This window comes from Diadema antillarum, unplaced genomic scaffold, assembly GCF_040938485.1.
Source record: "Diadema antillarum isolate AM-2024a unplaced genomic scaffold, OU_Dant_1.0 scf00000033, whole genome shotgun sequence".
In the NCBI taxonomy this organism is placed as follows: Eukaryota; Metazoa; Echinodermata; class Echinoidea; order Diadematoida; family Diadematidae; genus Diadema; species Diadema antillarum.
This window is the reverse complement of record NW_027270922.1, coordinates 2,551,445-2,623,533: the sequence shown is the minus strand read 5'-3', so window position 1 is coordinate 2,623,533 and position 72,089 is coordinate 2,551,445. Positions and strand designations below refer to the sequence as shown.

The following is a 72,089-nucleotide window of genomic DNA, read 5'->3' as shown; positions in this document are numbered from 1 at the left end:
ATCCAACCCCATCCAGGTATAGATTGAAATCACCGCCTATGACACTATGATCGCGATTCAATTTACACAGGGATCGCTGAAGCTCTGCAAGACTCTCTTTACATGTGCCGCGGGGAGAAATGTAACACTGCCCTTTTAAATTTCTCCCAGTGGTAACAGAAACAGTAAAAGATCCCTGCCAATTTTTCATACCTGCATGTCTGTTATCAATCAATTTTATTTTCAGAAGTTTGCACACTTTTTAAAATACTTATTAACCTAGTATAGGACCTACCAGATCTAAAGTAAGTTTGATATTTTACGGACAAGATACCTATAGAGCTGTATAATATTTTAATATGTCCATTTTAGGTGTATACCGAGGCTCATCTTTTACTGATATAATTGGATTGTTGCCTGGCCGAGCATTTTTCAAGTTACATGAGTGTCCCATATTTCTCCCCGTGTCCCATTTCTCCCCGGTCTCCCTGTGCTTTATTTCAGGAGAAGGCACGAAAAGCGCGTATTGCGAGAAAGGTGTCAGAAACATGAAGAAAAAAAAAATTCTCTGTCACTTTTACCTCGTCCTCTTGCATTTCAACGACTAAATTTTTATCAATGGCATCTTTTATCTCTAGCATTTTGACCACTGACATTTCGACCACTGACAACTCTACCTCTGACATTTTTACCACATAATTATTTACCTCTGCCATTTTTACCGCTGCCATTTTTACCTCTGCCATTTTTACCTCTGCCATTTTTACCTCTGCCATTTTTACCCCTGCCATTTTTACCTTTGCCATTTTTACCCCTGCCATTTTTACCTCTGCCATTTTTACCTCTGCCATTTTTACCTCTGCCATTTTTACCCCTGCCATTTTTACCCCTGCCATTTTTACCCCTGCCATTTTTACCTCTGCCATTTTTACCTCTGCCATTTTTACCCCTGCCATTTTTACCCCTGCCATTTTTACCCCTGCCATTTTTACCTCTGCCATTTTTACACCGAACCGGTGAGTAGGTATGGGTTTTTTTGTTTGTTTGTTTTTTACATCTCGTATAAGCGTATATCTCTAGATGTACGTCGAAAAGATATATTCCTGGCAGTTCTGTCATTACCAATGTTTTACTGTGGCTCTGATTCTTTTCAACCATATGCATTTGCCCTGTTCACGCATTGATATAGGCCCATGTTTATCCCCTCACCTTTTTACCCAAATGATACAGTTATAATATCGAAACCACTCCTTCATATTACATCCATTTGCTAACAGAGAAGAGATGCTGTATTACATTCCTTGAAATGATATCTGCAGGAGCCACCACAAACATTTAAGCATTTGAAACCTTTAAGAAATTTATCATCGTTTCTACGAATATGACTCTTTTACTTTCAATATTATACCTGCCTCTATCGGCATAGAACTGAGACCTACTGTTGATATTCCTTATGGATGAAATAATTCTTAATGACCAGAGAGTGATAAACCCTGTTCTTATATCATCCACATTATACCACGGAAGGGCCACAGAAGAAGGGTAAGTACAAATAGTAACAAAAGCAATAATAACTATGATGACACTAATAATGTTAGTAATAATAATGATAATGATAATGATAATGATAATAATGATAGTAATAATAATAATAATAATAATAAGGATAATGATAATAATGATAGTAATAATAATGATATAATAACAATAATAAAAATGACAATAGTAGTTATGATTATATTTATAAAATGATAATGATAATTGTTACATATTTATGTTTATGTAACATGGGAAATCATAATCATTTCAAGAAATTTTTTGTTATTTCCATGCGCAAGTGGAAACTGACATAACTGCTTCTAAACTGCATTTTCTCGCTAACTACCCTGCAAGGTATATTCATGCAGTAATATAGAATTTGAGTATTATAAAATCTAGTATTCTCCTCAATCTGCACAAGGCCGTCTCCATTGTATCAGTATGCAGACTTCTCTTGGAAAACCGACAGAATAAGATACATGTATAAAACATTTCAAAAGAAGGTTGCAAGTTCAACTGCAATGACAGGCTTTCCGGCACTTTTTCTATAATATATTACACAAAATTGAGAAACGCGAGAAATTGGTAATATATATTTTTTTCTGTCTTATGGACATGGTACGGTATGGTATGGTATGGTATGGCATGGTATGGTATGGTATGGTATGGTATAGCATGGTATGGTATGGTACGATATTTCCGTCTATAAACAGATATTTAATTCCTACATATCAGTGATGAAAATATAGGTGGCAAAATAAACGGTATACCGTAGCTCTACTCAGCAAAGCCGGCATGGCACAGGGGCTCAAAGAAGTTATACGACAGGCACGTGCAGGACTTCTCTTTCACATCATAGATTATCACAATGAAATGGAATGTAATTGACACTAATGACTACAAACCATCTCTTGTTTCATTTTCCTCTCATCTTTATGTTCGACAGAAACCACTTATCCCACTTCATAAGAGAATACCAAGCCGCATGAGTAGTCCTTCGGAAAAGCTACTTTTTTTTGTGGCCAAACCATAGTTATAACGCAATCAATGAAATTAGTTGCAATGGGACTTTGAACCTTGGGTTATTGGAGCACATGAAAATCGCTGTTATGACATGAAGACAGCATGCAAAAAGATTAGTACCAAGCACTGACCAATGACCCGCGTGAAACAACGTGATCCAAAGGATACTTTTGGCAGAGCACGTGTTGAGGGCAGTCCAGATCACCTGTCAAATTCACGAAATGAACATTTCGTCAGTTGCAGTCAAAACGGCGAGCCATACGGCTACGGCTATGATATGGCCATTTTGTCTTGGCAAGGCTATCAGTTCTTGAATAGGCCTTGTGATGACGACGACTGTTGTTATGATCAGAGTAAGGTGATAATCACGAAGCCATCAGAACACGAGCCCAAGGCCAATAAGTTGAAAATGTAATCTTACTCCATGCTCAGGTTTCATCTAACAAGATGATGGAAATCAAGGAAGCAAAACAGTAGGCATTTCCCTTCAGACGGACATTTGGACGGAGGTTAGTGTAATAGTGGAGTTCCTCTTGGCTTTCTTTGCAGTCACGTGTGCAAACTTACTTGTGGAGACGATGTACTCACACACACATACGCACACACGCACACACACACACACGCACACACACAAAGAAACAATTTTTTTAATAATCTTTAAATGATTTATATAATATTATACAACAAAACATTCATCTTGAATGTTTATAACAATATGCAATGAACAATGATTAATCGAAAGAAAATATAATCAGTGGCGTGACCCGAAAATCACATCTCAGTTTTACACACAAACTTTTACATACACTCAAAATGCCCTCCTTACCTACATTTGTACATATCATATTGAATAAATTAGTCCCATTATGTATTCATACACACTCACACACACACGCACACACACACACACACACACACACACACACACACACACACACACAGACGACAGGTCCCTGCTTCGAGCCCTAGCTATATATATTGATGATATTCATAAAATGTCGAAATGTTTTTAAACATTGTCTATTGGACACTGGTTGAAAATATCGCGTATCATTACGTGCTTGACACACACAACGGTAATGTTCCTTCTCCCCTGACTTCCTAAAAAATAATACAAAGAAAAACGTTTAAAAAGTACTCTCCGCAATGTTCAAGATTTGGAAAAACATTTCAACGGCAGGAAAAAAAAAGTCAAATAAAAACCCTTGCCCCAAAATAACTATGATGCAGGATATGAAGAGACTCGCTGGCACATCACTTTGAATTTATGCCAAATCTATATATAAAAGCTTGCTATTCAGCAAAATGTTCAACAAAATGTCATTGCGTAAAAAAAAAAAATAGTTCTCCTGGGGGGCGTTTCATCAACGAGTTCGTCGGAGTTTTCACCGACGAATTTGCTATCAGCCAATCAGACCAAGAATTTCATTAGCTTTTAACAGTTGTCAGTGTAAATCCTTGCGTCTGATTGGCTGATAGCAAATTCGTCGGTGAAAACTCCGACGAACTCGTTGATGAAACGCCCCCCCTGGTGTTAAACCAGAATGCATCGAATACAACAAACAAACAATGATAGGCTGCAATTGTAGGATTTTGCGTGCCGACAAAAACGGTTTTGAAACAAGGTTATACAGAGGAGCGTCTCTCCCGAATTCACGAAGGTGGTACAAATGAAACCATGGACAAAAACCATGGAGCGCCAAGTGTGGCACGGAATAATTCGTTACGAAATCGGTCATTTCGTCGACTAAATAACCGTTTCGTTAACGAAATCATCATTTCGTGGACGAAATGTTCATTTAGTTACAAAATGTTGTCATTTCGTTACAAAATAATCATTTCCTCGACGAAATGACTGATTTCGTATCGAAATATTCCATGCTACACTTGGCGCTCCATGGTTTTTGTCCATGGTTTAAACTATGGTTTCATTATTACCACCTTCGTGAATTCGGGCCTAAGAGTTTATCACGAACCTGTTACTGGCTCTCTGAGACCGGGGAGGTGGAAAGAGATCCAACTTCCCTGCTTGGATTGTGCCATCGTACATCTCATTATGCTCAGCTTGTCCCTTATAATACTTGTACCACTTCCACAGAGATTTTCTCTCATCGGTCACCCATCGGAAGCAAAATTTATCGCTTGCGGCCACCCACCGAAATGTAGCGGATCACAGTCCGATGAATCCGACTTGTGTTGGTCGACTATTCAGGTCAGTGTCAGACATGCCGTGCGACATGTTTAACACTCACCTGGAAGTCGACTAACAAAGTCGGATTCATCAGACTGCGATCCGATACACTTCGATGGATGGCCGGAAGCAACAAACTTTGCTTCCGACGAGTGACCGATGAGAAAAAAAATCTCTTTGGAATGGGGTATATGCAACTAGATTGGTCAAACAGGCAGTGACAGTGCACGAGCAAATACACTAGATGTCATATAAACAGTGTTATAAATCACAGTTGTGTATATAAGACTTTCAAAACGTCTAGTTACAGATTGAGTGAAACTAGAGTTTAAATCGCACTTCCACAGTGATTTTCAAAACCACTTTTCAAAACCGCGCTTTGTAATCACGACAGCCATGTATAGCAAAATGTAAACCACAAAGCGCGGTTTCAAAACCATCCATGTTTCTAAAAGTTTGCTATCGGCGCACCCATAAAGTTACAGTTATCAGGCAAAATGTAGACATGATAATTTGTGAAAGTTTTATTTGAAATTGATAAAGTCACAGTCTCACAAAGTTTCCCACTTGTCTGTTTACCAATTCTTATCTATATTAAAGTTGTTAGGAATTATTTACCTCTCAGCAAATCGATTAAGAGTAAACTGTTGTTGCGGTCAATGTAGGGTTCCTATGGTGGGATCATTGGTTTAGATGTCTTTATATTCAATCAATCAAAGTATTTTAGGGGATTGATATGTAATTTGGTGTGCGAGCATGACCAATATGATTTTTGCCCTAAAAAAAGTTAAAATATCCAATTTCCGTAATTTTCGAGATGTCGGTAAAACTTTAACCGCTGTATTTTAGTTTTACCCTAAATCTGTTTGCTTCAGTCAACTTGAAGAAAAAGAGAAATAAAAATTTTCTCAATGTTTGTACTTTTTTTAAGGTCACGCGTATTTATCTTGGCAATTTTATATGAACTACTTATTTTAATTGTTGTGCAATGGCCACAATGCTGAATGCAAGTTTTGAAGAAAATATTTGTGTGTGGTAGAATGTTGAGAGTGTTAATCGCGTGACAGCTTGAGAGACCACTTCATATTTATTAATTCCTCTATAGGGCAGATGTTTTTGTAAACAGTGGGAAGCTTGCCTGGGGATACTGCCTTACAGATTTACGTCCAACACATGCAAACTGGATTCTAGGCCGAGTAAATAGTTCGTTATACTCTCATCCTCAAGGTATTCAATCAATGAAACTGAATGCATTTATATAAAATGTGGATCAATGCATATAACATTGCATTAAATATGCTTCAACCCGTTCTGTGCCAGAGAATTTCGACAGTGTGCACAAGGCTATGAGGTTTTACGTGCCAATTGTCACTCAAAACACACAGAGAGGTAAGCAAATGAAAGGTTTATCCGAAAGATCCAACTAGCCTGCGCGGGACCTGGGCCCCATTAAAAAAAAAAGAAATTTGTTATGATGACAACCCTTGCTGGAATGGCAATTGTGATGGCAACAACAAGAATCCAGCTTCCTGATTGGCTGTTGCTATTGGAAGTTTCCATTCCAGGAAGAGTTGCCGTCCTAACATCTTTTTTATGCCCAGGATGAAATTACCCCCAATATCTTTAGAAATACAGTCATTACGCGAAGCACACGGAGATTGCAGTTCATCTTACAGCAGGACTGTTTAACTGTTTAACTGTTTAACTTTAACTGTTCATATCTCTAAGATTTATAATGTTTTGGTATATGTTAGTGTTGTCTGGGGTAAATTCTTATTTTGTATAGGACCCCAATTTTCTCTATCTCTTCTTTCTTCCTTCAAAATAACAACAACTGTTTAACTACACACATTAAATGTATTTAAAGAAGATGTCAGTTCATCAAGTAGTCATATATTTTTATCCCCTTTCTCTCAGATATCTTCCAAAGATTTAGAATCCAGGTCAGACATTTTAGTGTCATGGACACGCAGACGTGTATTTTTACACAGTATTATGTACTCTAAGAGCAGAATTTCTGGTAGTGGGCCCTCTAGTGTTCAGAGGATTTATACTCTAAGCATTGACACGGTCTGCTGCCCTCTAGAATCCTAATGGCAGATGTATAATTTGCAACAACACACTATCGAATACAATAATATGTGACTGTTTTCCTAGCTAGGAATATTCACATAACTTTTTTAAAGAAAAACTTGGGAAACGTGCGAACAATTTCTAATATACAAAGGAACCTTACTTGCCACATGAATATGTGCATAGGATAAAAAAGATCAACTGTACAAAATATCAAAACACAAACACACACACAAAAAGAGAGTACATTATGTATGAGAACACATGAGTCCAAAATATCAACAGTCAGCTGTCTTAATTGATGGTTTTCTCTGATAAAACAAAGCGAAAATGATAATCATGGTCACATAAATATGCACCCTATCCTTGTTGACGCTATTATGTCAGTGCACAGTACCCTTAGGAGGTCCAGCATATTTTTTTTCGAAAACGTACATGTATTTCGTTACATGTAGAAAAATTAGACTGCATTTTTTCTTTTTAAAGAGCAAATACTATTTCTACTTAATTCTAAGGAAAAACGGGCAGGTTGTCACCTCGTCTCATTTAATCTGTCTCTGTCTCACTTGCATGACTCTTTCTTTCTACTTGTATCTGTTTTGGTCTCGTCCTGTAGTCTTCTGTAAAATAATCGTCCTTGTCACGTTTCATTAGCTACGTTTTTCTCTGTTTGCATGAATCTATTATCAGTATGATTATTTCCACGAGCAATAGAATTCTATCCGTTCGATCTTTGTTAGTTAGTTAGTTTGTTTGTTTGTTTGTTTGTTTGTTTGTTTGTTTTTTCTTGTCTCTCATTGGTCTCACGCCTCTGCTCTTCCTCGATTAGTCTAGCGGGCGATGTATTTTTAGCCTAAAATCAGTCTTTGATTGCCAGTCATTAGAGGGCGCGACAGTGTGGAAGTCAAGTCGACTAAAAATCAACTGTCGCGCTCTCTATTGACTGGCAATCAACGAGTGGTTTAGGCTAAAAATACGCCGCCCGTTAGACTATCTGAGCTTGGGCCTTCTTTTCTGCCTGTTTGCGTTGTGTGGATTAGAATTCGGTCTTTGTGGTTTAGGGAGTTCGTGAGTATTCTTACCTTCATGGAGTTAGCATTATTTCGACGGTAAGATGCGTCATTGTTTTGAAGATTTCCAGAGATACTGATCACACTAGAGCACATCAACAAGTAGACTTTGGTAAATATCCAAGTCTACATAATTCGGACATTTGCCGTGTATGTGCAGCTCTGTCCAACGGGGATTGATATTGTATCTTTGTATAATGTGGCGTTCACAAGCACTCTCGCCTTCAAACAATTTATTCAGCACTGGATGAGAATTTTCGACAGGTTTGAAGTTCGCTCGTTTTCAAATGATTAAGGAATAGGACAGCTTCTGCAGTACACAATGTCTGCTCCAGTTAATACCCCGTTATCAACAACAGAATTGATCATATCCAGTAATAGTACTGGTGACCAGTTTGTTTCGGACGCAGGGGCCATTGTCATGAGCGTTCTTATAAACGTCATTGCCATGCTAGGCATCGTCGGGAATTCAATTGTCATCTTTGCGGTCATTGCCTCACGCAAGCTCCGCACCGTCACGAACGTGTTCGTGATCGCCCTCAGCATCACCGACCTCCTGGTTTGTCTGACGCTGCCATTCCAGACGGTGGCGTTAACATCGACCGACGGCTGGCCCTTAGTAGATTGGCTCTGCGCAGCTATTGGAGGCATCACGAGTATCTGTTTTGGCGCAAGCGTTCTCCTCCTTGTCCTCATCGCCGTCAACCGTTTCTGCGTCATCACACGACCTAGACAAACTTGTCAGCGTTTCTACAAGGTCCGCAATCTCGCGCTCATGGTGTCTTTTGCTTACCTCTATCCCCTCGTCATGTTTGCCATACTCCCCGCCGTTGGAATCGGCCAGCTCGATTACTCAAGACCGTATAGAATCTGCAAGTGGGACGACGACCATCCGAAGAGCGAAGTCAACGACTACATCGTCGCCTGGACTTTTGGGGTGTCTTTCATTGTTATCATGGCGTGCTACGCGCACATTTACGTCTTTGTTCGCAGACATCACTCGAACATGACCTCCTTGGGTGAGGGTGGAAAGAGTCAACAGACTACTGTCAAAGATAATTCGACAAGTACCACAACTGGTGAAGGGGCGTCGATTCATTGTGACGTCAGGGAATCAAGCCTCATGTGTTACAGAATTAGCAAAGGACGAAAAATTTCCGACATGAAAACGGCCGCCACGAATCGCGAGGTGGAAATCACAAGAAATATGTTCATTGTCATCTGCTCCTTCTTCGTTTGTATTGCCCCAAGCTGTATCAGCCTCTTGCTTCCTACAGGACAATCCTTCTCCATTTTCACGAGTATATTCCTAATGTCAAATATATGCATCAATCCTATTATCTATTCCTTTAAGCATCCCTTGTTCAAAGTCGTAATCCGTTGCATGATAAGGTGTCGGTATTCAGACATTCCAAAACCTTCGCCAACCTTAAAGAAATTGCTCGACATGCAACATCAAAGGAAACCTAAGACGACGGTCATTTTGCAGATTTGAGTTAAGTATGAGAAGGTAGTTTTGAGTTAGAAACATCGTCTGAGGATGGACCAACAAAAATCTGCTCGATCGCAACGGTTAGCTGCTACAAAGACAAAAAACTATGGTCCTTCTGCAGAGAAAACCCGCAACCCAGGTACGTACAAATAGCCCGTCAAGTCTAAACCCAAAGGTACCACGTCACCAACCCTGCGCCCATGACTCCGGCCGCTCCCCAGCGAGAGTCGTTGGAAGGCCAAACAGCCAGCGATGCGAAATCTGTAGAACTGATGGCTGATGACGTCACAAATATGGCTGTAGCATCCACGCCGGTAACTAATCCAATGCACCCAGATCGAGGCGCCACTATGCCCGCCGATAAGGAAGCACGTATGGTATCTGCACCTACCAATGTGCAAACCCTTGGAAGCTTGGAGGCATACTTCAAGCAAGCTACCGTCGGATTAAAAAAAAATGATCCAAGACGCTGTCGACAAGTTCTTGGGAAGCTGAGCGTCCTTGAGGCCAACATTGAAGCTTCCATTCAATTTGAGAGCAAGCGCGTTGACGATCTCGAAGTTAAACAAAAGGAAATGGAAAGTAGAATGAAAGCAATGGAAAAAGAAATTGCCGAGCTCCGCTCCGAAGTATTGAAGAAACCAACAAAACCGAAAGAATATCTAGGAGGATTAACATTCGCATCGTGGGAATTCCTGAAACACCACATGATCAGAGGGAAGACTGTGCCCACATCGTCGAAGACATTTTGCGGTCCAAATTCAAGATGGCTACAAAGGAGGAGCGAGCTCATCGTGATGGTCGCATGGTGGAAGGTCGTCCCAGGCACATCTTGATAAAGTTTCTCTCATACAGAGAAAAAGTAGATGTCATTAGAAACGGAAGAAACAAGTCCAAGAAATGTACAGCAAGGGTAATCAGCTGAAATTCTATGCCGGAAAATGGCGCCAAACCGGAGGCGCTCCGTTTAATTTCGAGTGAGTAGTTACTGTATCTCCTGTATACATTTCTTATAATTTCACTCTGAAGCTCTGTGTACTCTACAGAGAGGATCAGTAACATTGATCCAGTTTTATATGATTATAATATGTCGGATACTGTTTGTTGTTCTGTATGGGTTACTCAGTAATCATATTTTATGTATACCATATTGCACTTCAAAATTCAGTGATGTTGGTTTAGCTAAAATGTGCACATTGGTTTCTGCATACTTAAAAAACATACCGGTTCCTGCATGCCTAAAAACATACCGGTTTTCTATTATCTCAAAGTGAAATGATAGAAGAACATGAATTCAAGTTTATTAGAATTGTCGTCAATGCGCAGTGCAAAATGTATATCAAGATACTTTTCATCTTTTTTGTCAGCAAAATACTGATATAAGGCAAGTTGAAATGAATTGTAATGGTTTTTGGATTTTTTTTTCTTGGCCCACGTGTCTAAAATGTAGGTCACTGGGATATCTTAAATCTTTGTGTTTTACTGGAAAGTTCTGGTCTAAATTTCAGTAAACGAGAGGTATATGTATATGTTATCAACGTAATACAGTGTATATATATTCTGTTTATTTTTTGAATATGGTCTATTTATATGAATTATTCTGGACGTATGCCTTATCCTATTTGTTGTTGTTGTTGACATATATATTTTGAAACAATAATAATGAATCTTAAAAACGTTTCCGTTTCCTTACTCTCTCTTAATCGAAATATTTTTCTGGTTAATTGGCATCCCAACTCTGAACACAAACAGTTGATGTTTTGCAGGTTACATTGTCACTCAGGGTGAATTGTACAGTCTGTCCCAGGGCCGGCGCAGTGTTTTCAAAAGTGTGGGGGCCCACTTCCGGGTTTCATGAGCTAACAAGCAAAAAAAAAAAAAAAAAAAAAAAAAAAAGGCCCTCAGCTCATCTCTCCCCGTCCACTTCCGGGTTTCTTCAAAAAAAAAAAGGTCCTCAGCTCCTTCTCTCCCCTCCCATTTTAGTGCCACTTAAGTACTTTCGGGTTGAAAAAGTGTGGGGGCCCAAAGTGATGACACCTTATGTATTCCTTTGTATGGTGCACACAAAAAGTGTGGGGGCCCGAGCCCCCACGGCCCCCACGGCTGCGCCGCCCCTGTGTCCGTTGTTCAGGATGGCATCTGCAAACGGGTGCAATCTGAAATGAACTCAGTATCAGCCGACCACTATATTCATCTCCATTCACCCAGTGGACCGGCTTTGCAGTGTATTACAAGATGTGTAACATGCTCAAATTTGGTGTGTGTCTTGGTCGCTAGTTTTGCCCTTGGCAACCGTGTTCTTACCCCAGATCATGTATAAAGTGGCGGTTGGCGGTCCCTGAGTGTGGGTCTTGTTGGAGAATAGGGGTGGGGTGATCTTTTGCTCTGCAGCTGTGAGAGATGAGACATCCGTATTTATTGTAGTGAATAATGAAAACGGTCTATTCATAGACGTTCCTTGTGAACGAGCCCTTTGCTGTTTTCCTCCAAATGGATTCTTCAGGCAAGGGTTCCCTTAGGCTGTAGCTGTTTGGGATTTGTACCCGGCGGGCATGATGGTTGTCAGTTTACTTTATTGTGATTAGAGCCTGCACGGGGTTACGATCTGCTGCAACCAAATCTACGTTTACACCATAATCCATGTGATAAATACGTTGTTATGACACTCGGTATTTACTAAACCTGTCTGCAATAAATGTTTTTTGTTGTTGTTGTTGTTGTTGTTGTTGTTGTTGGCATATAATTTTTTGATATAATAATGATGTCTTTAAAAAAATGTTTTCGTTTTCTTCCTCTCTCTTGATCGAAATATATATTTCTTTTGATCAATTGACATCCCCATTCAGAACTCCAACAGCTGATGTTTTGAAAATCGAGGTATGCTCCCAAATTACCCAACCTACTAGCAGTCAACGTATGCAAGCCACATTATTTTCATTAACATTAATGCAACACGCTTAAGCATATTATGCAGGTTGCATTGTTACCCAGGGTGAATTGTACATAGTCTGTTTTTGTTTTTTTGTTCAGTATGGCATCTGCAAACGGGTGCCATCTGAACTGAATATAGTATCAGCCGAGCACTATATTCATCTCCACTCACGCAGTGGACCGGCTCTACAGTGTACTACAATATTTGTTAACTTGTATTTTGTTCGAATTTAGCGTGTGTCTTGTTCGCTGGAGTTGCCCTTGGCAACCGTTTACTTGCCTTGTATAGTTGCGGTTGGCGGTCCCTGCGTGTGGGCCTTACTGGGGCATAAGTAATTGATAGGTGGGGTGATCTTTTGCTGTGCCGCTGTGGGAGAGGAGATATATCCGTATTTATTGTAAGGAATGATAAAAACGGTGTATTCATAGATGTTCCTTGTGAACAAGCTTATTGCAGGTTCCCTTAAATGGATTCCTCAGGCAATGGTTCCCTTTGGCTGTAGCTGTTTGGGATTTGTACCCGGCCGGCATGATGGTTGTCAGGTCACTTTATTGTGATTAGAGCCTGCACAGGGTTATGATCCATTGCAACCAAATCTATGTCTTTACCATAATCAATGTGATAAATACGCTGTTATGACTCTCGTTATTTACTGAACATACCTGCAATTAATGTTTTAGTTGTTGTTGTTGTTGTTGTTGTTGACATACCTTTTTTTTAATGTAATAATGATAAGTCTTTTAAAAAAATTTCTCTTTTGATCGAAATATTTTTCTTTACAATTGGCATCCCAAGTCAGAACTCCAACAGCTGATGTTTTGAAAAGCGATGAATGCAACACGCTCAAGCATATTATGCAGGTTGTATTGTTACTAAGGGTGAATTGTATAGTCTGTTCTTTTGTTCAGGATTTCATTTGCAAAAGTGTGCAATCTGAACTTAATACAATATTAGTCGAGCACTATATTCATCTCTTTTTGATATATAATGCACTGATTTTACAATACATCACATACTGCAACAGGGTATGGACAAATTCTAACAAGACAACAATTCAGTCAGTTCACCTTCTCCAAAATAGAGCACTCTACATTTGTACCAAGTCACATTATCTTGCAAATTCTGAACCATCATTTTTTAAATTGAAAACTCTGAAAATCAACGATATTCATATATTACAATGCGCAATATTCATGTACAAAATACAAATCCAACACCCTCCCTTCCTCGTTCCACAACCTATTCACTGTGAACTCCAGCGTCCACGCTTACCCAACTCGACATTCCAAAGATTATCACCTCCACAATCCCAAGTTAATGATAGCTCACAAGTCAATTAGACACCATGGACCTGACGTTTGGAATAATCTCCCTGAGCAAATTAAGACAACCACCAAATTATATTCTTTTAAGGCACTTATGAAAAAATATCTTTTATCGAAATATAATGATGTATGAGTGATAAGAAGTTTTGGGGTTTTTACGTTCACTCACAAACAGTTTATATTTATATAGTATTAGTTTTAGTAATTTGCTGCACATCAAAAATGTTGAAATTGTATACAGAAGTATGTAGAAGACATGCATGTGACACAAAGAATAAACCAGAATCAACTCAGTCAGGTATATATACCCAAACATTAAATTAACAAAATTGTATTTCATCGCATGCACAGCTCAGCACAGCACAGCACAGCACAGCACTCACCTCAGCACAGTTTTATGGTAAAAAATGCCCATTGATAACAAATAAACGAAAACTATTTTGAATTCCCCCTTTATTTTTGATTTCATAAATTATTACGATATTTTGGATTTGACTATTGATTCTATTTTATAGACACGTCCGTCACACAGATATGTAAATCGATTTTAAGTCTTGAATTTTACCCCGAGGCCTCGATCCATGTCAAGCTGCTGCTTATGATCGCGGTTTCCTACTTTTTCTGTTAACATAATAACCAAAAATGTTTAATTTTAAAAATCAATTCATACAAATCCCCCTGTTATATTTTTTCTCTAAAATTCGTTTATTGAAACAACGTGATATACTTTGAATGAATAATCAGTTATTATCTACATAATCTACAACTGTTGCTTTAACGATTCGCCTCTGAACATTTTTTTTTGTGTGAATGATATGCTACACGTCTTATACATTGAATACTGTCATGTTCATAGTGTGTGTGTATACATGTATGTACTTTGAATTAATTTGCAAGACAGTATATGCTTGCTTATATGTCGTGTATGCTAATTTCCAAATATGTGTATTATTTTGTTATGTGTGATTTGGAAAAAGGCAGAAATAAAATAAAATAAAATGAAATAAAACATCTCGACTCACGCAGTGGACCGGCTCTACAGTGTATTGCAACATAATGTTAACTTGTAACTTGTTCGAATTTGGTGTGTCTTGTTCGCAAGAGTTGCCCTTGGCAACCGTGTACTTGCCCTTTATACAGTGGTGGTTGGCGGTCCCTACGTGTGATGTCTCCTCTTCTGTCATTAAATAATACGTATAATCTTATTATACATATTCCTTCTACTGCATGTGTGAAAAAAAATTTCCGCAAAAATTAGATTATGATTTTGACTTAGAGAACCAATTGCAAAGTCCATCTTCTGAATATCTTACTCAAAACCAATTCAATAATGTTGTCAAGGAGTATAATACTACTACTTTTTCTCTTATACATTTTAATATTAGAAGCATTAATAAACATTTTGAAGAATTGAGGTTATTTTTAAAGAATCCCATTATGCAAAATATCTCGGCAGTAGGTCTAACCGAAACCTGGCTTTCTCATGACTCAAGTCTTCCATTCGCTCTTGACAGGTATGATCTTGTGGTTAATAACAGACAAAATAGGGTAGATGGGGGTGTTGCCATATATGTTTCACAAAGTTATGATTATGTGGTTCGTGATGAGTTTAACAGTATGACCGATTTCTTTTAGCCTCTTTTTATTGAAATCACAGTTCACGGCAGTAAACATCTAATCAAAGGTGTAGTACATAGACCAACTGGCGCGAATATTAAATCATTTTTAGAATATCTTTTGGATTTGGTTAAAAACCCACTTTTTCTTAGTAAAAATTGTTTTATCATGGGTGATTTCACTATAGATTTATTAAAACAGAATTATATGTCACAAGATTTTTTTTTTTTTGGGGGGGGGGATATATTTATCTGCTTCTTTCTAACCCTTAATATCTAAACCCACACGTATAGTTAATGAATCTGCTTCTCTTATTGATAATATTTTTTGTAACATTCTTCCTTCTCCCGATTCTTTTGTAGTAATCTCAGATATCACCGATCATTTCCCCATCTCGACTGATTTTTCTTTAAATGAGACAGTTGATAATAAATACAACTGTTTATTCAAACGAAGAATCACATATGAAAATATAGCCAGGCTAGGTGATAGTTTAGACATTGCAGACTGGTCCTGTATTTTTTATACAAATGATGTTAATTTGTCTTTTGAATATTTTATGAAGATTTTATCCAACATTTGGACATTTGTATTCCAAAACATAGAGAAAAATCAGCTAACTACAAAAAGATACCTATGCTCCCATGGATTTCTAAATCGCTTTTGTGTTCAATAAATAGAAAGAAATATGTATATTATAGATTCAAACTGAAACGTATTGAGCAATCAAAATTGAAATATACTTGTTACAAAATACTTTGACGAAAATTATACGAATAGAAAAGAAAAAAAATATCATACTAACCAGTTACGACTTAACAGGCACGACATGCAAAATACATGGAAACTTTTAAAGCAAGCCATGGATATATCAAATGTCAAATCAAATATTACCAAAATTAGATTAGATGGTGAAATTTTTGAAGATCCTCATCAAATTTGTAATATTTTGAAATATCATTTTCTTCAATTGGGGAAAATCTGGCAAGTGATATTCCTCTTTCCACAATTTCTTTTCTCGAATTTTTAGGTTCGCCAAATTCTAGTTCAATTTTTTTTGTCCAACATACCACAATCAGGAGATAATTAATATTGTTTCTGATTTCAGTTCCAAAAGAAAGTGCTGGACACGATGACATCAGCAATTTTCCTTTAAAGGGGATAATATCGTCAATTGCAAATCCTTTAACTCATATACTTAATTTAGCCCTTTTAAACGGCACCGTCCCTGAAAGTATGAAAACAGCAAAAGTCATCCGCTTGTTTAAAAAGGTGACAAATTAGATGTGAATAATTACCCACCAATTTCTTTGTTAAGTAATTGTAAAAAATTCCTGAAAAAATATTTATAAAAGAACTATTAATTTCTTCAAATCCAATAATATATTTTCAAATTCTCAGTTTGGATTTAGGGAAAAAATAGCATTACACATGCATTATCAAGTCTTACAGAAAAAGTGGCATATGGTATCGACAAATCTTGTCATCTGATAGGTTTGTTCCTGGACTTCTCCAAGGCTTGGCGACACCATTAATCATGATATTTTACTTAACAAATTACATCCTCATGGAGTGCGTGGGAAGGCCTTGGAGTGGTTCAGGAGCTACCTCATGAACAGGAAGCAATATGGCTATTTTGATGGTTGTAATTCACAAATGTTAAATATTAAATGTGGGGTTCCGCAGGGAAGTTCATTAGGTCCACTTTTGTTTAGTGTTTACATAAGTGATTTTTGTAGATCATCAGGTGTTCTTTCTTTTATTCTCTTTGCAGATGACTCAAATTTATTTTTTCGCACAGTAATCCTTTACTGTAAATATTGTTATTAGAATTGGAAAATTATGCCCAGTGGATAAAAGCAAATAAGTTATCTCTTGATATTAAAAAAAAAAATGTATATATGCATTCTAGCAATTCTACAGAGGCATTACCTGTTGATATTGTTTTTAATAGTGCTCCACTTGAGAATGTTTCCCATGTAAAATTTCTTGGAATAAAAATCGATAATAAGCTTTCATGGAAATTTCATATTGGCAGTATATGTAAAATTATTTCACGTAATATTGGTATAATTAATAAGCTTAAATTTTGTTTTCCTATATCGTCCCTTCTTGCATTATATTCATCCTTAATATTGCCATATTTAAATTATGGTATTCTCGCGTCGGGAAATACATATAAAACTTACTTAAAAATTACTTTTTATTACAAAAGAAATCACTCCGTATCATAGGTCACACTGCATTTTTGTCCCATACTGACATTTTTTTTAGCATAAAATATTGAAAATTAATGATTTGTATATGTTTAATTTAGGACAATTTATGTATAATTATGATCAAAACAATCTCCCAAATATATTTGAAACAATGTTTTAAAGAAATCAATCCATTCACAATTATCCAACAAGGCGATCGAATGATTTCCAATTGCCATTAACTTTGTTGGCTCAGAACACATTCATCTACCATGGGCCAAAGTATTGGAATTCACTTCATAACAATATTACAACAGCTCAATCTTTGAACTCCTTCAAGAATAAATTGAAATAATTGTTTTTTATTGAAATCTTACAACATCCAAACGAGTTAGATTCGTTTTCCCATCTCAGTCAAGTCATCATTTCTTTGAACATCAAACAATTATGATTTTTTTATCAAACACAAGTCGTCTTTACACGTTCCTGTTATTGTTCCGTATATACCGATGTGTCTATTCTCTTCTTCTCCTGCATTCTTACCGGCATAATTACATTATAAACATTGTTGCATTATATTCAATCCAGGTTGTATTTTATCATTACTTTTACATCATGGAATCCAGCGTCCGCGATTGCACGCGCTTTTTTTCTTTTTTACCTTCCCAATTATTTTGATTTCATGTCAGTTGACATTGGTTCTTTTTATTTTGTTTTATATTGCTGTCCTTTGTATCTTCTGAGGGTCCCAAATCGTACAAGCTTTGCTTCTTTGATAGTGGGACCCGGGTCATTTCCATCCCCATCCTTAGCTAACTTGTATTATATGCTTGATGTATATATCATTTACAAAGATATAATTGTGTTTTTTTTTTCATCTGATGCTCATTTTCATATATGTATTTTGTTAAATCACATTCTGCAATTATTACAAATAATTGCAGATGCGTTGGTTACGTCTATCAATGCGGGAATTACATTTTAAACTGTATAGGAAAGTGTCTTCATAACAGGTTGTTTGAACAGTGTAAAGCGAAAAGAGCATGTGTTGGTGATATGAATTCAAGTCTCCCCCTCCTTTTGTTTCTTCCTTTTTTGATAACTACTCTTCTCTATGCCATGGAGTTGGTCCCTATCATTTTATTCCATTATCATAGAAATAACACATAAAAAAGAATTAGTACAGATAGTTCTTTGAAACTGCTGACGCATCATGCTTTCAATGAATTAAATGCAGGTCTATATAAGTAGATTTCTCAGCACGAAATGCTTGTTTGATGTCCGTAACTAAATCTGACTATGATGTAATTTTGTCTAACATTTCATTGTCGTCACGCGCTGATTCATTAAATGCAGATGGGGAAGAAAACCGATTTGACTTTACAGATACAACCATGATTAAGAAAAAAATAGGAGGAAAAAGAAGCATGAAAATAGTTACTCCATGATCCTTTATTTGAACAGTTTCATCGCAAAATCAGTTAACTCCATTCCAGTTAATTAATTTTGAGATTAAACCTACTAAAAACAAAGACAATAATAAGAAAATATAAGATATTTTCAATCATGACTTCACGAATATTCCTTAATTTTGCAACAAGTGAGGTATCATTGGAAGGTTTTATTTTGCTCCATCTGATGAGGGATTCAAATTTTTAAAGAATGGCTCTTGCCCTGTATTGCGATTAAATTCTTCATTTTATGGATGTACTTTAATTCTTTGTGATTGTCTTTATGTGCGCTCACTGTCAAACGTCCCTGGAACAGAAAAGGTCAAACTCAAAGAACATTCTTTTGGTCACTTTTATAACACAATATTGGTTATGTAGGAAAATATACTGGGAATCTTCTCGTCTCCTTTAACTTTAGGGTTTTGTGTTATCAAACCAAAATTTCTTCTGTCTTTCTTTTTTTTGGTGTCCTTTCCATATTTCTGTTTCTAATTGTTTCAGCCTGTGGTCACTTGCACCAGACGGTTAAGATTTTTATTCCACTATAAAACAAGTGGTGTAATGCATTGTTTGTACAGTTTCGTTTGTTAATTTGATAATTGATTGTGTATTTGTGGTGCTATTGACCAACAAGGGCCGCATAGCCGTTCTTTACTCTGCATCAAAAGAATGGGAATACCTGCTGAATTTTCAAGGTGTAGGCTTATATGATTATACAAAAGACTTTACGATATACTTACTTCACAATGTAGAGATGTTAAATGAAACGGCAATATCGACGTTGGTTTTGTTCTTGTTTTACTTGAAGCATATGAGCATTCATCTGTGTGTGTGTGTATGTGTGTGTGTGTGTGTGTGTGCATGTTGGAGATGGGGATACTTTTTGAATTACCTTTAATCTTTTTTTTTTGTTTTTTGGTGTTGAGTTGATGCTTCCTTGAGTACTTTATGTCGAGGGAACATGCTGAATAAACCTACAACAGTAATAATAGATTTGACTTCAAACATTCGCTTTCAGCTATGTTATGCCCCGTATATATATATATATATATATATATATATATATACATTGTAAATTATATATCATATATCGGTATATGTTTCCAGTATTCACTACGAGAAGCATTTACGTGGGTATTTGTTCCTTGGAACCCTCATTCACAGGCTTCACATACTTTACATCTTATTGAGAAAAGCTTTTTCTGTAGATCGATCTCATGTAATACTATGCTGACACACTTTTCAGAAAAAAACACTATATAGGGTCTTTTGTACTTTTTTTTAGTATTAGTATTCCTTCAAAGTCAAGTGAAATACGAAAATAAATGTGCTGCAAAATTCAATGACGTCGCAGATTACGAACCAGCATTACGGGGGGGGGGGGGGCATGAACAGACTGACGTTAGTATATTTCGATATCATCTCACTGTAGGCTAATAATGTGAAACCGAATCGATTTCTCTCATCAAGGTTGTAAGAGACGGTGAAAACAAAATCGGCGGAGGAATTCAATATTTTCAGGATGGTAAAAATGTTGTCACTGTCCCCTACCCTCCCTACTCTCCCCTTCCAGCCCCCCCCCAAAAAAAAAAAAAAAAAACAAAGACAGAAAACGCAAATTTTCAGAAAGACACTGTGCAATATGATTGAGGAGAAATTAAAAAAAGCAACATGACTGAGCATTTTTTTAAAGCAAAACAGACACAACTCCCCCCCCCCCAAATTGTCAGAAAGACACTGTTCAACATGATTGAGGAGTAATAACAGCTATGTTTATACGACTTATTTCACAAACCTGGTTGCAAAACACAAGCAAACAGCAAAGTGATGCACGACCAAGCACCATTACCATTACTTTTCTCAGAAAAGATTTCCTGGAAACGTTTTGGGTCACGGGCTTTTGATAAATCGGCTCAATATATCCTAGATGAATAATAATTATGATATATGAAAAAATACAAATGATATTAATATACAGGTCGTAAATGTATATATACGTGATAAAAACCTATACTGGCATTCTGCCAGGGAAGCGCATGTTGTAACAGGTTAGTAATCGCATTTTTCATCAGCGACCGGGATTCCCGACAGGATTCCCGCCAGGATGAGATCACACTTTGGCTATTGATGCAACGTAGGAAAGTGATTTCATTATTTTATTTTGATTTTGATCCTTCTGATCGGTGAGGTGTCAACTTGTCAGCTTGTACGATAAAATTCACAATTTTATCAGGAAATGCAAACTTCATTCTTCGTGCTTCCACTTTTCCTTTTATTTTATCTCTGCTTTCTTTCATGATGATTTCCTTATCCCTCATGTGCAAAGTTAGCCATAATTAATGATGAACCAATAGTATGTTTTCAAAAGTTATTTGTAATACAGAAACAGCAATAAATGAAATGAACAGAATTGCTCATAGATAGGACCCTGAAAGCATCTGCAGCTTCGCGTTCGTGTATAGTTATTGAAGTTAATATGTCTGCTCCATGTAATGTGTGGTTTGTTTCGCATGATTGTTCTCGAAAACATGCACCCCATAGAATACCCTGCATACAGAAATGATCATGCCTATATTGTGATTATTAAGTGTAGAAACATTTTACAACTCACTGTGAGAAGGAAAATTTGGTATCTCAAAAACTAGTGTAGAGGTTTGTACATGTATACTAGTAATATATTGCTGCTTAAAGTCATACAAGACACTCGCACACCATGCATCAACAACACGCTAACACCTACATACAGCAAGGTATACATATAGATTAGGTACAAAACCAAATTATGAAAAGTTGGCAATTTTCACTTCTTAAATGAAGTTTCCAGTATGATGGAGTTGTGATGTTTTCACACATATAAAACCTGTCATTCCATCCCCATGTCAGTGCCATTTACTCCCTCATCTCCCATATATCATTCACCTCTTCTTCTATAATGCCTCTTAAAAAAATAAGCACACTTCATACCTAATGACAAGAGTTAAGGGGAAAAAATAACGATATTCATTTATGACAAGTTGAAATATAAGCATGCAGAATTAAACTTCTTCTACTTTAAAACCATGGCAAATATAAAAGTGAGTGGTGAGTGAGCAGACGACAGAAAGAACTGGCCCAACCCACCATACAGGTGAGGTTCTATACGCGAGACACATTTGCAGAAGCCTAGGTATGGAGGTACACTTTAAGACCGAGTTACACTTTAAGACCGTAACATACGTCTTCTCCGGACTGGACGGATTTCGAAACTAACCTGCTTTGTGATGGAAATGCGCCTATAATTGCCATCACTATGCATAGTGCAGTGTAGTGACTGCGCAACCGGGTCATCCATGAGTCATACGACCCACGAGCTATGCAGACAAGTAAAACAGGCCCACTAACAAGACACTATGAGCAAATAAGGCTCATTAGCTCGACACTTATAAACTTACATAAAGCACCTTGACGTAATGATGTTAAAGCGATATAACACGGAATAAAGCGATATTCAAAGAAAACAGTAAATAACAAGATAAACAATGATAATCATGTGAAAATTGGCCGGTAGGATAAAATACTTGAAATGTCACCTACTGTGAGTAAGAAGTTATAATAAAACATTAGAAAATAAATGATTTCATAAATCAAGTGAAAATTCGTCGATGTTACATGATAAGCAAATCCAGATACCACATGCAGTGACAATTTAACTATTATTCAATATTGGATTGAAGCATAAACATGATTTTTATATGGCATCACATATTCATAAAACGATTTTATGTAACACAGGTGCACCTAGCTCTGTTATTGGATGCATAAACTTTGGCCGGGAAATTTGGTGAAAAAAATAGTTAGGCTGACTTTGACAGTGAAGTCTATAGTGACGATCTGACAACCTTGATAGCAGCAGCTGGCTGAAATTCATGCAGTTATCAAGTGTTATTTTCCTCAATTCTGGATGACCAACACACACAGACACACACACACAGACACACACACACGCACACACACATGTACACACCACCCATGGTACACACTCACAAATTTTGATGGTCTGACATCTATACTTCAATTCAATTCAATTTCATTTCCATCAAAGAAGAAAGAGAAAGCATGATTTAAAGCGGCATTATATGCAAATTATCAATTGACTTTCATTCATCTGATAAGGGCAGTTTGTTGAACACAATGTAAAGTATATGCACGAATGATATCATATTAAAAAAAAAAGAAACAATGCACACTTAGTCATAGTAAAAAAAAAAGGAATCATAACGACGGAAAAGAGTGTTCCACTAAAAAGCCAAGCTTGTAGGGCTGACCCAGGACCCGCGTGAAACAACGAGATCCAAAGGATACTTTTGACAGAGCACGTGTTGAGGGCAGTCCACACCACCTATAGCCCCGTTCCACTATCACGATCTGGACCCCGATCTGTCCCGATCTAGCAGATCGGGAGAGAGCGGCAAAAGTGTACGGGGATCGGAAGCATCGTAGCAGCAGCGTGTGGAGGTCGGGGTTGGAGCGGGCATTTTTTCAGATCGGGCAGAAATTTTGAACCTGTTCAAAATTTCTTCCCGATCTCCCCGATCAGAATTGACCTATTTTTGATCGTACGGCAAGCGGGGAGAGCGTAGTGACAGCGTAAACACAGCGGGATGAGCGTAACAAGGTCCTTCTGAGCGTAGTAACATCGGCACAAGAACGGGAAGAAAACTTACACAAAAATGTCTGCCAGAGGAAGATCAAGGAGATCGAGAGGCAGAACTGTTGAGGAGGAGGAGGGCATTGTCGCTACACCTGTCAGGGCAGAACATGAAGAAGAAGGAGCTCAAATTTCCGAAGAAGGAGAAGAGATGAAGAAAAAGAAGAGAAGAAAGCAGCAAAGCAGCTACCCTAAAGGCGAAGAAAGAGAGACTGCACGTAATGCTTAAAGAGGAGGAAGAGGACATAGCAGAATTTTGAAGAATATGAAATCATCTACAACTGGAGGAAGACGGACTATAGGCCTAAAAGCAAGGACATCAAGAAAAAGCCTTGGAAAAATCAGCACGTCTTTGTTTATAACAATGCATTGCTGCAAAAGAACCGTGAGTTGAGGAGCCTCTTCGAGGTCCACAGTATATTTCTTCGGTTCTGCATGCTAATAAGTTCGCTGACTGCAGATCGACAGTCGAATCGGCGTACATCGGGGCACATCGGGCACTTTTCAGCTCTCTGATCGGGGTGACAGCGTGATAAGATCGTATAGATCGTTCAGAGCGTAGATACAGCGTGCATCGATCGGATAACATCGGCAACATCGCACTGACAGCGTAGCTACATCGTTCTAAAGCGTAGCTGCAGCGGCAGAGATCATCATCAGTCACATCTCATCAGTCACACACAAATAATGGGCAGAGAGCACAACCGGAAACAGCTTGGATTTGACCTTGAGATATAAACGCGTTTCAAAACGGCATTGCGTTGATCTACTCACAGAACAGCGATCGTGGTCTCAAACGCGTTTCAAAACGCCCTTTGAGAGGCGTTTCAAAACGGCGTTCCTAAACGCGTTTGAAACCACGGTTGCGTTTATCTAACCCCTGAAAATGCCTCAAACGCGTTTAGGATCGTGATTCTGCCTCAGAAAATTTTTAGATAAACGCAGCCAAAATGACCGTTTCGTTAACGTAATCATCATTTCGTGGACGAAATGTTCATTTAGTTACAAAGTGTTGTCATTTCGCTACAAAATAATCATTTCCTCGACGAAATGACTGATTTCGTATCGAAATATTCCATGCTACACTTGGCGCTCCATGGTTTTTGTCCATGGTTTAAACTATGGTTTCATTATTACCACCTTCGTGAGTTCGGGCCTAAGAGTTTATCACGAACCTGTTACTGGCTCTCTGAGACCGGGGAGGTGGAAAGAGATCCAACTTCCCTGCTTGGATTGTGCCATCGTACATCTCATTATGCTCAGCTTGTCCCTTATAATACTTGTACCACTTCCACAGAGATTTTCTCTCATCGGTCACCCATCGGAAGCAAAATTTATCGCTTGCGGCCACCCACCGAAATGTAGCGGATCACAGTCCGATGAATCCGACTTGTGTTGGTCGACTATTCAGGTCAGTGTCAGACATGCCGTGCGACATGTTTAACACTCACCTGGAAGTCGACTAACAAAGTCGGATTCATCAGACTGCGATCCGATACACTTCGATGGATGGCCGGAAGCAACAAACTTTGCTTCCGACGAGTGACTGATGAGAAAAAAAAAAAATCTTTTTGGAATGGGGTATATACAACTAGATTTGTCAAACAGGCAGTGACAGTGCACGAGCAAATACACTAGATGTCATATAAACAGTGTTATAAATCACGGTTGTGTATATAAGACTTTCAAAACGTATAGTTACAGTACGGGTGAAACTAGATTGAAATCGCACTTCCACAGTGATTTTCAAAACCACTTTTCAAAACCGCGCTTTGTAATCACGACAGCCATGTATAGCAAAATGTAAACCACAAAGCATGGTTTCAAAACCATCCATGTTTCTAAATGTTTGCTATCGGCGCACCCTTAAAGTTGCAGTTATCAGGCAAAATGTAGACATGATAATTTGTGAAAGGTGTATTTTGAAATTGATAAAGTCACAGTCTCACAAAGTTTCCCACTTGTTTGTTTACCAATTCATACATATATATATATATATATATATATATATATATATATATGTATATGACTTGAAAAAACAGAAGAATTATTTGCCTCTCAGCAAATCGATTCAGAGTAAACATTCAATTCAATTCAATTCAATCTTTATTTCAGATTCAATATATAGATATAATAATACAGATGAATATGAGCACATTGTACAAAAGATGAGTTTAAAAACAATGGAAACGTCAACAAAACAAGGCGAGATTATGATAAAGACAAAAGAATAAAAAAAAAACACATGGGGAAAACAGATATCACAGGTACATAAAGAACAGAAACTCATTAACAATAGGTGGATCGGAAAATGGTATGCGCGTAGAAAGCCAGAGTAGGCTTGTTATGTTGCACATACCCCGCGTTGTAAATCATTTTAAAATTTCTTTAAAAAAAAAAATCAAGTTAATCTAACAATCTTAATATAGGGTTCCTATGGTGGGATCATTGGTTTATATAGATGTCTTTATATTCAATCAATCAAAGTATTTTAGGGGATTGCTATGTGATTTGGTGTGCGAGCATGAACAATATAAATTTTGCCCTAAAAAAAGTTAAATCTCCAATTTCCGTAATTTTCAAGATGTCGGTTAAACTATAACCGTTATTTTTGTGTGGCTTTACTCTCACCGTGCCTTATTCACGTGTTATTGCTACAGTCAACTTACAAATAAAATCGAAACTTTCTCACTGTTTGTGCTTTTTTAACGCAATGCATATTTATCTTGGCAGTTCTATATGACTGTATTTCTGTTTCTTTTTTACTTGTTGTGCATGGCTACATTGCCGAATACCAGTTTTAAAGAAAATCTTTGTGTGCGGTGAAATGTTGAGAGTTTTAATCGCGTGACAGCTTGAGAGACCACTTCAAAATAAATTCCTCTAGAGCAGATGATTTTTTGTAAACAGTGGGAAGCTTGCCTGGGGATACTGCCTTACAGATTTACGTCCAACACATACAAACTGGATTCTAGGCCGAGTAAATAGTTCGTTATACACTCATCCTCAAGGTATTCAATCAATGAAACTGAATGCATTCATATAATGTGGACCAATACATATGACATTGCGTTAGATACGCTTTAACCCGTTCTGTGCCAGAGAATTTAGACAGTGTGCATAAGGCTATGAAGTTTTACTTGGCAATCGGCACTCAAAGCACATACTGTACGAGCTGATTTTTTTTTTTCACCGTGGTTTTATTTTCGCGAATTTCGCGAATCGCCTTTGAACCGCGAAAATAACAACACGCGAAAATAACAACGCGCAAATAAGAAAGTTGAGTTAGACACTCACAACTGCAAGATTAACAACACGCGAAATGTCCTCCAGGTAGCAATTTGCGAAAATATATGTACGCCAAAATTTCAGCTCTTAAAGTAACGTTAAAGAGTTAAAGGTTTTGTTAACCTATGGGAACAGTGATTTTAAAACTGTTCAAGATCACTTTTGACGCATATGTGTGGGTCGGTTGTATCACAAAACATCCGACCACATATTTGTTTTTTTTTTTTTTTTTTTTGCAATAAAGCCTTAAGATATAAAGAGATACCACTATTTTTTCTCATTAAACCATAACTGTAGACGGTTTTTAGTCTGGAAACAATAATATTTTATTTTACCTATTGTTCACATTTTGTACATTTAATAATACTGAACATCAATATTGGTTCAATTTTTTACGTTGGTTGTTTCTATCCCTAACTCACATTTCAGAAATATTTTGAAGCACTATATTATGCTGGGTTTTTGTTTCATCTGCATATTGTAAATTATGACTTTAAGCAAATGAAAGGTTTATTCAAAAGATCCCATTAGATTGCTCCAGACCTTGATGAAACTATCCCCTATCAGTATTATCAAATCCAATAATTAACCTTCTCGAGTATCTATAGAAATTCAGTTATTATGCGAAGCACGCGGATGTTGTAGTTCATCCTACAGCATGACGGTTTAACTATACACATTAAACGTATTTTAAAGAAGATGTCAGTACATCATGTACTCATATATTTTTATCCCCTTTCTCTCGGATATCTTCCAAAAGTTCAGAATGCAGGTCAGACATTTTAGTGTCATAGACAAGTAGATGTGTATATTTAATAGTATTATACGCTCAGGTTGAAACGAGAATTTCTGGTAGTCGGCCCTCTAGTGTTCAGAGGATTTATACTCTAAGCATTGACATGGTCTGCTGCCCTCTAGAATCCTATGGGCAGATAAATAATGTACAACAACACACTATCGGATACAATAATGTGACTGTTCTTAGCCCGGAATATTCACATGACATTTTTTAAAAGAAAAATTGGGAAATGTGTTGACTATCTTTAATGTATATCGGAACTTTACTTGCCACATGAATATGTGTTTAGGATATAACTAGATCAACTGTACAAAATACCAAACCACAAACAAAAACAAAAACACAATCTTTCTTTGAGAGAGTACATTAAAACATAGATTCCGCCTGACTCCAAGATATCAACAGTCAGATGTCTAAATTGATGGGTTTTCTCGAATGAAACAAAAAGGAAATGACAATCATGGTCACATTATGTGCCCTGTCTTTATTGACACTATATGCTCTCCTTGGGAGGACTAGCACATAATTTTCTCTCGAAATATTTATTTCTTTGCTCAGTTTTCCACTATGAAACATAATTTCGTTGTATGTAGAAAAATTAGACGCACGGGAAGTTTTGTTTTAGTTTTTTTTTAGAGCAAATACAATTTCTACTAAATTTGAAAAAAAAAATGGGCAAGTTGTCACCTTTTCTCATTTAATCTTTCTCTGTCTCGCTTGTATGACTCTTTCTTTCTATTTGTGTGGCCTATCTGTTTTGGTCTTGTCGTATATAAATTATAGAGTCTTCTGTAAATCGTCCTTTTTGTCACCTGTCATCAGCTATACTTCTTTCCCTGTATGCATGAATCTATTGTCTGCAATTTATTTCAACCAGCAATACAATTATGCCTATTCGATTTTTGTTCATCTTTTTTTTTGTTTCTCACTGTTTCCATAAATGTTGCTATCGCCTCTGCTCTTCCTCAATGTGAACAGCCGGATGATTCTGATAAAGTCATGCCAGGGGCAAAGTGACAGGCATGTTAACAGCGCCATCTATGGTGGCATACAGTTACAATGGGCCCAGAGATTGGCGATCATACTGTAACTCATGGCAAAATGATGGAAATAAATCAATGTAGGAAAAATGAAAAACAAAGACAGCGATATATGTATATATATATATATATATATATATATATATATATATACACTTGTATATATACAATATATATTATGAAAGATGACGAAGTAGGGTAGTAAAGCATTTCAGTCCAACAGTGCTATTTATTCAGACCAAATTTTCGACGAATACATTCGTCTTCCTCAGGGTCGACAATTACAATTACAATGTCCATGATAATTGTCATTGTCGATATATATAAATATATGTCCGATGACGCGATCCAACTTTCAAATGGCGAACGGGAGTCATATGTCATTTTTGTAGTCGAGTGTCGATTACAAAGTAATCGACACTCAATTTATTGCATACTTGTTTTTGTTATTTTCTACCACGAAGTAAGCTCAAATTCAAATTCAAATTCAAACTTTATTTTCACTTTCTTTCTTCAACAGAATGTATAAGAAACAATATCATGAACTTGACATGCGACTCGTTGTAAATATATATAACCAGACAGGATTAACAACATATTCTTGTCTACATGATCAGTAAAATAAAGATACATACACTCTATATATACACACTGAGGAGAAAAAAAGTGGAGGTACCCACTCAAAAGACTAAGCTTGTAACATGTGGATACCTCTGAGGGAAAGGGGGAAAATGGGGTGAAAACTTACAACTACAAAGAGTGCGGGAAACTGGGGAAGCAGGGAATAGAGAAAAAAAGAAAGCAAAAGTGTGAAAAAAAAGAAACAACAAACAGGGAAAAGTGGAAGAGAGAGAGAAGAGAGAGAGAAACCAAAAATTTGTTGATGCATACACCAAGGGCGAAAGCCCACAGAGACAATTAGCCAGGTGTTTTCTAAAGTGACAAATTGTCGAGCAGCTTTCCAGCGGAAGAGATTCAACTGTGAGGACGAATGAACGAGAGCACGTATAGAATACTACCAGGTAGTAAAAATAAGTGATACCTCAAGAGAACGCAGCCTTTCAGTCAAAGAAGAGAAGATGATATCGTGCTCACAAAATATATTACAAAATTAAAAACATTCAGTTACATTATAAGACTTCAAAAGAAGCATTTTCAATCTCGTTTTAAAAGAATTCAATGAAGGGGCACTTTTTATATCCATAGGAAGGGAGTTCCAGAATCTTGGACCTACATAAATAAAAGTCTGTTGAGCTAACAAGGTTCTTAACAGAGGTAAATGAAATTCATTTGATTGTCTAGTTGGGTATCTACGGTATGTCCGGTTGCGCATAAACATGGAGTTAGATACAAACGGGAGGCAATTATTATTATAAGTATACATAAACTGTCCTAATTGTAATAAAAACAAATCCTTAATTTTCAGAATCTTGTTATCAAAAAACAAAGGATCTGTATGAGAATATGGGACAGTATTGCAAATAATGCGAAGAGCCTTCTTTTGTAACAGTAGAATCCTATCCAATGATAATTGATGCGTGTTTCCCCATACCAAAATTCCATAATTTAAATAAGGCAATATCAAAGATGAATACAATGTTAACAGCGAATGCTGAGGAATAGACAGTTTTAATCTATTAATAACACCTATGTTACGTGAAATTTTCTTGCAAACATTATCGATATGAAATTTCCAAGAAAGTTTGTTATCAACTGTAACACCGAGAAACTTTATATGGGGAACACTTTCTAAGACAGCGTCACCAAAACAAATGTCCATATCTAAATTATCTAAAGTGTTACTAAAAAGCATATATTTTGTTTTTTGGATATTCAAAGACAACTTATTTGCTCGTATCCACTCACATAAATGTTGTAGTTCGGAATTAACTGTCTGCACAAGAATATTTGGGTCTTCATGTGAGTAAAAAACATTTGAATCGTCGGCAAAAAGTATGAACGATAACACATCTGACGAAGCACAAAAATCATTAATGTAAACAATAAACAATAGTGGGCCCAATAAACTACCTTGTGGCACGCCACACTTCAGTTCTCTCATATCAGAATTATGATTGTTCAAAAATACATATTGTTTGCGATCAGTTAGATAACTCCTGAACCACTCCAAGGCCTTCCCACGTATACCATAAGCTCTAAGGTTTGATTCTCCAGTTTCAAACAATCTGAACTTTAACATCACTCACATACTAGAGTCCAGCTAGGTTCACAATCTTTTTGCTTTATTACACAATTATGCTGGGGAGGACTCTGGAACTCCGTCGTGTGGTTTGCATGATTAATACGACTAAGAGGTGCAGCGCCATCTATTGTTTATGCTTCGACATCACCGACGCAGGTGACGGGGTTCTCACACAGTCACAAAACGTTGCTGCTCAAAAGGGCAACAACAACAAGCACACAAAAACAGGAAACAGATACAAAGCCCAATAACGACAATACACAAACAAACGGACAAACAAACAACAACGGAACCTAAAAAGACACCAAAACGAAACAAAACAGTGGGAAAAAGCATACACACGCACACTCAGTCACCTTCTCACACAGACACAAACTCAAAATGGATAAGAGAGTTAAGAGTGATATCAACAAACGGCCTCCACGCCCTGAATTTACATCTTTGTACAGTAGAGAGTATTTGTTTGTTTTTGTTAAACCACAAAATGGAGTTCTGTATCACTACATATCAGACAAGTGAAAGGAAAGTTGCAAATCATAATGTTTTATATCTTTGCATGCACGTAAATGTTGTTGCTTTGTGATTTATTCTGTTTAAAAAAGATAAGAGAAGAAAAGACGAAACGTACTTCATTTGACTGAGTATAACTCCATCTGTATCAGAAAATGTAAAACAATAAGAACAATACAATTGTCCCAGTATATTGTCTAAAACAATCTGACACAAACTTTTAGTTTAGAGAATCTACCATCTTACTAAAGTATGTAAGTTAACGCAAATTGATTTAGACATCAAACATATTCTAGGCCGTGTGTGATCCTTACTGGACGTCATGTAAGATGACATTCTGACGACAACTTGACCCGTGAAGTTTTACCCGTTCAATATTTTTCTCACACTGTATCTCATGCATTCTTTCTGTTTCAAGCAGGTATCTTCTTTGTCCAAATTTGTGCCTTTTACAGGAGTCAGGCTAGTCATAGTCTATTCAAGGCAAGATCAATCAGCGAGAATACGGTTTAATGCTGGTTATTTCGTAAAGATTTCCGTCGGTGAATGTCACTTTAGAATACGTAAAATGACTGGCTTTAAGAGTAAATTCCGTCAGGTGTTTTTGTCTTGCTTTTGTTTTGTTCTGCTTTGTTTGCTTGTTTTTGTTTTTGTTAGTATCGATTTTGAAAGGTTTTCGTTACTCCCTCTTCATCAATCTTTGCTCTTGACTATGCAGTTCGCATGCCATGGTAAATCTTACCCAGAAATGCGAACTGCATAGCGCCATCTTTTGTTTTAGAATCGTCGCAAAAGTGACATGGCTCGGGCTGGCCAACTTTACTTATTACACGTGTGAGACCTGTAACGCAGCATGATGTCTATATCTTCTTGTATAATAAATGCATATATACAATGAGGAATACAACAAATTAGTAACAAGTATAGCATTCGTAACGTCTAAGAAGTAGCGTGGTTGTTTCTGTTGGACACTGGAAATCGCCGCCATTCTTTTTGGACATTTTCTACACTGAAACGACTTCCATATAGCATCATATGTAATTGGAGGATGAACAGTACATCATGCATTTTAGAGACATGCTATTTAGGTTGTGAAAGCCATCCCACCAGTAAATAATCTTGATCTCAAATCCCCTCGTAACTTGACTTCTGTCAAAAATCCAGTTGGAAGAAAGTTTTCTCAAGAGTTATTTTCATAGGGGGAAATAGAAATAAGCCAATTCCAAAACATACAAATAATTTACTGAGGATGGTGCTCATTACTAAAACAGGAAAGCATCATGATGGAGAGATATAGATAGAGTATAGATAGATAGATAGGTAAATGAATAAATGAATAAATGAATAGATGAATAGACAGACAGAAAGGTAATATAAGTGAGGTAGTATGTGTGCGTGCTTTTGTGTGTCTTTGGATGTGACAAAATTTACCAAAGGTGGGTTGTCATATTCAGAATTGATATTTGTAAACATATTTTCGAGAATAATGACAATTTGATCGGACGCATTGGATTCCAAAAGTGTGATTTTTATTTCATTTTTCATTTTTGGCTTCTAGCTATAGTGGAACTTTAAGATCATGTTGTGCAAAGCGTTTAAAAGAGATAGCGCGTTTTCGTTGAATACATCATCTCTTTAGATTCCTTGGGAATGGTAAACATAACAAGGAAACCTGGGAGCAGCTTCCTTTCTTCCTTCCTTTAAAAAAAAAAAAAATGATTCAACTTTCCCAATACATATCCGTCTGAGAGATAAAGATAACATTGGGTTTTTTGTATAGGTATCAATGTGTGGGTGTAGTGTGTTCACCTCTCAGCTGATATCCCCGTTTTACTTTTAGCGTTTAGAAGGAAAAGTAGCTTTATTCTATTGTAGCAGTCATGGACAATAATGGAATCTGTTTCAGACCAGGTCAGTCTTCTACTTTTAGTTTCGAAATCATTGTAGTCAAATGAATATCACTTCCTGATCTCTAAACTGGGGTAACTGATGGCAAAAAAAAAAAATGAACCTCGTTGCTTTAGGGATGCATTTAAGGTCGGCGATAGGCTTCAATGGGATACGTTGTTCCCATTTTATTTCTCACAAAAGAGTCTTGCAACTATGTAATATTACCTACCGTTTCGGTCCCAACCAACAAGACGAAAAATGTGATCTTGAGCGACAGTTTCCAAACTTGGGACATGTTCTCATTTAATGTGTCGGCTTGGTTTTCGTATAACTAATGGTCTCTGTACCTAACAATGAAAACGAAGAATTGCAACGAACACACAACTATGCGACTGAACGAACATGTAAGCAGTCTACAGATAATTGCATTGGTTGCCTTTCAAGAAGCAAATTGACTTAAAGATTTCAACACTGGAGTTCATGTGCTCACAAGAACTAGACCCTTTTCTTATCTACAACATCTAATAACAAAATATCATTCGGCAAGAAACCGTCACTTTTAAAAAACTTCGTTTAGTCACCCTCACAATATGACCCCCAACCCCCCCCCCCCCAAAAAAAAAAAAAATGTGGAGCAAGACCTTCCAGCTGGACCAATTACCTAGGCATCTCAAACAGTAGCTGATTTGAAAGGGAATGGCTAGTAACTGATCAATGGGAATCAGTGGGAACGTTGGGGGATGATTGTTCCAATCCTTGTGGGGTTCATTTAAGAGTACATTATATATCTATTGTTGTGTGAAAATTATTTGCTTCAGAATGGTCTCATATTCAACTAGTGTGCAGTTTACCGTTAACGATTGCCCCGTCACTGTACAGGCATGCTAACCTGGAAACATTAAACTGCACAATACTTGAAAATGAGACCATTCTGAAGCAAATAATTTTCACTGAACAATAGATATATAATGTACTCTTATAATCCCACAAGGACTGGAACAATCATTCCCCAGCATTCCCGCTGATTCCCACTGATCAGTTACAAGCCATCTTTGGAAAAAGGCATTTCTTTAACGTGACAATGGATTAGACTTTTCATCACTTCTCATCTCGTCTTGTCTCTATGTCTCTCTCTAATGTTATATTCCTTTTTTCAATATTTTCCTCTCATCAATTTGCATACAAACATTAATTCATTTTTGTGTACTAGGCGCTATATAAATGTGACTTATCATTATTGTTTTCATTAGACAGGAAATCATGTTTAGCCCTTTCTTATAAGGCAACCGGATATGCCGTGAGTAACCCCCACGCGGATCCATATACTTCAGAGTATGTAGATCAAGACACAGACTATACCTAATAAAACTTTCACCCGGGCCTTTGTTCTATGATCATCAGAGAAAGTTTGATGATCGTTTATCAAGGATAAGTGAAATCATGTCAAAGAGAAAAAAAATATAAACGAAATGTAATTTCCCTAAATAATCTGACATATGATTCGGACATTTCCCGTCCATAATGTGCCTGTCTGTGTTGTGTTGATTCGAATGTGTCTTCGTATCGTATATCGTGTACCAGGATCGTGTACCAGGATCGTATAATATTATCGTATAAGAGTTTTTACCTTCAAAGTATTCACCACTGGAAGGTAAGTTTTGAGCAGAATTTGATGTTTGGCTGCTTTCACATCAGAAATCGGACCGCCTATGCGGTGTACGATGTAACAGTCTCACTCGCTCTCCGTTTACAAGCACGTCAAATCAATCATTTTTAACTATAAATAGTGTCTCATGTCCTCTTCTACTTGTTTACCTTAATATTGGAAGCAGACGAAAAGGAATAAGATATAACGCAAGCAAATAAATAGAAAATACAAAACCAAAGGGTAAAACAATTTTAGCTGGTGACATGGTATTTTGATAAAGATTGATGCCACTATCGGATCAGAAACAGGATGCGGCGAAGGTTACCGGTCCGTATGGCTCAGTATTCTTACAAGTGTAGTTATCGGTTGTGATCAAACAAGTGAAAGGGGGAGGGGGAGGGGATTGCTTTACTATGACAAATAATGATATAGGTTTATGATGCCAATTCTATGTTATTTGGATATCGTTGTTTGTTTGGTTGTTTGCATGTTTGCTTGTTTGTTTGTTTGTTTGCATCTTTATTTTTTTTAAGCAGAGCAAGAAGTTGTCAATAATGTGCAGGTCAGTAAAGGGCCCCTCTTTCTTCCTCCCCCCCTTTTTTTTTACTTTTTTGATCATAGGAATAACTGATATGACGGTATCTGATGATTTCAGGGAACAGTATAATCACCTTGACAGTTTCTGTCCTTCTTATATACGCGGGCATGTGAGAACCGTGGTTTTCCCTTTAATTCGCCTAAAATTATGTTGTTGTTGTTGTTTTGAAGACAAAAAGTAAATTTTCTTCCATCTAATTATAATTCCATCCATCCGTAATATACGCCTAGATTATGATTACGCGCGTAATATGCCCTCAGCGAGCGCTCCATGGGGGTATTTCATGAAGCATTTTGTCCGACAAAGTTGTCAGACAAATTTGCTCTCAGACAATCAGATGTAAAGATCTCAGTAGCTTGTAACGATTTGTCAGAAAAAAAAGAAAATCTGACAAAACGCTTCAAGAAATGCCCCCGATCTCTCCCCCCCCCCCCTGTATATTCAACAACCAAAGAATCCATGTGCGCACCAGGGTCTTTGACTATATAACCCTTAACCTATGCATGCCAAGTCCTCATCCTCTTCAAAGCATCTCACGTGAATTAATTAAATCACTTGGAGTTCAGCCCGTAATTTATTTCTGAATTCTATAAAAAGGAGATTTAACTGCTCCTTAATTTCTGTAACGATCAGACGGTAAACATCGTTATGGCCGAGAAAAGAAAAATGCAGCCAAGCAGCCATACAGGGGTGCTGAATGCTACACGTTGGTATCATTAAGTTTTCCATCATTTCACGGCCAATTACACGCTCAGAATACCGATTTGTCGTTAACTCTGGTGTAAAAGGCAAAACATTGTTCCCTTATGGCTGCAGGACTGTCATTTTTTTTTTATTGCCATGACATGTACACTTATGCCAAAGAAATGTGTCAAAAATGGCATGACATTAGATTTAATTTAGGTAACGACGAAAATGCGAAATCACGTTCGCCTGAAGTACAATACAGTCTCCGAGCGTACTTGGTCCTTCTTTGCTACGTAGATCTATCTTTGTTCTTCTTCTTTTTTTTTATGAGTTTGTTTGCTTGTTTTTCAGATTACTTCATTATCGGTAATCGACAACTGGGGCCACGGCAATATCCACCGATCTTCCGTGCTAGAATGAATAGCAAGCACGCATGCAATATGTAATGGAAATGAGAGTGCTTCTTGGGTACGATCGATCACTTATAAAAATTTTGTTTTACATATATCCTCAAATGATTTTGGAGGGCTCTTCCAGAATAAAAGTTGTATGTATACGATAGAAATTATTTTACACTTTTGATCTCAAAGATCTCAAAAACTATTCTTTATCCTGGCAAATTGCGTCTGCGAGAAAAGTTTCTTGGTAAATCCTTTCGATTTATCATAAACAAAGTTCCAAATGGTGGAGGATGAATTTCGAGACTCTTCTGAGAATTGTGTTTTGACTTTATAAGTCCATTCAGAAATAAACTTGCATTAATACGCGTCAGACTTTTCCACTAAAACGCTTGTTGCCATGGTTGTTAATGAACCTCCTAAAAATTTAATAAGCTCTGAAAATAGAAAGAATGCTAATTACTGGAGTAAACCATCAGGATATGGTCCCTGGGTATCATTTAATTCATTAGAGAGACGACCTTGAGAAGAACAAGTTAGACGCTACACCCAGCCGTCACTGCGTAAAATTTCCCAACAAATTCCCCGTACTCGTGACTTTTGTGTGAAAAAGGAGACGCGCACCCTGGACGACTTTACACGAAAACGGTAACACTTTCTACCGTCATTTGAAAATATTGGGTAAACACCTGATCGATCCAGGGAACGCCGATATGTCAATTTACCTCTTTCTTCATTGTCCACTCCGCAGACAGAGATGTCACACTCCGTTGACATTGTATAGTCTCCTCTTTAGCTTTGTGTTTAGCTAGAGTGTTGTCGTCGGGTCACGAAACGTAATTGATCAACAACTCTTAACCAGGATGGGATAAGAGGTACTGAGTATTGTTGCAGAGATTTACCTATTGCCGAGCATAAAATGGTGACGTAGTCATGCGTATAAGTAACGTCACTCCTTGCATACCAGTAGAAATTACTGTGATAAGTGATCTTCCCATTTTATTCTAATTGGCAGCGCTCAGCGGAATGATGGCGACACAAACTGAAACTACTGCATTTGCAATAATGTAAACTCCGCACACATGACAGGTTGAAATATTACAGCGAACAATGAGATAGACTTTCACTTCCTAAACTCGATGTAAGCAATACTGTTACGGGCGAAGTCTTTACGGAACTGAGGGCAGCTCACCATTGAAAAAAGCTCACCTGACGTCATTTCTAGTTGGAATATCCGTAGTCAATGGTGGGGATTTTCACTGACGGTCACTCAATCCGAGCTTGTGCCTTCTTTTCTGCCTCTTTGTGTCATGTGGATTAGAATTCGGTCTTATTGGTTTAGAGAGATCACAAGTATCCTTACCTTCATGGATTTAACATTTGTTATATTTCGACCGGAAGATGCGTCATTGTTTTGAAGATTTCCAGAGATACTGACTACACTCGAGCACGTCACCTAGCAGACTTTGGTAAATATCCAAGTCTACATAGTTCGGACATTTGCCGTCTATGTGCAGATCTGTCTTACGTGGATTGGCATTGTATCCTTGTATCATGTCGCGTTCACAAGGACTCTCGCCTTTAAACAATTCAGCACTGGATGAGAATTTTCGACAGGTTTGAAGTTCGCTCGTTTTCAAATGATTAAGGAATAGGACAGCTTCTGCAGTACACAATGTCGGCTCCAGGCAATACCCCGTTATCAACCACAGAATTGATCATATCCAGTAATAGTACTGGTGACCAGTTTGTTTCGGACGCAGGGGCCATTATCATGAGCGTCCTTATAAACGTCATTGCCATGCTAGGCATCGTCGGGAATTCAATTGTCATCTTTGCGGTCATCGCCTCACGCAAGCTCCGCACCGTCACGAACGTGTTCGTGATCGCCCTCAGCATCACCGACCTCCTGGTTTGTTTGACGCTGCCATTCCAGACGGTGGCGTTGACATCGACCGACGGCTGGCCCTTGGTCGATTGGCTCTGTGCAGCTATCGGCGGCATCACGAGTGTTTGCTTCGGCGCAAGCGTTCTCCTCCTCGTCCTCATCGCCGTCAACCGTTTCTGCGTCATCACACGACCTAGACAAACTTGTCAGCGTTTCTACAAGGCTCGCAATCTCGCGCTCATGGTGTCCTTTGCTTACCTCTATCCCCTCGCCATGTTTGCCATACTCCCCGCCATTGGAATCGGCCAGCTCGGTTACTCAAGACCGTATAGAATCTGCAAGTGGGACGACGAACATCCAAAGAGCGAAGTCAACGACTACATCGTCGCCTGGACTTTTGGGGCGTCTTTCATTGTCATCATGGCGTGCTACGCGCACATTTACGTCTTTGTTCGCAGACATCACTCGAACATGACCTCCTTGGGTGAGGGTGGAAAGAGTCAACAGACTACTGTCAAAGATAACTCCACAAGTACCACAACTGGTGAAGTGGCGTCGATTCATTGTGACGTCAGAGAATCAAACCTCAGGTGTTACAGAATTAGCAAAGGACGAAAAATTTCCGACATGAAAACGGCCGCCACGAATCGCGAGGTGGAAATCACAAGAAATATGTTCATTGTCATCTGCTCCTTTTTCGTTTGTATTGCCCCAATCTGTATCAGCCTCTTGCTACCTACAGGACAATCCTTCTCCATTTTCACGAGCATATTCCTAATGTCAAATATATGCATCAATCCTATTATCTATTCCTTTAAGCATCCCTTGTTCAAAGTCGTAATCCGTTGCATGATATGCTGTCGGTATTCAGACATTCCAAAACCTTCGCCGACCTTAAAGAAATTGCTCGCGATGCAACATCAAAGGAAACCTAAGACGGGAGTCATTTCGCGGGTTTGAGTTTTAGAATGAGAAGGTATTTGTGAAACACTATCCGAAGTGCAAATATCAGGTGACATGATAAATATTTTTATGGAACGATTCCATACAGACAAACAGTATGTACTACAATGTACTGCATGTACTATCTCGCCATATTGAAACGATGCGTCATGTTCAGAAATGAGCCCTTTTGCCCAGGTTATGTCTATAATGCAGGAATTGAATTTTAAACTGTATCGGAAAGTGTCTTCTTGACAGGTTGTTGGTACAGTGTTAAGCGAAAAGAGCATGTCTTGGTGATAGAAATTCAAGTCTCCCCCTTTTGTTTCTTCCTTTTTTTTTGATAACTACTCAGCAGATTTTGGCAAACAAGTGGCAGCAAAATGTCCCCTCCTTCCTGAAAACAAGCCAACTTCCCTATTCCCATAAAGTCGGCCCCAAATGTCTCATTGCTGGCATAGTTGTTGGCAATATCACTACTCTTTCCATACGGTATAAGACCGCATCACAAGTACATGCACTGAATATTTTACAATAGGATATCCTGAATATTTCACACTCCACGTCGTTCAGTCGTAGGCAATACGAGTACCGGACGCCCGATTCCATGAATCGATCTGTTTGCACATGGCAATGAAACCATTTTTAAAAAAATATTTGAGAGCGTCCTTGTACTTTACGTGAATCGTAAACCGTTCATAAAGCCAAATTGCGGATGTCCCTACCTCGCTGTTGCCTGTGTGAAGACAGGATGTGGTGACACGAACGTATGCAGAAAACACACTATTGCTCCGATTAATCCCTATAAGCAGGTAAACTCGTATCTACTGTTCATTAGAGTCGCTGTGTTGATGACATAGAACTCCAGAGATTAGCTCGTTTGGATCTGGGTAAAAGGAAAGACAAAATGCCAGTCTATTTTCTTTCTCTTTTTTTTTAATTTGGGGGGGGGGGGGGTATTTGATTTTGTTGTAAAAAAACACAGATTAGATACTATGAAATATGTTCCGGCCCAATGTGACCAAAATTCTTGCATATCGCTACTTGTATAGATAATTACACGTAATGTGAAACAGCGGTATTGTTTCTTATGAAGTTTTAAGATGTATGATTTGTGCTGCAGATTACGTGTTCAAGATTACTCACCAATGAAAAATTAAAATAAAAGAATCGAGACAAGTTGTCGATGGACTTTCCTAGATAACGTAGCCAAATTATGTGAAATGTCCATTCATGCTTTCTCTTTAATAGAGACAGCCTGTCAGAAAATTAGGCGTGCATCTATCGTATGATATTATACCCCTGTTTCATGGAGCTTGCACTCGATTGGTGCAATTCATTAAGCAGTTTTATTTTGTCGAAATGACAGGAAATATTAAGGAACATTACTGAGCGAATGGCGGGATGTGAACTACTAAGTTGTGTCTACAAGTTTTGGCACTATTGGGGAACATTCTAACAGCCAGTGATTTCGCAAATGAATGGTCGTGCACTATACAGTCACAAATCCCTGCACGGGGAATACCGTCATATCAATCAGTGTCACACGTTGTATGCACCTCTATGCACGTTCTATAATGGCTATCAATCAATATATATATACATGTATTATACATAAAAACGTTTTTATGGTATAAACTTGTGAACACATCCTCATACACATACAGGTCATAATGTTGTGTGTATGATTATAGTCGTTTTCAGAGAGGTAAAGAGACAAAGTGAGATTTTTAACATGTCAGATTTTAAATGATGTTGACGACCAATGTTACTCTTCCTGTCAGCATATACGTGATCTCCATTTTGACATGATTTGTCGTATTTAAGTCACCTAAAAAGAATTTCATTCGGTGCTCTTTTATCGTATTCATTCAGGTAGCCTTTCATTCATTGTATTTCTCTTACGTTTGCAGTAGCTAGATGGTATATACGCTTACTGATTTTTTTTTCTTTTCACTTTAAAATCCCAGTTACTGAATGATAGTAGAATAAAATATGCAATACATTAAAGTGTTTGTTGATTGATTATAAGGGTAAGTCAAAATCATGATGATCATGGCAATGATAAAAACTATCTCGATGATAATAAGAATAATAGTGGTCACCTTGCTTATCTGGTATTTTTTGTCAGTGGCCATCGGTACATCGAGTAACAAATTGTATCCCTTTTATACATATGTTACATGCAGGTTTGGCCTACTTTCTGCGCTATTCTAGATCTAGGTGTCTGCTGCTATTGCCCCCCCCCCCCAAAAAAAAAAAAAAAATCAAACACAAACAAACAAACAAACAAACAAAACAAAGTACTACACGAGTTGTTCTCATTGATTACTGGTTAACTTGCATAACTGCTTCAAAAAAGAAAATAAGAAAACCCTTCATGTTCCTTAGAATAAATGCAGACGAACGCACAAATCTCATTTCAGCTTTTCGGTGTGAATCAAAATGATTGCCAGGGGTGGGGAGGGTCAGTTATATATAAGCACGTCAAGTCCGCGAAATCATACTTCTGTGGATTAACGTTTATCTGTATCTATCTGTCATAATTATTGTCATTCATTGTCAGTGCTTCATGATGTAGAATAAAGATTTTTCTTTCATTAAAATCCTACTTTGGCTATATTCCTTGATTATTCTGGTTGCAGAATTATCAAAAGCATCAAGATCACGAAATCTTTATCTGATCCTTCAAGTAAAAATGATTTGAGAAGACAAAAAAAAAATGTTAATGTTCCTGTCTGAATTTTCAAATGTTTACATCTTTCTTCTTTTTTTTTTGGAGCAGATACAATACATGCAGTCGGATCCAGCTGATCTTTATTCAGTGTAATCTAATGGGGACAAGATGATACTAGTAATATTTGCTGCAAAATTACCTCAGGACTTTATTGGTTATCGGAGAAATAATCTATCGCTCGGCTATATAACTCACAAAGAGTATACCAAAATGAATATCAACTTTTCAATGTATATAAAGTTTAAAAGAGTAAGCTGTGAGTTTTTAAATGATATATACACGTACTGCAACTTGTTGAAATTTCGTTATCCTAATCCATTCAAAAAGTGATTGAAATAAGAGAAAGTTATGAGGTGCAGTTTCACAGCAATTGGAGATAAGCCGATTTTAAGATTAAGATCACTCAGGCGTGCTGTGCAGAGGTATTTAATGAAAATCATGCCACTAAAGTTTACCAGTATAGGTATAAAGAAAAGATCACTTCCCAAGGTAAGAAAAACAAAATTTTGGATTGGCAATGTTGACCCATTACAAAGAATCCTAATCTGTGACTTTTAGTGGGTTATGAGCATGAGCTATGGAGAGGGTATGAAAATAAAACGTTAACCAGCCTTTAACAGTTTAACTGGACGGTATTTTTCTTCTTTTTGTATGTAAGTGTGTGTGTATGTGTGTGTGTGAGCGTGATCTCAGGAAAACTAAATGAAATATTGTTATCATTATAAACATAAATGACACTTATTAAGCTATATTTTTTTTTTGGCGTACATTAGTGATGATCGAGGCGTTATGAATCGACACAAGGTAACAATGTATTTCCATTACATAAGTCCCTTTAACTCGTTGAGGACATACTGATTTTGCTACAACATGCATTTCCCATAGACACCTGCCCAGTGTGCTCTACGTTTCGGTGCAACAATGTTGCTGATGAGGATGCAGTATAACGCGTCAATAGTTCCATCGTTGTACAATGTATACTGTCAAAGTGTATACTGTCAAAGTGTTGTACGTTGTCGATTGAGAAGAATGCACGTGATCCTAATGATATGAATCGAAACTTCCAAGACAAAGTGCTTCAAGGGTACTTCGCGTTGAATACAACTGCACTTCAGACAAGGGGCAAAGTGTTTCGTTTACAGCAATACATACAATGTATAGCGACAGTAATGAGTGTTCGTTAAAAGTATCAGTTACTATTATAATGTATGTGTATGTATATGTGATATATACATGAATATGTAGTATGTAGGTGGCATTACAAGGAGCGACATAGAGATGAGCATTTTATCAACTTTTATTTTTATTTTTTTCAGTGGATAAAAACAGAAGTGGCTTTTAAAAGTCGTTTCTTGATTTACTTTGCTACTTCGTACTTCATGCATCAAATTATGTTGGTGTGCATGCAAAATCAAACCAACCATAAAAAGTCAGTTGTTCAGCTCCAGCTGTTGGTAATTTTCGCCTTTGATGAATAGATCATAATATCCCATCATAACGATGACAAAATGAAAATGGAACTGTTGTAGTTTCGTTTTTGTCATTTTCATTTCCAATTATCATTATTCTGTATCGCACTGTAACGCGATGCAAAGATAGTGTCCATAACACAATAACCTGAACATAGTATAAAACTAGTGTCCACAACAACAATGGAACAAAATGAATAAAAGAAAACAAATGAGCATTTTCATGAAATATTTCATAGGTGATGGAACACAGGAAAAGTCAACAGAACAAAAAGTGGATCAAAGGAGCCTGGATGAAAATCAGCATATATGAATTAAATTGAATTGAATTTGATTAAATTCATTCTAACATTTTTTCACTATAACCACGTACAATATATATATCACTGGACACACACACGCACAAAAATAAAAAATCGTTATATCAGAACGCAAAAATGAAAAAAAAAATATTACTACAAAACTACATGCAATAATATCAGGCGAGTCTAAAAGGCTAAATGATGGAATCAAAGTAATGACGAAAGGATGAAATATGAAGGAACTAACTAAAAGCAATGCTTGTAAGTACACGTAAGCCGGTTCCTAATGTTTAATGCGTTTCTTATTGGAAGACACATTGTAGCCATAACCGTAATTAAATGATGCTGAAGCTTTGCTGCTATTTGCTGATATATCCCATATTTTAGATATTCAGATATCATATATCTATAAAAAGAAAGAGAGACAAACACATAGACGGATAGAGAAAGAGAGCGAAATATATAGAGGGGGAATGTGGAGAGAAAGTCGACAGGAAGGATCAGATTTAAAAGATTAAGGGACTATACTGCCTGACCTGGAATAGGAAACACACCGGTATTTGTCGTTATACAACTAGATCATATACAAGTTTAGAATGAGTTCTTTCTCCCCATGGGCTTAAGTCTGATGTATGGAAAGTGTAATTGCAACAATCGAAACGCCTTAAAAATCTTGCACATCCTGAGAGCGTGGTCAATTCATATCCTCTTTCCGGATCTGCTTCTGATATGGATAATTTTGTACCCAAAAGAATATGACCTACTATAACCTGGCGTTCGTCAGAACAGACAGTCGATCATGTTATCAATACAATCCCGAACAGGTCGCAGATCGAATTCGATCGTATGTGATATTGTTTGCAGTACCTAATATGCAGCGCGAGTGCTGAATTACTCAACACACGTTATATCATAGTATCGTTTCTATTATGTACACCCAAGAAGTCATAGAAGCATATAAACTTGTTTGGTGTTGTAGTTTTTTTTTTCATGATAAAGTTATCATTTTAACTTTACTGGTATTTCATTACATTTTCTTGAAAATTTTCATTCACTTGAGATATATGCCATTGTTTATTTCAGTTTGTAGAATTATGAAAGACCTCTAGGAAGGTGATTTTAATTAATCTTTAAAACGTTATCTGTTTTTGTGCGATTCCTGACATACACCTGTGTGAACTAGAGGGGCAACAAACGCGAAACGAGGAAAACCATAGGATCGAGCCTATCAAAGAGAATTTAAATGACTAAAGATAAGATAATACCCATCTTTTTGGAAGACAACTGACGGGTGCGTAAAACCGAGTGATCTCTAAGAGGTCGAATGGTAGATTTGGACCACAGAACTCTGCTTCTGTGATTTGGACAGGTTCAATACTAGACATTAATGGCCGGTGGTGGCGCCTCGCCGTTTTTATCCATCAGACGTTTCAGGCCCTCTCCGTCACTCTGCACATTCATCTCCTTGCAACTTTTTGAAACTCTGCTTGAGGGATGCTTTAGTGGTTATAGTTTTATATCGATGCAGATTTTGATTCATCCAGGTAGTATGCTAAAAGCGTGTAAATTAAATCTGTTCGACTGGACTTACTTGTGAAAATCACGGAGAAAACAGTTTCGTGACTCGTCCGAGTCACTTCTTCAGCTCTGTCTGGCTGGCGAGCATTCACCCGTGGAGGGTGAATGGGCGATGTTACTGCCTTTATTGTCTGTACGTCGAGGAATTTTTCGGATCACCGACTTGTATGTTGGTGAAAGGTTGTGTCGGAGTCCCCGACATCTCCCTAAGCACGCCGCTGCAAGCACGCCGCTGCAAGCACGCCGCACACTGTACGACTCAAGACTACTCGACTGACAGACTTTGGATCTGAAATAAACAAGCGTGTTCATTCTGAGGCTATTGTGCTATATTTTGGATCCAAAGTCCGTCACTCGTATAGTCGTGAGTCGTATAGTGTGCGGCGGGCTTTAGACTATTAACAGGCTCGGCCTATGTCTTGAGAAGCTGTGGCGGCGGGTGATGCTTGCAAAAAAAAAAAAAAAAAAAAAAAAAAAATATATATATATATATATATATATATATATATATATATATATATATATATACATAATATTTGCAAGAGTTAAGGGTGAGCACCAAGTAGACGAAAATTCATGCGAGAAACAAAATAGAGTCTGATGAAATTCCCGCTTCAAGGTGTCTTTTTTTTATTGCAACTAATTGACATCGATGTAAGACGATGTTATTCATCAATCAGTTGCAATGAGATAGAGACTGCTTGCTCTGTTCGTTCTGATAAATATTCTTGACATTATCAACTTAGGCGGAAACAAATCAGTATGCCATGTTTTTTAGAATAAACTGGGATATCAGGGCAGATGAATGAAAAGCTGTTCCTATGAGCTATTGATATAAACTCATGGCACTTGAAATGTTTTTAACGTCGACTTTCACTTCCTGTGTGTTTACCTGCGCAACAGAAGTGCTGTAGTAAGCGGTATGGCGCCCTCTCTCGACTAACCTGAGTTTGTCTTAATAGACAAGTTCACCTTCACCGACGTGTGGCTTGAGTGAATGCAGCAATATTTGCAGAACACATCAGTCAATGAGAGTTTGAGGAAAATCAGCCAATCCGTTCAAAAGTTGTGAATTTTTGAAATTGCTCAGTCACGGCTGGATGAGAAGACTGCTATAGCTTGTGATGTCACATGTGTACAACGATTTAAAGAAAGAATAAAGAAAATTCAACATATTTCCATTTTCTCGCATAACAAAAGAACACTTGACTTCTCTCTTTCAGAAGGCAGGGGGAAAATATTACCCGTAACATACAACAGTTTCAAGTCGAAAACACGTGCACTTTATTCAAAAAGTGAAGTTTTGTGAATTCTCTTTTTATTTCCCTTATATTGTTGTACGCATGTGACATCATACACTGCAGTAGTCTTCTCATCCAGCAGTGACTGCGCAGATATTATAAAAATGCATAACTTTTGAACGGATTGTCCGATTTTTCCCAAACTTTTACTGATGTGTTCTACTAATAATTTCATTATTACTTTCACTCAATCCACATGTATTTGAAGATGGACTTGTACTTTAAACATCAGTTCTAGGAGAGTCACTAGTTTTTTATTCACTTTGTTGTTTTATTCACTAATGGTGAAAGTTGTTGGTAAAGTCAAATGCAAGATGGAAGTTACTGGCACGAGGATTATTGAAATCACAAATGTGTAAATATATTAACGGCATAATTTACTATTTGCAGATGAAACAAAAACTCAGCATTAGTGCTTTAAAATAGTTCTAAAATGTGAGTTAGGGATAGAAACAACCACTGCAAAAATTTGAATCGGTAAAATCGACGTTCAGTATTGTTAAATATACAAAATGTGAACAAAAGTTATGATAAAAGTGTTTCCAGACAAAACCGTCTACAGTCACTGTTAATTGTGAAAAATACAGATTCCTCCTTATATTTTAGGCTTTCTCCCGAAAATTGTATAATGATGGGATGTGTTTTGGTACAGCAGACCTACACATAAATTATACATTAAATGTCATATCTTGAAAATTTTGTAATCACTGATCCTAAAGGTAAACAGGACCTTTAAATATAAATCTAATAACTTTTTCTTGCTCTATTCCTCTCCACCCCCTTTCTTAAATTCCCTTTTAACGCTCTCCTTCCTTTCGTTTGATTCTCTCTGTCACTTAACCCTCTACGCTTTTCAACAGTTTTACCATGTCTAGTTTACAGTGACAGTTAATTTCTCTGAGTCAACATTTTTGACGGATCTCGACGATAGCAAAAAAATGGCCAAATCGAAGCTTTTATTCCCACTGCACATCTTCGAGCGAACGTTTAAAAATCAAGTATAGACTTTTCATGTTTACGTTATGTCACTGTCATATCATGTAGCAAGCGCTTTTTACATGTTTGTCTCTGTTGGATTTATGTACTCTATTCATCTTTCATTCATCGTGATATGGTGACCTCGTTGTTTTTTTTCTTGCATGTATAAAGATTAAATTGTAATATTGGCGGGATCCACAATCTTCAAGCTCCGCTTTTTATTGGGACCCCTCTTCTCCGTCCCCCAAATCATTTCAGTATCACTAAAATGTTTTATTTCTTTTAATCCTCATCAAAAATATAATGCATCCTGCCTTCTTGATTATTAGTACCTACAAGATGGAGAAAAAGAAACAAATATGAACTTTAACTTGAAGACTCAATATCATTGACAATTTACTAATATTGTTATTATGTATCACATTTGTACCGCCAATTCATTGTCAGGGAATACTGCCTTTGGGGTAGAACGCATGGCTACATTTCGAGCACTATCTTCTTCGTCTGGTTCAGGATCTTTGTGATCATGGGGGAAGTTAAGATGTTCATCATTCTAATAGTTTTCCGCGTACAAAAGTTTTGTGGTTCTTAAGAATCCATAAAACTATTAATGAATGAAAATAATAAAACCAAACCCGAACTATGGTACCTAGACAGAACCAATCAAACTGCAGAATGACGAGATGATCAGAAGAAAAGGGAAGACACATGAGATCGAAGAGGGGGGAGGGAGGGGGGGGAGGTACCTGTGCAAAGGGTATGCAGGCCTATGCGATAGTAGGAAGGTAATTATAAATAACTGAATCTTTCCCGCTCGAAATCACAATTAAGACTACCGCCACTCTGACCCGGACCCGCATTCAGCTGATGCCAGACAATGTTGACTTGCTTAATTACTGATGGTACCTACAGTGAAGATTTAATGAATATACCCACCCGCATTGTCCCCCATTCGTCGAACACGTTTTCCCCGAATGAATTATTATGGTGTCATTTAAACTCTCATCTATAATCTAAACAGATGTGGGGCAATTAGACATGTAAATTACATGGACAGCTTCAATCGTCGCTTTTCTTGCTATGTTTTTAGATGTTATCACCTTCCGCACTGTTACGTAACTCAAAATCTTAATATGTAATCATCTCAGACATGATTAATTTCCATAATTACGAATGTTGTATAGGTCACATGCTTAAGAATAATTATATATCGTCCAGGTCGTTTGTCTTTGTTTGTTTGTTTGTTTTGAATGTGTTTTCCAGTCACGTGAGAACAAAAATTCACGTTAGAATAACAATTTTAAAGCGTATAAACAATTACGCTTTCATTCAGTACTGCAGCGCTCGTATCAGGTTCTTGCTGTTATTAATTATGAATACAGTATTTTATTGAACAGAGGCGCCGGCGCCTTTGATTGTGTTTGCCTAGCGGTATTGTATTTCATGTATACTTTACAATAGTTTGTAGCGCCTTTCATGGCCGTTATTTGATGTAAGCTCTCAGAGTGTGTTTTGCAGTAAGAAATCTCTCTGGGAAGCTACGAAGTTTGCGGGTATGGTCGTACAATGAGCGTTGGCATTTCAGTGATGTAACTCGGGTCTTGACCTATATTCGTTCAACGGACTTTAATGTGACATTCTCTGGCGTACTGGTATCCACTGCAGATCAGTCTAGAGAGGAATGCTCTCTGAGATTTATAAAATATTACCCTAGTGTTAAAATCAGCAGTAGCGATTTTAACTGAGATATTTAGTCCATACAATAACCCAACGCAATAATATCATAATCCGCGGAACGTTTGTTTGTGTGGGAAGGGGGGGGGGGGGGGGGTAAGGATCATCCCCACCCCTCCCTACTAGAGAAGAGTCTCGGGTGTAGGAATCTTGAAAGTCAAGGGTTCTCGACTTTTTCAATTTTTCCCTTTCTTTGTTTCCAAATGTGTGGGAGCTACAGCAGCAACCCCTTTCCGCGGCCCCTGAATATCATTGTGTCACTATAGAAACACTCCCGCATATCATTACAGAAAGCAGGCTGCCTATCAGTGTGCGTATCATCATGTCTTGCTCCATTGGCTATGAACATATAAATTGTTTAAATATCATTTCTGTGAGTATTTTTTTTCCACAACTGTGATTAGTGACACTTTGTGTTAACCCGTTGATTGCCCAATAAGAAGAATCGGACATAAGATACTCAAAGATTTTTCCCCTTTCTACTCCTTAACATGTATAGTTATGAAGGTTTCACACTATTCTCGTTAAGTTGAGATATTTGTGATTAAATCTGCTAAAAACAAAGACAATAACCTTACAAATGTGATAGATTAATCATAAGTTTAAGAAAATTATTTGGTATGTTACACGTGAGGTATCACTGGGCTTTGATTTGCTCTATCAAATGATGATGGACTTACTTTATAATGTTAAGAAAGGTTCTAAGCCCATCTTGCAATCAAACATATAAAAAGAGAGAGACAAAGAGAAAAAAGATAGAAGAATGAAAGAAAGAGATAGAAGAGGCGAAGAAAGATCTAGATCGAAAGGGAGAGATTGACATGTCTGTAAGAGAATCATTATTACCGAGCACAATGCCATCTCCGAGTTTCACATTGTTCTCCATTGTGTGGTGGTGAGGACATTAAGTGGTGCTGTCGGAAATGTTGCTTCTAAAAAAAAAGAAAAACTGTTTTTTTTTCCTTGGAGGTAATGACAATGGAGCCAAGAAGTCACAACAATGTAACGTATGTTCGTATTCCTTTTTATCGCGCTTTCGCTTTGTTTCGGCAAATTTATAATCTCGGTTTAGTACTATACCATTCTACAGGGAGGTGGATGTAAAGAGATATCTTTCCATCTCCCTTATGTTGCATCTTAGGTCATGTAAGAGAAAGAAAGGGCAGCAAAAACAACAAAATCAGAAGGCAAAGCCTGTGAATCTGTTCTCCGCGCAGCCGGCGTCTATCTGTGGCAATCAATAGAGGGCAAAGTCTGTGAAGGAAATCGTTAAAGGAGTTTTGCAGCGGGGATGTTAAATGGAAAGTGTATTATACAGGAGTCGTATATGACCAGCTAGTGTCACCGAGAGGAGAGGGAGCGTGCGCGCGCTGCCACCTCGTACTGCAGTGTGAAGAAGCTATCTTCGGCAGAGACCGAGGTGCTTCCATAATTTACGCCGTTCTGTCAGCAGCAAACCAAATCCTCGAGTCAGCCAGTGCCCTGAGGACGACAAATTGGCAGCGGAGGTGGGACAACAACCACCGACAAAATTAATCTCTGTGCTTCTGCATAGAGCTTAACAGCGACTGATTTCATGGCAGAAGGGGAATACTTTGCAACGAAATACGTTTTTTTCTTCCCTTGTGAGTCGTTACTAAGTATATAGACCACTGCCTCTTTCACGTAGTTATAGAGTTCACATACATTGTTGATCTGGACTTATGCTGACTGTGAGCTCCAGTTCGACCTTCACCATGGAGACTGTGGGCAAGGCATCAAATTTCGCCCTCCTCCGAAGTTCAAGGAGAGCTGAACTATCCTGTTGAAAGGTGATCGAGTTTCGGACTTTTTTTTTGCCACACGCTCGAACAACATATTATAACATTACTGACGCGCTGACAAAAACTTAAGTTCTTTCGGAATTGAGTTGGATGTGAAGTGACCCTACTTTGTGCCTGGTGTTCCTGTTTGGTGTTTTTGTTTTAGATCAAGTTGCGTGCCCGGAAGGAAGCTACTACACTGAGGTTTTGCATAGGGCAGGACGCAGGGTGTGATATCATAACTATAGAGCACCGTTAGCCCGAAACTCGATGTCCTTCCTGTCATATTACTCGCGGTACCTACATGGCAACTTACCATAGCAGATTTTGAACACAGAAGTCGACCCTCATGTTGTCTACATCATAACGAATTGGATTACAACAGCGGGTAAGCACGTATATTTAGTGTAGTTTCTTCAAAAGACCAATATCATATGTCAGTGCACGTACTGGATGGCCGCTCTTCTTGAAACACGGACTATAGTCATGTTTGAACAAGGAATGCATATGGTTTGTTTGTTTTTTCATGGCCCACTCAGTGAAAGGAAGGAAAGTCACCACAGGGACGCCTCTAGTCTAAAACTACCCAGTTTCGATTCTAATCCATTGTGAATATCATTGAGGAATTTAAATTTCTAACTGAACGTGTACCTGCTGTCCAAAGAGGCTAGAGGTCTTCTACAGACGTTTCGTTCATCCACCGCTCTCACAGCCTACACGTGACAGGGTCGCCTATCATGCCTTGATAACAATTGCTTTGATTATCAGATTTGAGTGAAAACGGAAAGCCTTATTGTCAACCCTTCACTCATGTAATCTGTGCATTTGAGAGAAAACATTCGTATATAGCAACTTTTTTGTGGTTCTAATTTTGTGAAGTCCCTCACAGATATGGAGATTCCTGAGAGAATGAATAGTTCTGTGGTGTTAACCTTGCTAACTCAAACCGATTCAATGGTAACTGTTGAGCCATTATCCAACAACAGCACAAACGAAGATTTCGTTTCCGACACGGCCGCCATTATCATGAGCGTATTTCTCAACATTATTGCCGTGATCGGGATAGTTGGAAATTCGGTAGTCGTCCTCGCCGTCTTGTTCTCACGGAAACTACGCACAGCCACGAACGTGTTCGTAATCGCCCTCAGCATTACCGACCTCCTGGTTTGTCTGACGCTGCCATTCCAAACGGTGGCGTTGGTATCGGCCGACGGCTGGCCTTTAGACGATTGGCTCTGCGCAGCTATCGGTGGCATCACGAGTATCTGTTTCGGCGCCAGCGTTCTCCTCCTCGTTCTCATCGCCGTCAACCGTTTCTGCGTCATCACACGACCACGGAAGTCTTGCCAGCGCTTCTATAAAGTCCGCAATCTGGCGCTCATGGTGTCTGCTGCTTATCTGTACCCATTCGTTATGTTCGCCATTCTCCCCATCGCCGGGATCGGCCAACTAGGCTACTCGAAATCGTACAGAATCTGCGCGTGGGACGAAGACCATCCTAAGGGTGAGGTAAATGACTACGTAGTTGCCTTGACATTCGGCTTATCCTTTGTCATCATCATCGTCTGCTACGTGCGAATTTACAGATTTGTCCGCGATCACCACCAAAAGATGCTTGCGCGAAGAGGACAGCAAGATGGCAACGAGATCCCGGTAGAAAACGATTTCACAAGTTTCGACAACACGGACACTCAGCCGACCACGCCGTCGTACCTCTCGACTTCCGCCAACGTGAACAACAAAGTCAATGAACCACGGAGGCCGACAGGCATGAAAACGGCCGTCAACAGGCGAGAGGTGGAGATCACCAAAAATCTTTTTGTAGTTATTTGTTCCTTCTTCCTTTGTCTCGCACCATACTGTGTCAGTCTGGCCCTGCCTAAAGGTAGTCCTTTCTCCATTTTTACTGGCTTACCTCTCATGTCCAATGCATGCATAAATCCCATCATCTATTCCTTCAAGCACCCTTTATTCAAAGTCGTCATTCGTTGCTTGCTATGCTGTCGCTACTCTGACATCCCCAAACCCTCACCGACCTTGAAAAAACTGCTGAAATTAACTAACAAGACAAATTAGGCTGAATTTAAGTGATTTTTTATACTGTATGGTGGCCTTTGCTTTATGTAAGTATAGGACCTATCTAAGGTAAAGTTCCCTCTTTTTTTTCAGTGTGTACTTGTTCACTTGTGTATGTGGCCGTTAGTTGCCTGTCTAAATACCTTGACGATGCCGATGCTGTAAAGGAACGACTGCTGTATTATAAAGCCCAATTTAACTTTGATAAACACAGTGAATATTTCATTAAATTGTACAGCTGTATGAGCGCATCGTGGAAAACAAAGTTTTAAATATACTTTCTCAGAACAGTGATATCAATCACAGTTGCATACACAAATTTTGCAAAGTGATGATAATACCCTCACAGGTCACAGTCATTCGATCTTAAATCTTTGCTGACTTTCCCTCCTTGACATGCCCGGTAATTTCAAGAAGGGAGAAATTATATTCTTCACATTGTATTGTTCTAGATTTGACTGTGAAAAAAAAAAGAGGAAGAGCTATGAAAACATCTGAATAAGTAATTTTGGAGTCAGCTTGTGTGCACTGAGGTACAAAATGATGATCTTTCTCTTTTTTCTTCCCTCAGCTGATTTGGCCATTCACTCGTTTACAAAACATAATGCATACGCTTGCCCGACGTAACAATTTATGGAATTTATCAATCATGTTAAAACAAAGGATGAACTTCCGTTCACCGTGTGAATAGGATGGTCGTATAATCGACATTCGGGAGAGTATCTATCATTTTGCATTCAATTTTGAATGTATAAATAATCTTTTTTTCTCTTTAATATTGCCAAATACCATTTTTGCTCTGAGGTATAGATAAGCTGACGAGCACCATTTAGGTCCGAAAAGGATTACTTGAATACTCATTTCATCACAGATGCTTATCTCAATAAACTTAACAAGCAGCATACCCTGTGGGTAAAATGGTCTTTTTTCTGTCCATTCGCAAAGTTGAACCCTGAACTGGCTTTTTATTGACAAACAGAAAAGAATATATATTTTGGTTGTTTTGTTTATCAACAGCTAATTTGGCCTTATTTTCATACGTGAATGCAACAATCATTGGCATTTCAAGAAATTATATGCAACTTGATGATGCCATAACTTTTTTTTATGTGGTACGATATGAAGAAACTTTAATGTTCTATTTGTTCGCATTGAAGTTTTACTATTTGGTCATATTGATACAGAGGAGGTGTCATTTCATGTGAATTGTTTTTATGATCGTGATCACAATGTTAAACGTATTTGTGGTGACTGTGAGACAGAGTGAACGATCGACTCTCGATCTAGTTAATAGTTTCACTTTCACTAGGCATTAATGAATTTCAGTTTCCATTCTACAGCATGAATGATAATCTTTTTTTAATGTAAAAAAAATGTATTTGTTGATGAACGTATCACAGTGCCGTAAAACGGGAAGTGCATTAAATACGACAGAGAGGTATGGTGTATTGTTGCTTTTGACATTTGGAAGGATTCCAGGAATCGAGTTATTCGCTGAGATCCGGATATGTTCGTGAGGAGTAAATAGGATGTTAAATGATCAATACATGCCACGATTGTAAAGTAATGACATTTTGTTAGCTTGATATCAAGATAAATTGTCATATTCATCATTAATGATAACAAGTTTGCTATTATGATCAATGGGGTATATCATTCTTTTTATCCTTGCTTTTATTACCATGATCGTTTCGTGATGGTATGCAGTTGCTAAGAGTTGATAAACATTCTAATGGTTAACTGTAAAAGCACCTTTTCAACACACGGGGCTTGAACATTGGCACTGTGGAAAGTGAGTCTATCTAGTTTGCATCACAAAAACACACACAAACTGTTGTGAAACAGGCTGTCCCATGACAATCGATTCTTTGCAAGATTAGTATTTCTTTCGTAATTTCTTTATTATAAGTTCACCAAATCCATTTGATCTGTAAGAATAGTGTTCTTGAGACAGAATGAATTGCAACAGAAAATCGCACAGTTATCAATGAGTCGCGACTGTGCATAATTGATTAAAAAAAAGGAAAAAATGGAGAGAATTAGCAGCATTTGAAGCAAGTCATGTCTAATGAGAATTACTGGAAGCTCAATCTATTTGGACTATACGAAACTCAAATTTAAAAACAAAACAAAAACAAAAGCAGATAACAATCTAACTCTGTCTGAAAACTGTTTTTTTTCTCTTTCCTTACACTGTTTGTGTAATCAAGTACAAGTAAATGTTTTATTGATTTAAAAATATTAAAGTATATTCTCTCTTACTGATCACTGAAAAGGAAAGTTAATATCAATTTATAAAGCGCAGAACTTATAATCATGCACTTTCATTCTTCTGCGCAGGCAGAGCTCTTAAAACCTTAACAATATTGCACAGGTAAATGAAAATAATGTGTTTTAAATCTTGATTTAAAGGCTGCTACAGTTGAGGATTTCTTGATTTCTCCCGGTAAATCAATCCACAGTTTGGGAGTTGCACAGGCAAATGCTCAGTTTACTAATATTATTTTTGTTTTACATGCTGGGATTTCTATAAAAACGAAATGTCTTTTAGAACTGCGCAGATTAAGTGTTTGTGAGATGTAAGGTCTGATAGTTGAGTACAGTATAGATGTAACTATTGTAGCTACTTGGTCAATCATGTTATTGTTTCGTTCTATCAATGTTATCCAAATAAAGCTGTCTCCTATTTTTGTTTTCTAATACATATGCTTTGAAGTTTGTGGAAGCTTATCCTCGAAAAAGCAAATCTCACAATTTTAACACCTACACTGTACGTCAGATTGAATAACATTGAATCACATCCTGAAATGAATATTCTTTTAAACAACCTCATGGGTCATATAAAACCGTTCTTTATCTATATGCTGCTGTTCTTTCGTATGGTGGTCAGTAAGAGGCCTTCGAAACCAAGTCAATGACCAAACAAAGGATAGCCACAACCAAATTAAAACAGACTAATACTAACAACAACCTTATTGATAAGCCACAGTATTTGAGTGACGGAAACAAATATGCATAATCATTTGAATACAGAGACCGCTCCAAATGAGCGTATACTGTCCTACAAAATCGGGTTGTGTGAGATATTGCTTACAAAAGGGATAACTATAAGTGTTTTGTGTTTGTCTGTTTTTTTCCTCTCCATACATTTTGCTGTGATAATCAATAATTGTGGTTGATGTTTTTGTGTGCTGACGGATTTGAGTGCAAACGATATCATGATTTTCTCATTATGATATAACATTTATTTGTATCTTTGTTAATAATTTACCTGTATCATTGTTACATGATATTATGTTCATTACATGGTACCGATTACGTGACACTATTTGTATACGCTAAAATTTCATTGTATCCTTAATTATTTTGTTGGAGATGAAATAAATCAACTTGAATCATGAGTCAACAAATGACTAATTTTGCTGTGAGAGGGTGATTATTTTTTTCAAAGAAAATTGTAAATATATTTCTTTTAAACTCCATATGGATGTATGTAAAATACAATGGCAACACAAAAGAAGCAAATTGAAATGCACATAGTCTACTTTCATAAATATGTCTTTTATAGATACATGAGGATCAAACTAGATTTGAAACCATGTTATTGAATAACTACAAGTACATCTATTTACAATGCTGCTTCTTACCTTTTAACCGCTCTTTGTTATGTGTCAGGATTAAGGCACATGCAACCGAATAATTACCTGTTTTTTCCACGAGGAGATTAACTTTGAAAAATACATCATATTATAAATTGCAAGTCATGATGATTATGATGATATTTGTGGCGCAGAAAAAGAGTGCGTGATGTTTGTTTTTTTTTTCACTGTTACGCAAATGTTATTATTGTATATATGCCTAACAATCTGACAAAGACGTTTTGTAGATATATGTCAGAAAACTATTTATAAGCGACGTATTGTGTCATTTTACCATTTTACAAGTAGTGTTGCTTATCAATTTGGTCATTGAATGTTTTACATTTTGTAAAGTCAGTTGGGGCAGGGAGGTGAGACAAAACACCTCCCTGGTTGGGGCCATTGCTTGCAATGGTGCCCATTCCAGCGTGGGAACTTGCCAGTTGAATAAAAAGAAAGTGATGCGTATGCATTTATGATTATTTCTACTCCTCGAATCTTTTAGTCTCCTTTATCTATGCGTGTTATGCATTTTGGATAATATTCTTGTGTGTTTGTTGTGTTGGTTTGCTCTTCTTAGACACACACTCACACACATTCCTGATGTTCAATCTAGTGTCTGTGGTCGACTCTGTGCTGTTTTCAAAGTGGTAACTCGAACCAGACGATTGCACATCGTCCGGTGTGATCTGAGTTAATATCATGATCAAACTTACTTCTATTGACTCTTACTGGAATGTTAGTCTTTACGCTTAGTCATCGTAGTGGGTGCCGTGTTAAGTCAGACCTAGCTTTGTGAGGTAATGCACATAATTCCATTATAACGAGTAAAAAGAATTATGTCTATATTACATTTGTAATCTACGCAGAATATACCTAATATATATATATATATATATATATATATATATATATATATATTATCATTTGTTTCTTCTCCTTTCTTAAAAGCGCTGTGAGCCTCTTTTTTTTTTGTATGGACTCTCGGAGTATAGAAGTATATATCAAAGAGAGATGGGTCGGAGGGAGAGAGTTAAAAATAAAAGAAAGTGCATGTATTAGGCCATACAAGGTAAGTGTGTCGTGCGTATACGACACAGTTTTATGTAGTTCGAATATGTCTTTGCCAGATATTGGGGAACTTCATTGACTAAATTTGGGGGAATATGGAGACTAAAAGAAAACGAAATTACTTGAAACATTGGGTAGTATGAGGGCTGGAATGCGGATGGATATCGGATTGTATCTATGCCAGCCCCTTTTCCATCAACATTATTGTTGCTGAACAGTTTGCTTGAACTTTATCCCTCCTCGCGAAGCTTTGAAATCTTGACCAGACTGGGGTTTGTTGTTGTTGTTCTTTTTAAGAACCACTTATTTAAAGAATGATACATATCAAATCTCCACAAAATCTGTCGAAAGATTTCTACTCTGAATAATGCAAAAACTAGGGGGTGTCTCGTTGTTCTATTCTGGCTTCCATTCGTCGTCTTCATAAATGTTGAGACATCAACGAGAAGAGTCTGATGAATTCGATGAGATTTGACCAATTGCCAATAGCCCCTTGTATGAGAAATGAAATAGGGTTTGTTATTCCAAGGATTCGTTAGTTCTGAAAACAAAATTAGGTGTATCGTTATTTCGAAGGCTGGTTAACTCGAAAATTGGGGGGGGGGGTGTTATTCCGAATATTCCTTAACACAACTTCTTTTTCTTTCTTTTTTTCGGATTAACAAACCATATTTCAATATCAGATTAACGAGCCTTAGAGATAATGAACCGCATTTCTTTTTATGGATGAACGACCCTCGGAATTTAGAACCTTATTTTCATCTTTAGATTAACGAACATTCGGGAAGAACCCCCTGTATTCGGATTAAGGAATCACACTTCATTTTCGGATTAACGAACATCTACAGGAATAAAGAATTAGTGTGTTTCGGAAAAACGAACCTTCCGAATTACCAACCGTATTTCATTTCCTGATAGTATAAATGAACCTTAGGAATAACGAACATCACCCATTTTAACGTCCCATTGGTTGCCACGTGAAAAGCTGGAAATAGCTTGAGACAGCGATCATCAATAATTGTTTGATCTTCATGGCGACCTCTGGAAATTTTAAAGTGATGTAGTGATTTCTATACTGGCATCTTATCAAAACTTACTCCATTTATGTTAGAACATGGAACGATTATTGTGAAAGAAATCAGAGTTTAGAAAATAGAAAATATGAAGGGAGCGAGGAATGATGTGATAGAGAGTTTGTCTAGGGTGCACAAGTTTGTGTTTATAGTGCATGTTACTGTGTTAATATACTTATGAAATACATGACAAGTACAATGTATAATATTGTCATGATGACTGCTGCTGTCTAAGTGTAGCCTGCATGTACACCGTGACCCCAACGAGGATATCATGGCTGTGGTGACACTGTGGCCATACAACGATACTGGGGCAGCCACGTAACATGATCTCTTCCTGAAAGAAAAACGTTGTGTAACTTCCTGGGCTAGTATAACACATTACACTGCTATCTGTAGAACATTGACTTTTTATTTAAACTTTAATGTTAATCAACCACGCATACATGTAATCAGGGGTTAGATGCTAAGCTATATAATTTTCTTTGGATGATAGTCATATGAGATTAAAGAGTGCTTACAAGAATGGTCTTAAAGTACACTTTGGTTAGTGGTTGCCAGGTCCATAAAATTGAATAGATACGAAATTTTATCACTTAGCTGTATGACTCACATACCACGTTTACATCTAGTTTGTCTCTTTTACTTCTCTCTCTCTCTCTCTCTCTCTCTACACTCAGCAAAAAAAAAGAAAGTAAACACTTTTTCAGGTTTATCTGTCTCATAGACTATCTGACTAAAAATAATGTTTTATATACCACGTTAAAGGTAATTTAATTAGCTTCCAACCTTGTAGGTCAATGAAAATGTTAACTTTACACATGAGTGCACACATTCGTTTTCTCTTCCAAGGCACAAAAGTACAAATTGCAAAATGGACAAGTTGTTATTCAAGCGTATTTGCTCTCCCATATGATAATGACAAAAAATGCAAATTCAACACAATAGGAATGCAAATTAATTTGAAAGCATCAACCTATGATCTCAATAATATCTCTGCAACCCTCTAAAGATACAAAAAGGCAAAAAATAATGGAGCAAAATGAAGAATATTCTGTCAAATCTGCAGTCAAAAGACATAAGAGAAAAATTATGGTAACAAAGAAAGTTACATTTGAAACGCTATTCTAATTTACGAAAATTTGAAATAATATTTGGTTCTTGAATTTGTCTCGTGATTTCTTAAATTCCTTAATTAAAAGGCAAAATGAAGAAATTCTGTCGATTTTATCACCTTTACGGCTTACTCCCTATGACATTTAAAGTTTGAATTGATGGAAAATGCTTATGTTCCACCTTCAGTTTCCCCACTATGTTTTTGTTCAAAATATAAAGGGAAACAAGGGAACGGAAACTTATTTCTGCTATTTCATCCATGTCTCTAATTGCGTTAAATTGGTCTTTTGTTATCCTTGCTATCTTGGAGGGCATTTGCAAATGAATTTCAATATGTCCAATTCTGCAATTTGTACTTTTCTGCCTTGGAGGACAAAAACGAATGTGTTCACTCATACGTAAAATTTCCCTTTGTATAAGCCTACCAGGTTGGTAGCCAATTAAATAATCTTTGATATAGTATATGACACATTCATTTTCATCAAAATCTTCTATGAAAAACATCAGGTGGAAAAAGTGTTTACTTTCTCTTTTTTTTTTGCTGAGTGTATATATATATATATATATATATATATATATATATGTATATAGAAACAAGAAAGGGAAAACTGACCAGAAACAAAATAATAAATGGTGAAGACTTTGAGCAAAGAAAACCCATTTTCTTTGCTCAAAGTTTTTGCTATATATATATATATATATATATATATATATATGTGTGTGTGTGTGTGTGTGTGTGTGTGTGTGTGTATGTATTGAACCACTTGGTCCACAAGAAATGTTAATTGAGCCCATGACACAATCTCCTAAGATAACCTATTCAGATATTCTTCAGAATGATATAATGAGACAGAAAAGATACAAATCTGCACTGACAGTGAAGAAAGAAATCACATGACAGCAGCGAATTTCCCCGAGTCACGGATGCTATGGAGGATCCTGTTTTATTTGAATAACTTCATTTCATTTGTTTGGTCAAAGAAGGAAATTCATAACAAGAACAAGCATTTTGAGTGAGTCCCCTACACTGTAGTTTTATTACGGATGTCAGCTACAGCACGTCCCTGAAGGTACGGTTTACATGAACCCTGTTTTAAAGTGAAAGGAGGTACATATTCAATATAACTGCTATATATTAGCGTGAAGTTGAACAAACAATAGGTGATTAATTGATTCGATAATGGTATGAGGAAGTCAGAGGATTTCCAAAGATTCAAACAATTGAGTCACAACCACCTACCATACACATAGAGATAAAGCGCTAAAGTAACGCGGAACTGTCCTTTATATTTTGATATGATCAAGCTCAAGCTTGGGTTCAATGCTATAACAACTATAAAATTGAATTGTATCCCTCCTATGTCTAATTACAGCCATATGATTGTTCGGTGTGGTAGAATCTTTTTAATTCATGCAAAAAGGAAAATGTAAACGAGGCTAGTGAGAAGTTTGAGAAATGATGACGTCATCACCTAAATACATAAATATCCATGATAACCGATATGACTGTTCTAGAGCAACGTGTGAAACCATAACATTCCTTAACTCATTTTATGCCGATTTTAATGAAAATATAGTTTCTGTTTGCTTGACTTTTTTCCTCGCTGTAAAAACAACAACAAGAACAACACGGTGTGGCAGATAAAATTACTGATATATCTAAGAGACACACAGAGAGAGAGAATGCTATACTGTGTTGTTTTAATGTAGTAATCACGGTACTCATAGAGACATACAAGGACCCTTAAACATACCGAAAACAAAAGATAATAAAACTTGATTAAAGTCCACCGTCTAGCGTATTTTTGTACCGATTGAGTGGTATGGTGCAGTGCAAGCAGAATGCATAATGTAATCAACGCTTTCTATTAAAAGATTTGTGCGGCTAAACAAAAACACCAAGTATAAAATACAACAGCAAATACGTTTAAGACTGGGACCAAGAACAATATAGGCCCACATCTTCAGGAGCCGTGCACAAACTAGTGTCTGGAGGAGAACACCTCAGGGAGCTGTCCTATATTATTTAAAACAAATGATCTTTATCTTTATTATTCATTTATTAATGTTAATACTATACACTAATAACTACTTCTGATACTGAAATAGCGATTTTTTTTCTCTTTCTATTTCTCTCTATAGTTCTCAAAGCATTCATTTTGTGTCTCTGTGGGCAATACTCTTCTGTATTATTTCTCATCTAATTATTTGTATTTTTGGTAACACAATATAAATGTTGCTAATGGAATCAATGTAGGCCATACATATTTATTTTGTTTCTTCGAATCATGTTCATTGTAATCCGCATAATTATTGGTGTTTTGTGTGATATTACAGAAAAGGAATTTGATTTATATATGAAGTTATGTTGAAGAAAATAAATCAAACAAAGAAACAAACAAAATACTCAACACGTTGTCCTCGAGACTGCAAGGATCATATTTTCATGCCTATAAAGGTACTGTTTCGCTATGTTTCTATTTTCAAAATAAACACACACACACAACACACACACACACACGTGGTTTGTGTGGTCCTATACATGTTACCAGACCTCCTCAGAATGTTGTATTAAATGATATTATGGGAGAAATGGTTAAAGATGACAGCTGAACGTTTCTAGATTTAATCAACATGGGTGCATATAGGTAATAGTCTAATAATAACAGCAATGTCCAAAGGGGTGTACTAATATTGATCCATCATAGAGATACATGATAGTTTCAACATAATAGTACAAAAACATATCTACTCTTGAGTATTTCTTTTCTTATCCATTTGCATATCATGATATCTTACTTATCCTATCAATAATTTACGTGTATGCGTGTTTAGAGTTAGTTTTAAATCTGTAAGGACTACGTTTATCAAATCTTCTTATTTTCATGTCGACAACATCTTGCCATGAGAACACTGCAAAGGGGCTTATATCTCGAAATTATTGAACGCATTTCCAGATACAAAACGATATCACTGCTCAAGGAAGAGTCGAGATTTGGTAAACGAAGTTGACGCTTGATCAGTGGATTTGTGATTGCATTAGACGGTAGTAGAAAGGGATTACAATTTAGATTCGAAATGAGAATGAAATTTGATGGATGCTCCTGCGGTCACAATTGCCAATTTAATTTTTGGATTTAGAAACAAAATTAATTATGAAAAGTGTAAACGACACAGCTGTATATCTGGCCATTGGATTCGGAGATGAATCATTAAACACTGGAAGATGGATGAACAGATGGAGAGTATTAAGTGATGAGTGAAATGTATAACACAAACACACACACACATACACACACACACATCCATCGTTCTGGTTAAAACAAGATTAACTCCTATATTCATCACACTTAATACGTTTCGTCATATTTCAGCTTTCTTATTCTTCTACCATCAGATCACGATGCATTTCCTTTTAATTTTGTAGATATAGAGCGCTTTTTAAAGCTATTTTTATTTGTTTTTGATAACTTTTTCAAAGCATGTTTTGCTAAAGAAACGGATCGCCATCGGCATCAAATGTCAAGTTACAGTTTTATTTGATTCCTTTTGTTGGTAGACAATATTATCCTAATTACTTGTAGTATTCATAATTACCATTATCTATTCATTATCTGTCGAAATTGCGTTGATTGATATCTTGCATTGATACATGTTGTCGTTGTTGTGGTATTGTCAATAAATCTCACTCAGAATCTAGATCTGGGAGAGGGATAGAGAAAGAAGAATGAACCCTTTCATACGCATGGAAAAGGAAAATACTAGTAACATATTACAGGTTTGTAAACACACACACATTTACACACACAAACAAACAAACACACACATGCACAATCATATATATATATATATATATATTTATATATATTATATACAGATGTCCCTCAAATTATTCATGCCCGTATCTATTTTTTTCAATGAATCCAATTTCTCATAATATGATATAGGCCTATTATTGTGATGGCACTCAAGTATCAGTTTGATATCTTACATTTTCATACTAAAAAGCATTATATTTCGAGTTTCATCTCATTTCCGTAACACAAGAAATGTAAGGATATTTAAATGTAAGGTTTTCCAGACTTTACCCCAACTCGGACATTAGTAATCAATATTGATCCCACATTAGCAAGCCATTTATTTGTAATAACTGCATTCAATGCACTTGATATCACTATGTTCCCAGGGAGAATTCTTACATTCCAAAAATTGTAAAATAATCCAGAACAGCCAAAAAGATGGATATCTCTGTATTTCTATTGTTATGCAAATGAGGTTCTTTCATTCATTTCATTTCATTTCAAGTGGAACCCAATTTACTTTAATTCGTAGATGACAACTCAATACATCAGCAGAGTCGTACCGAAGTACGATCACACCATTATTCACACGTCGGAAAAAAAAACTAAAAATGTTCAAAGGTCTGAATGGTTATGCCATGAACTCTATGTATGTATAATATGTTTAAATATTACTATATGATAATATGTATGTATGTATATATGTATATATATATATATATATATATATATATATATAGTATAATATATAATATATATAATATATATAATATATATATATAATAATATATATATGTATTATAATATCTATAATATATATATGTATAGTATATTATATATATAATATATGTATATATATATATATAGATATATTCCTTAGAGCATATCAATTGAATATAATTATTATAGTTTATGATACAAATAAAGATGGAAATAGCATTAATAAGTACGTCAATACCGGATACTAAAATCTAACCTTGTCATTCATAAGGATTCATTTATTGACATCCTGATTCATGAATAACAGCTTTGAGAGACCGAAAGCCGACGTTAAGAATGTACAATCCTTTTCTTTGAATGTGCTTTACTCTCTTCTATTGAGATTGGAAAGATGCAAAATTTTTCAACAACAACAACAACAATCAACAACAATTGAGGAGCTCTTCAAAGTCCGGGGGTGGGGGGGGGGGGGGGGGGGACTCCTTGAGTTTGTGCCCTTTTAAAGGATGTAAATTTTTCACGAAGCAGCAAAATATCTGCCAATATATTTCTCTTAATTACTCAAGGAACTATGAAAACCAAAATAGTTTTCTGAGGGAAACGTATTCTACATTCATATTTTTGAACATTCACGACAAATTAAAATAATCAAAAAAGTCTTATCGAGCCTAGTGAATGTACTACTATAGCCGACATCGCATTGCAATTGCTCACAAGCACATTGTTGATATCTTTTGTAAAATCAGCAGCAATGACAACAAAAAGGAACAAAAACCCGCAAACGCTACTGGCTTTATCGACAGAATGTTTATACAAGAGAGATCGGATACAGTGAATATTGGGTTATAGCGAGGATATCGGCTGCGTGGGAATTTAGCTTCATTTAGATAGAAATTTACTGCAATACACCCCGCCATGTCGGGCAGAGTAGCAGGAAAACCACGGTCGGCGACATGAAGTCTGCGGCGTTATGAGCGCTGTAGAGGATTATCATTTTGACATTTTCCCCCTTATTTCATCAGTCGTCTGGATCCGTACAAGAATAACGACTCTGAAGTTACAAGAAGAGAGTTTTATGTTATAAGAGTCAGGGAGATGGAGAGGGTAGGGGCTTGCATTAGCGAAATTGCAAGTGATGAGGTCTTGTTCCTCAATATGACTGTGAGCAAGACTGCATGAATCCTTTGCCATCTGTTTTAAGAAGAATACTTACGTCAGTCTCTCTCTTTTTTTTTCTTTTTTTTTTGGGTCGTTTTCGCAGAAAAGGGAGAAGCTGGAAACAATCATACCATTGTAAAATACGATTCCTGTGAGTAGAAGAGAATGTCTTAGATAAATTAAAGGAGTTGCGATACAAATTAATATACCGTTCATGCAATAAAGAAGGTGCAAGGGGTGAAAAGGAGTAGGGGCTTGCATTATCGAAATTGCCAATAATGATGTCTTGCTTCCCAATATGAAGACTGTGAGGATGATCGCATCCCTTGTCATCTGTTTGAATAAAGAGTACTTAAATTGGCAGACCTTTTTTTTTTTTGGTCCGATTTCATAGAAAAGGGCGAAAAAGATGAAATCAACTTTACCAATATGAAATGCAATTATTGTGGGTAGAAAAATACATGTCGGAGACACAGTCAAGGAGTTGCACCGCAGTGTGAACTTATTAGCTGTGAAGAAGGTGCAAAGGCGGATAAACTAACATTAGATGCAACACAAATGTTACTATAATTCTGATAGAGGTGCTACTGTAATATTCATTAGTCATTATCGCCACCTTGTAATTGCGTGAGAAATCACTTGCTCAGTATTAATTTTGTACCTCTCATCTGTTTCATGCATTATGTATCCTCACATTTTCTATAAAAGCAAAACGTCTTTAATTATTGACTATGACAAAAGAAAAAATACATCGATCTTATAGCCATGACTCCGACATAAAAGAAATGAATCCTTCACTTTCAGTTTCATATTGTGTTGTTTGATTAGTAGTGAATAGGAGATTTCGCCACAGAATTGCCTTTTCAAATTCTGTTGTGTATAGTATATGAAGAGCAAGAGCGCAAACTGATTCCCCAACTAAACCGTTGCTAATTTGTTTTTTGATCATATCAATCTTTCGCATCTCTGTAGTTTTGATTTCACTAAGACCAAGTTCTCACGAAAGTAACTCGCCATCTGATTCGATTTGTCTTTTCAATATCATCGTCTGAGATTTGCAGTTTACAGCAGCCCAATTTCTTGTATTAATGGACGTAGACAGGAAAGCGAGTTTGTAAATAGCTTTCACATCGTTACCGGTGTGCGATCAGTAGGTATCAATATCAAATCGTACGATCGGAGGAGTTTTCAAGGCAATCTATATCATTATATAAAAAATCTTTTATTTTAATAATTCAAAGACATAGCAGCGGTCATAGTTACAGTCGACACGTCAACTTTGAAATAAGTGCAAGACTACTACTTGATTGTCTCTCTGACAGTGTGATGTTTCACTCCCAAATTGCGTGAATTATAGATTGGATTGCGTGTTTTTGTATCACTGTGAATTTCTATGCGGTTCTGGTGTTTGTTGTCAGTATGGTTTTCATGCGCATAATTTGTCGGTGTCTATTGCATGGTTGCAACGCGATTCCTGAAGTAACAAACTCACTTTCTTGCACAGATACACCGCTTCCTGCAATTGTGGAAGTATCTTCGGGTATTTCTGGCTGTCTGCCCTCTTGGGCGCTGCATACTAATTAGATCCCTGCCCCTCAGGAAGAAGTAGACTGCGGACTTTGGATTCTCGTTTCCACTGTAAATTCCGGCTTTAAAAGAATCGTGTTATCATAGTTGACTATGTCTAAAAGTCATATAATATAACTGAAATTAGATGTGCATATTGCACGAGAATTCATTCTTAAACCAGAACTTTGTTTTTCTATTTATTATTTATTATTTCTATTTATGTAGACATATCCTTCTTAACTACACTGTACCTGTTTCCCCCACTATAATTCACTTCTTGCAAGAGTGGACTGCAAGAAAGACATCTTTTATGTTATGACCTCGCTCTAGACTGCGACGATCAGTAGTTGTTAATGGTTTTCATTCTTTTGTTTTTACAAATCCCTCTACATGAAAGATTATGTATACAGTTTTAATATATATCGGGAGAAATAAAAAGTGAATAACCTTTTTTCAATACATTTTTCCTGGAGGATGTTCAAAAATAATTCCTCTCTCCATGTCTCCCCCTTAGTGATTTTTATCCACAGTGTTGTAACCCCCCCCCCCCCTTTCTGGAATTCGGTTTGTGTGTGTATGTGTGTGTGTGTGTGTGTGTGTGTGTGTGTGTATGTGTGTGTGTGTGTGTCTGTGTGTATGTGTTGCTTCGCGTTCGTTCCAAGAATTTTCAAGGTTGAAGGAAGCAGACTACCGACAAGAAGAAAGAGAAGAAGAACCTTCACCCTATTATGATTATGTCTTGATGGGTGGACACTCATGAGTATCAAAGTCAGCAATAGCACAATCACTTGGCATGTGTGTCGAGACGTAGACAGCGAAGAGAGTGCAAGGGCTCTCATCCCTGGATCGGTGGGCAAGGTGTCCCGGGGAGGGACGGACAACCCCTGACATTTTTTTTTTAAAGATTCTGCTGGCTCTCCTTCGTGTGCGCATGGCAGCGCCAATGTCATGAGGTATTACTAGCCAAGCGGAACATATATAAACGGATAATGAATACCTCCATGGAGGAATTAGTGGAGAGGAGACAATAATGAAGCACTGCAATTTCATGGTACGCTCAGAGGTCAAAGGTCAACATGAATTAACCATTTACCCAAATTATCACTTTTATGGTGCGCCATTTTAAAGGTTTTTTGTCATGTTTTCATGTACACCATTTATGCATCTTTATGGTTGCATAATGCTGCAAGCTTCCAGCTTCAGGTACTGATCATGGAGGGTGACTAGCTCTTCTGAGAAGAATTCCCTCAAAATGAATGTTCAGTTGACTTCACAAGACATGTTTACAGGCCTTTACTTCAAGACCAAACTGTTGCGACATTCTTTTAATTCTTTATTTTTATTGTTTTATTCTTTATTTTTTGCAGGGGGTGTGATTGCATGGTCACAAGTTTATTCTCTATCCTTTTGGGACACATTGACACCGACAGTGTGAAAATAACAACTATCATAATTGTGATTAGAGTCGATTACAAGATGTGATCATAAGATGAGTATATTCAGGTATACCATAAGATGTTAATAAGATGTATATGACTATATTCACGATTGCACATCCTCATTATTTGAGTAATATAATCTGACTATTTCCAATGCACCATCGATAACAGAATTTTAGTTATGTTGATAGAAGGAGTATTATAGAGGTGGCAACTTTCTGTGCTCCAGCTTCAAACACGAGTAACTGCTATACCTGCTTTCTCTCCCATACAAGTGTCAAATAATAGGTGTAAACTTGAGACTGATGGGGAAAAGGAACAAGCACGCAAAATTATCGCATGTGATTAAAGAAATCCGATCGCGACGGTTATCCAAACACCTAAATTCAAGTTTTCATCATGTTTGCAGCGTTGGTATGAAATAAACGACTTGAGATATATGTCTCCTTTTTTTCAATACAAACTAGCGGTAGAGGCTTGAAGGAGAGGAATTTGTGTAAGATACAGAATTCTGTTTCACTGTGCTTTTACTTTGACAGAAAGAGACCAATATTTCCCTTCATTTCATTTGATTTCATTAATTTCCATTGTAAATTTCTTCAATGACGATACATTAATATGATAACAACAAAACAGTTGAATACATTTACAGAACACAAACCGTAAAACATATTTCTAACGTTAATGGTAATGTGTGATCACCGAATTAGAAAGACAAACATAACATTGGGCCTGCTTAACACAAAGTTTGTTTTACTGCAGATATTCATTAAAGGGTGTGTACAGTTCTGCTCGAGGTGAGGATTTAGCTTTTAACGTTTTGCGAGATATTCAGAAACCACTCTATGAGATGTCAAAGAGCATGCAATTCTAAGGGTATCACAAGTTCATTTGATGAAAATCGGTTTTGAAATGGCTGAGATATCCAAAAACAAGGTGAAACAAAGAGATCCTAATAAAAGGCGTGGCCTGTAGTCTTTTATTATTATCACTTTTTTTGGATATCTCAGCCATTTGAAAACCAATTTCATCAAATAAACGTTGAATCCTTCTTAAAATTACATGCTCTTTAATATTTCATAAGAGGTTTCTCATTATCTCACTTAGAATGTTCAAAACATGAATCCCCACCAAAACCAGTACTGTACAGTGCCTTTAACGCCGTGACTGTCATAGGTAATCTCTTTCAATTTATCTATGTGAAATGTCAGTGGAATTTTAAAAAAGTAGTGCGCGGGATTGATAAATCGGTGATGTGCTAAGATTACTGAAAGACAAGTAACAGGAGGAAAAAAGTTAACATCGAAATTTCAGTATATATTAGATCATCACAGGTCTAAAATTAGGCTATAAGGTTACAACGGATCGAGAGTGCACTATACATACGCCCTGCTATCATTGTAGACCTTGGTAGTCACCAATCCTCACCCGCTTAGCATCATAGCTATTGAACTGATTCAAGATGAAGATATATAATAAGAGACGAAGTTTTGATACATTATATCCCTCATGTAAAGTTTCTTGCAATATGATTTCTGCAGAGCACGAAAAGGGTGTAGTTTTACTAGCTATCTACGAGCAGCTGGATGCGGTGCAAAGGCTTACTATCTAGCAGTGATATAGTACATTTGGAGAATCACGATCTGCACGACAATCGTGATCGTGTGATCGATATCTAAATTTCTCACATTAGAATGTACGCAGTGCGCGTAGTAGCGATACTAGCTAGCGACAATGGCTAGCTAGTGCGGTGCCGGTGCCGGTGCCGATGGCATTACAGAAATCTGTGATGCAATGGCGTGTGTGTGTGTGTGTGTGTGTGTGTGTGATATCAATGACAGTTCCGCTCAATAATTGACAAAGTGACTGCTTCAAAGTAACGGAGGAATTTCGTAAATTGCAGCAGAAGTACAACATATCAGGTACGGTTTAGGAATTATCTTAATAAACTAAAACCAATTTGTGAGGATGATCTGGTTAACGATGTCGCTTTAGGCTACATCTAGTCCTGGACCTCCTTCTCTCGGAGTTCTACGCTGTGTAGGCTGGTAGGAATCAACAACGGTGGCCTATACATACAGGGATACAGCGCAGTGGTGTCGTTCGCTACGCGCTGCATGCAGATTGTACTGCTGCACTACCACGGCGCTATCGGTTTCCAAAAGGGAACCTTGTCATCACTCTAGTAAAATGTTTCGAGAGGGATATAAAACAAATATCGACTGCTTTCTTTCGGGTCATGGCAAAACTATTTGCCCTCGGTGATTTCTCAACAGTGCCATGCCCCTCAACTTCGTCTCGGGGCATAGCACTGTTGAGAAATCACCTCGGTGCAAATAGTTTTACCATCTCCCTCTGTAGCAAGTCAATATTTGTATACTATCAACATCTAAGTTACGGTCTTTAGATAAGAATGACTATTGGTAAGTGTAGTCGTCTGGCTTTACACTTCTCTAAAATCGGCTGGTGTTTTCTTTTTTTTTTCTGGTAGGAATATTGATGTGATCCGTGGTTGTATGGTAGAGATTTTGAATGTTGTTTTGCCCTTAACGGTTTAAAATAGAATGTGGGTGCAGTTCCGCAAACGACCTCCTTCGCTGATTTATAGCCGTTTTCAGATTTTCTCATTGGAACATTCTCTGCTTAGATTTGATTTTTACAACTAACGATTGCTTTTCTCTCGAAGAATACTCAAAAGATTTGCCAGGGTAGTATGAGTATGGAAGTATCATTGAACAATTCTAACACTTATATCTTATTGTACACGTATAGGTAATAAACTCATAGACATGAGAAACCACATGTTATACGATAGCATTCAAGTATACTTGGGAAGTAATTTATAACGCTTGACACTACCAGCATGAACATGTTGAGTACAACTTCACCCCTCCCCCCCTTCCCATCCACCAACCCATTTCATTACTACATCTGTCAAATGATGGTCTCTATAGAAAACCCTTTAGCCTCATTATAAATCGAGTAATCTCTGGGGAGCAAAAAAGTATCACTTGAGCAATGATCTCGAGCATGCTGGTTTCAGACCTGGGAGACAGTGAG

General features: G+C 37.2%; 3 protein-coding genes across 3 annotated transcripts; all 3 read left to right on the top strand.

The window, feature by feature from the left end:
* The first annotated feature begins 8,197 nt into the window (after positions 1 to 8,197).
* On the top strand, positions 8,198 to 9,370 carry LOC139743264 (alpha-1A adrenergic receptor-like). The gene has a single exon (XM_071653763.1). It carries the CDS (start codon positions 8,198 to 8,200, stop codon positions 9,368 to 9,370), a length of 1,173 nt encoding a protein of 390 aa, XP_071509864.1.
* Positions 9,371 to 38,313: 28,943 nt separating this feature from the next.
* On the top strand, positions 38,314 to 39,486 carry LOC139743252 (somatostatin receptor type 5-like). The gene has a single exon (XM_071653752.1). The coding sequence runs from the start codon at positions 38,314 to 38,316 to the stop codon at positions 39,484 to 39,486; it is 1,173 nt and encodes a 390-aa protein (XP_071509853.1).
* Positions 39,487 to 50,893: 11,407 nt separating this feature from the next.
* On the top strand, positions 50,894 to 55,619 carry LOC139742925 (rhodopsin, GQ-coupled-like). The gene has a single exon (XM_071653437.1). It carries the CDS (start codon positions 52,261 to 52,263, stop codon positions 53,443 to 53,445), a length of 1,185 nt encoding a protein of 394 aa, XP_071509538.1. The 5' UTR covers positions 50,894 to 52,260; the 3' UTR covers positions 53,446 to 55,619.
* The last annotated feature ends 16,470 nt before the right edge of the window (positions 55,620 to 72,089 follow it).

Excerpts from the sequence above, each read along its gene's own strand:
- LOC139742925 (XM_071653437.1), top strand. The coding sequence starts at position 52,261 with ATGGAGATTCCTGAGAGAATGAATAGTTCTGTGGTGTTAACCTTGCTA.
- LOC139743264 (XM_071653763.1), top strand. The coding sequence starts at position 8,198 with ATGTCTGCTCCAGTTAATACCCCGTTATCAACAACAGAATTGATCATA.
- LOC139743252 (XM_071653752.1), top strand. The coding sequence starts at position 38,314 with ATGTCGGCTCCAGGCAATACCCCGTTATCAACCACAGAATTGATCATA.